Source organism: Hordeum vulgare, chromosome 6H (assembly GCF_904849725.1).
Source record: "Hordeum vulgare subsp. vulgare chromosome 6H, MorexV3_pseudomolecules_assembly, whole genome shotgun sequence".
Classification (NCBI taxonomy): Eukaryota; Viridiplantae; Streptophyta; class Magnoliopsida; order Poales; family Poaceae; genus Hordeum; species Hordeum vulgare.
The window spans coordinates 71,761,780-71,833,868 of record NC_058523.1 but is presented as its reverse complement, the minus strand read 5'-3'; positions in this window follow the sequence as shown (position 1 = coordinate 71,833,868).

Sequence of the window (72,089 nt, the reverse complement as noted above, 5' to 3'; positions counted from 1 at the left end):
GTGGTGTCTTTCAATTATTCTCAATGCTTCAGATACAAAAAAGGGGTAAACTTTTGATGTGCACCCCATCACTGTCTACGGACACGTCCATTTGATATTTTCGGTTGGATGCACCAGATTAAACTTGTCCTTATCTAAGAGAAGTAATTGCATGAGTCATCAACACATCCTGGAATTTTATACATATTGTGACAAGTAAAACCATCCGTGGTACAATAACAAATGTCAAAGAATCAGAAAGTAGATAACAAATCAAAGCATGACAGCTCACCCCCATAGAAAAGGGGCGATATATAGCCAAAGAGCATCGACCTCATTTTATGCCTATCATAGTAGAAGACTAACAACTATTTTGACCGACAACATTTTGTGATTATTCATACCCATGTTAATGGAGTGTAGGTTTGGAATTGGAGGCACTAGGAATGGCACCTTTACGATGGAGGCCGCTGGACTAGCATCCCGAGAAGTGGTTTCCCGCGGTCAGCTGCGCCTGCAATGGTCATGGGCGTTGCAAGTAAGTTGACACGGAGACGCTGGACGCATCGCATCTGAGTATCTCTGCGACGCATGCACTCGATTCGTCCTTGAGCCTAGTTGCGTCGCTTCGGGGTACATGCTGTTTGGCCGAGTGAGGGTGAGAACGTTGCGCTTGTAGCTAGCTGCAGGGGTAAAACTGGGCTATTTTCTGAATGTTCTGGTTGGTGTTCGCACACAAATACATCAACGTGCACCTTCGATGCCGTGTATAATGCACCGCAGCTCATATCGAAGGAGACTTGTCTGAAAACGCGGTACACAAGTAATATGTATCGTTGTCGGACTAGATAGATCACGGAGAAAGTATAGCTCGAGGAAGGAGGTGTGATAGAGAAAAAGAATGGATTTGTGCTGCCGCAACTGTCGCAGCTTTTTCGTTTCCTGATTCATCTTATTTATGCGATTACAAAAGCAAGACTAACTAACTTTTCTGGGGTATACTTCGATATGACCAGTTTCTGACGCCCAGGAGAAAAAAGACGAGGAATGGATACATGCATGACGCACTACCTAAACAAACTACATGCATGGACGCGCCATGTGTACATTATTGAAAACAGGAAACTACTACTAGTGCATGAGCATATCAGTGGGGTCAACATTTCTCCTTCTTAAGCTCATGTGTTTCAGCTGCTCCCCATGATAGCCAGTTTCTGACGCATCTCGATGTATCGTATCATCAAGATGTCAGCTAGCTGGTCACGCTGCTCCCCATGTGGTCACGCTGCTCCCCATGTGCCCAACGCTTTCGTCGAGATGTCAGCTAGCTGGCTGTGAGTCCCGACGTAGTAGCACCGGCTGGCGGAGGGTCAAATCAACGACCATCAGGCGAGCGAGGGTGCTGTGGAGGTCATGGCTGCGGCGAACCCCAGCTTTGTCACGGAGCAGCATGCGCTCTACGACGCCCTACCCGGTGAAGCCGCCGCTCACCAGAAAGTGGCCGCCTCGAAGCGCAGCTGTAGGCGATCATGGACGAGAACAACACCACTTGCCCCGCCAACGAGCTATCGGGCGGCCCTGTTCGACTATGACAGCGCCGGGGCCACCATCTTCATCATGGATCTCACGTCCATCGGCGACGAATAAGACGTGGACTCCTCTGAGGATGAGTAGGGCACGGGAGACGGCATGGCCTGATGTCCCATGTGTGCGAGTCTGTCTCCTGCGTTCTTCTCTTCCTCGCCGAAGACCACAACTTGAATTCATCAGTCTTATCGCCGGTGATCATGGAGATGGCGCATGGAGGCCCACAAGGGCTTGGACGCCAGAGGACGTCGTAGGATAGGTTGGCTCGGGTCGAAATATAATTTTTCGTCTAAATGTTTGAAATCTAATGAAAATAAATTGTGTTTGAATGAATGTCGTTAGGTTTGTATGAAAGTCAATTGTGTTTACGAATTTCGTCCGACTAATTCACAAAGTGTTTAAAATGTATGCGACAACATTGAATGATGGCCTCCCACATCCATGTCCGCGGACTGGCCCACCCTGTCCGCAGACGGATGCGGGAGGAAATTTGCGGATCGCTGTTGGAGATGCCCTAACATTTGGATCAACAACATGTTCTAGTGAAGAAATTCAAGCTTGTGATGAAGGCCGCTTTCGAGGAGTATGTTAAATTTTGGATCGAGAAGTTGAAAAGCTTGTTGAACATCCTGAGCTTTGGATGTAATATTTATATTTGAATATTATTGCATTGAAACATTGCACTAAATGAGTGGAAAATTTGTGGTATCTTTCACTTATTTTCATTGCCCCATATATAAGAAAACAGGGGCAGATTTTGGTGGACACAATTGGATGGCTGGCTCCCCTATTGCAGTCCACGGACACGTCCAAACATGTTCACAGACATTTGATGTTTCCATTTGGGTGTACCACTTTGAGGTTGCCCTTACCTAAGGAAAGTAATATCATGTGTCGCCAACAAGTTATGAAACTTTATACGAGTTGGTGAAACCTAAATTATATTGTCACGAGTCACAATCACTAGTAGAAAATGGCTATTTGTCCTGGTTTCAGAGGCCCAAGTTATGAAACCTAAATTCCAAAAAGATCTATTATTCACAAGATTCGACATGATTCAAGAAATGCCAAGAAGATTTATTCTTCACATGATTCGACATGATTCAAGAAATGCCAACAAGATCTATTCTTCACATGATTCGACATGATTCCACATGATTCGTGATGATTCAAGAAACTCCAACAAGATCTATTCTTCACATGATTCGACATGATTTCACATGATTCGACATGATTCAAGAAATTCCAAAAAGATCTATCCTTCACGTGATTCGACGTGATTCAAAACTGGATGCACTTCGTGTACAAATCGGACAATCTCTTTCGAAATATGAGGGTTTCATACGAAAACTCATCTGTTACAAAAGGCATTTCATTTTTTCGAACTTATTTTATTTTTTCCACATGGGTGTGTGTATTAAAAACCATTACAACATATCATGAATAGAGAAGTGACCAAATTAATAGATATTCATCATCATATTAAAGTCAAAGTACAATAGTGACCAAAATAAATACATAACGTTCTTACATAGTTCTCATTATTGAACAACATATAGCTCTATAGAGCATCTAGTTAGAACATACATTGAAACTACTAAATTTAAATGCAACAACAAATGCGATCATAACCGCAACTAAGCTACAAATTGATCCAACGGCATAATGATACCAAGCCTCAGTATGAACGACATATTTTCTAATGTTTCTAATCTTCAAGCGCATTGCATTCATCTTGATCTTGTGATCTCACGCACATGGACAACATCCAACTTCAATATCATCTTCTCCTCTTCAACTCTTTATAATTTTTCTTTCAAGTTACTATTTTCTTTTTCAACGAAATTTAACTTCTCGGCAAGAATTTGTATGTCGGTTCGAATTTCCGGTTCACATACCTCCTAGATAAAAATCTATGTCACCTTGGTCGGCATAATTGTCATAAACACTAAATAAAACAAATAGTTATAAAAGATAATATATACCACATCTGAATCATAGATAGGACGAGGACCGACGGAGACGGATACCAAAACCATCACACTATATAATAACAAACAGTAATAGAAGTAAGAAACTTACACAAGTATCTATCTAAATCATACAAGTAAGAACTTTTTCTTTTAGAAAGAGGATAAGAAGAAGAGACTAACCACGGTGGTGCCAACGCTGAGATGGGCACGGGCAATCGACGGCGGTGATGACGGGGACGGGATATGGACGGACCGTCAAAGCTACACAAAACTAGAGGAAAATGGAGTTGGACAAGGAACTTCGAGAGGAGAAAGGTTAAGTGTGGCTTTGGCATTTCATCGAACACCTCATGTGCATAGGAGGTGAGCTAGAGCATCACAAAGCTCTCCCATAGCCGGCCAAAGAAACAGAGTAGTGCACTGCTCTGCTCGCGGTCGGGTGGTATGGCCAAGCATTGGTCCCGGTTTGTGGACGAAACCGGGAGTGAAGGACAACATTTGGTCCCGTTCCAGCCAAAAACCGGGACCAATTGTTGTGGGACAGGAGCGAGGCACATTCGTCCCGGTTCGTGTCTGGAACCGGGACCAAAGGGGCCAGACGAACCGGGACCAATGGCCCATGAGGCCCGGCCGGCGCCCTGTCCTCACGAACCGGGACCGATGCCCCCATGGTTCCCGGTTCATAAGTGAACCGGGACTAATGGAATTTCATCAAGTGGACCAAAGCCCTCTTTTCTACTAGTGAATTAAAACCATCCATGATACAAACAAATGCGGAGAATCAAAAGTACATATAACAAATCAAAGCATCGATCAGATATGACCCCAGCGGCAGAGGCATTGGGCCTGGTCTCCGGGTAGACCCGATCCGACTAGTACGACCTTCATGCGCGGCGGCAATCCCGTGCACATGATGCTCGATGGTGGATCTTCGAGCGGATCTAGGTGAAAACTCTACTCTTGGCACGTTGCCAAGGTCCGTCATGACAGTGTTTTGTTTTGCGTCAACCCCTTCTTGAAGGCATCGTCGTGGAGAAGCTCTAAACCCCTATCTGCTATATACGGGGGAATTCCTAGATCAGTCGATCTGATGACGGCGACACTCATTTGTCGTACCCCTCTTGAGGGTGTCATTCTTGGAGGGGTGCATAGGCTCAAGGGACTAGTGGATGGCACCTGCGCTGGAGCGGCGTTCCCTATGACGCATCGACATCGTGGAGTCTCGGCGATGAGTGGCGGCAAAGTCTCAGCCAAGGATGCGTGATGATGAATGCACGTAGGGAGGAGGCGCTGTCTGGCGTCGTGGGGGCGTCGACGCCAGGCCTGACAAGTTTGATGCGTCGGTGCCTACTGTGAAGATGGATTGATGAAAGACGGTGATGACGACCTATGACAGTGCGTTGGACCGTTTTGGCCCGAGACCCAGTATGTGACTTGGTTGGGGCATCCTGATTTAGATGTTAGTCTTTGGTGTGATGTCTGTTTGGTATAAGGCTCGGAAATTTGCCTCCCCTTCATCAATGGATAGGAGTAGCGACAAAAGTTGCTATGATGAAGGCTTGACACATATTGATGTATTACTTTGTAAGGTCTAGCATCGATCCCATTTTATGCCTACCATAGTAGAAAACTCACAATTGTAAGGTCTATTACATTGTAAGGTCTTTTTCATTTCTGTTGTATATTTGAATGGAGGTTATTATTGTTTCATCATATCACGGTACATCAAAACTGAATGCCCGTAAATGATATACTGAATCCCGTTCTCTATAGTCATATTTATATTCATTGTGCACATGCAATTCAACGAGTTTGAAAGCAATAGCAGAACTATAAATTATTCATAAATAATTGAGATGAGTTGTTGCGCTGTTTTAAAGGAAAAACAAGTACACATAAACTAGACATGTATCTCTATCAACAAAAGAAAATATAATGCATGAAGCAGACCATTTCTAGAAGACTAACACTTATTGTATCATACACCAGAGCTTCCACTTTTGTCTAGCGATACTCTCTCATGCTTGACATGTTCCTAAATATATCTCATGCCGTAAAAGGCATAGGATAATATGTATTTCTCTACTATTTACAATATGTTATGGACAACATACTGCTACCTTGGTGATTAATCCAAAAGAAAAGAAAAAAGCTTAGTGACACCAAAGGTAGAGCTACAAAACTGGCTCCACCTGATCTATAACCATTGATATATCTTACGTGCACAAGACATGCAAATTTCCATGAAATGCCTTGCGGAACTTTTCTTCAGTAAGAAAATATTTGAAGTAGTTTCTATTTGTTGAATCTGCAAGATAACTGCTTGGAAATAATTGTTGGTTAATTTGAAATATAAATCTACATGAGAATAATGCAGTCGAAATGTCTTCCTTCATATTATGTTGTTGGCATGTGGAAATAGCAATAATAAAATAAAGGATAGTGTCTTTCAACTCATGAAAGAGAAAAATTATTGGAAGATTTTAAAAATAGGTGAAACATTATCAATCCATTTCATTAATTATCATTTTCTTCTGTGTTTTGATTAGCCATGGGGAAAAACTACCAATGGGGTAACACGGTTGATGGATATACATAAAATATATAATGATCGCTTAAAAACTATCAAACATTTTTACCATTGAAGACTTATGCCCTTGAAAATTAATGAATAAGAATACATCAATGTCGATGGAAAATATGAATTGCTAGGTTCATGTTGGAACAACTGTTCTTCGTTCAGCTCTAGTTTTACTGAAAAATGGTGTAAATTAGTAATACATGATTTTGGAATGAATAGTTAATTAAGTAGAATTTGTTTGATTCGAGTCATTACTATTGATGAATTTGATGTGACTCCTTATTTTTTTTATCAGATCCATGAAAATCATCATTAAACCGACCATATGAAGATTTTACCGCATCAGATTTAGCCTGAAGTGTGCAAGAGATGGCAGTGCATAAAAATAAATTCGTGTAAGAAAGAAGAGGATGGTATATACTGACATCATGTTCAACTGAACCTTGTAGAATTCATTTCACCCTTTGGGCTTTTTGAATATAAAAACATATTTTATATTAGTCCAACAAAATCGTTCATTTGGCAGGAAATAGAGACACATTGTTTTTCATGTGGACAAATGAAATCAATAAAGTACATATTTGTTTTTTATAAAACTAAAGTTGTCATCTATTATGGAGCAAAATGATTATAACGACCGTAAGGATATTTAGTTCTATCCCATGTTCACCCGAAGGATGTACGTAGGCTGAATCTGAGTGTGCAATAATATGTGAGGACAGAACAATCGTGGAACTTAAGCTAAGCTTCCACCGAGCCTACTGATCTATAATAATACTCTCAAAGATAGTGTTTCCAACCGAAGAATATGGTTTTTTGTTGTGCCCAAATGTTTATCAAAAACTTTCTTTTACAGTTGTCTGTTGCTTACTTCTGTGAAGTCAATTGTATTGTAATTTAGCCTTTAGATCATGTAATGTGAGAAGTTGATGCAGAATGACGTACAGGTAGAAATAGATTAGCAAAAATATTTTGTACACTCACCTTGAACATTTGGAATATATCTGCAATTAACTCAGCTCCGCCATTAATACGTCCATGAGTATTAAGACCATAATAACCTTCAAAGTTAACTACATTAGTCCAGGGATCTACCTCTATCTTTTCACGTGATACCAGAAGTGAGTAATTTCAACTCTACAATTCAACTTATGAAGGAATTAATTAAGGCTGACATAACTTTGAAAACCAACGGTGCCTCGCTCTTGATATTTGTTTGGATGTGGCTTCATTGAGCATGTTACCTGAACCATTGATATGACCATCGCGCAGTAAGCTGACCAGCTACATGCAGACATACCGATGATAAGTTTACTTTGAATGTGGCTTCATCGATATAACGCCAGCTACGGGGATCAAATTACCCATGGTCCTTACTGTCCGCACGCAACAGATTAAGCGAGCATGCTCTGTTGTCTAGACAGTGCACGCTGGGTTTGGTGAATCTAACATACGACTACCACCCACCACCATGAACACCAGCAAGCTCGATCCATCTGCTCGGTGTTTGCCGTGCGCCATGGCATATAGAAAATGATGGACGTGCTCGCCCAGATATTCTGCTTTAGTTTCAAGATGTTACAACAAATGATGGACGGGACAGTTGAGTTGCTACGAACACTCAGTAACACACACGAAATACCATATGGCCGAATCAATCTATGGAGAAAGGTAAATAAAGCACTGTACGTGCATGCATGGTCATACCTGTGAGAAATCAATCAATTACCTGGTGAGAAATAATTTGGTCCTACTCTCACCTAGTATATCTTACCTAATTAGACGGCTACCTTGATCGCTATTTAAACCAAACTAACTAACACATGACTCTAATTCAAGATTACGCTAACATATAGTATATTACCTTCGAGTTACTTCGCTTCCGTACATGCGTGATCATCAGAAAGAACCTACAACGTCTAGCTCGCCAGAAGCAATATCCACATATGAAACTACCTTCCGCAAGCTGATCAATCGACCTCACAATAACACAAAAAAATACCACACGCCTGAATTGATCTATGGCCAAATTAAGATACATAAAGCTCTGTGTGTACGTGCTTGCATGGCCGTACGCTTGTACCCGATGAGAAATCAATCAGCTAGCTGATGTATACCTACACATCTTATCGTGCCCACACAACTCTATAAGTAGCCAAGTTGTATTTGATTTTATACGTGCGAGAACGCTTTAAAGAACCTTGTCTCGCCTCAGAAAGGTCGGATGGTGGCAGTAGCATGGCCGATTGAGTCCATGGCTCTATTTTCTGGAACACTTCCTCCGAGTAATTAAATCACATCATTCGTGTGGTAGAAGGAGTCAACTGTCTACGTCCCGGAGAGCTGATTGTTTTTGCCTAAAATCTGAGATGGCTGATGTTTGATGATTAGGTTAGGGAAGATCTAGGGTTGTAGGGTGAAATAGAAGCCATGGCTATGTCATGGCGGCGACATGTGGGAAATATAATCGAGGATAGGAAACATGTTAGACGGGATGATTAGGGTCCTGCAATCAAGGGACGACTCCAGACCTAATATTGATGATCCAATGGTTTAGAAGTTTAGATGGATTATAAACTGTAGAATTAATTAAAATTAAGTTCTTTATGGAGGATTTCATGAGTTGATCTACACCGTAATAATTTGGTCCCATAAAATTAACGGCTCATAAAATCAAATTATCGTGGTAATTTCTTGAGAGTCACAAATTAGTATAAGTATAGATATAGATGACTAGAGCATCGACCCCATTTTGTGCCTACCATAGTAGAAAACTAACAATTGTTTAGACAAACACCCATTTTGTGGTTATCCATATCCATCTTAAGGGAGTGGGGGTTTGGAAATGGAGGCATGAGGAATGGCACTTTTACAGCCTGGACGAGGCGACCAGCATCACGAGCAGTGGTGTACAGACAATACCTTGCCCCGGCCAGCTGTGCCTCCAATCGACACGAGCATCATCAAGGAGTCGGCACGGCCTGCAACGGAGAGGCAAGCCGCATCGCATGGGATGGGAGTATCCCTACTACGCATACGCTTGACTCATCCTCGAGCCTAGTTGCGTCCCGTCGGGGCAGATGCTGTGAGAACCATCAAGCCTGGCCCATGAAAGGCAACACATATTTCTACGACGTACGGAGTACACGGTAGTCAGAGACAGGTCATGCAGTTGCAGCGTCTGTCTATGCCGTCCAACTATTTTTCTTGCATATGCATACTACAGAATAATTCTAGCACAATGGAGTATACTCCATTCCTCCATGTACTGGGTACGCTATATTACTACTACGCGTCAGCTGTTGGGTTTTTTTTGCCCTCAGGATCAAACACACTATCACCCTACACCTCGACTAGTTGTGTACGCGTAACTCGGCTCAACGTATACGAACTAGCTGTAGCACTTGATATCTCGTCGGTGCATACGCAAACACCGGGACCAAAACACACGCACACGAACGCAGTAACACGAAGATGGCCAGAGACACGTGTCGTTCCTCGTAAATATCTCTTTATTGCTTTTATCGTTTTTCTGATTATTTCAAGGTTACAAAACTCACGCAACACGTTGTGTATATATACACATACCCGGCGGACACCTAAATCTATCCAGGCAACACGAACCTAGCCGGACTTGTACTACTTCAAATACTAGTACATAACCATGACCAGTGTCAGACTCGGACTAATACATGAAAACCAAACCGACTTAATAACCTTTCCTACTTGAGCCCTAACACATGTAGAGAACTAGGAAACCGACTCAAATTTATCTAAACTAAGCTCACGACAACGCTGATTACGAACACTAACCAAACTAACAGATATGTGTTTGTATTACTCTAACATTTACCCCCTAATTCAAACACTCGACTCATCGACTTGAAACCAACACATCGTTTGGATTACCAGTCCACGCCGTCACATCTTAGCTAGCGTGATACATGCAGACTAAACACATAGCCTCTCATGTAGGAACTCAACTTAACTAGTGCGCATCCATCTTCGCTGGCCTTCGTCTTCTCGCCGAGACACACTAACGACTCAGACATAAGGAAAAACTAAAGACACGATTCTTTTTTTGTTTCTTTTCTGCCGCAACTTCTTCATCAAAGCAGCCCTGAGCCGTCATCCACACCCACTTTAGCTAGTTGCAGAATCTCGTGCTCCTTCTTTGCCTCCCGTCGTGGATTAGGACAATCTCGAGAATAGTGTCCATAGTCCTGACAATTGTAGCAACGAACTTTAGATTTGTCGAACTTCCGGTACTTCTGCTTATCTTTCTCCTTATTGCGCGAGAACATCAACTGCTCCTCTTTTCTTGGTCGCGTTCCCGTCCTTTCAATGTCAACTCATAGGTCTTTAGCCACCCGATCACCTCCATCACCGACATCTTCGTCACATCGCCCCACTGCTCGATGGTGCTAACGATCGGTAAAAACTTGTCAGGAACAACTCGTAGTAATTTCTCCACAACCACGATGTCCTCCATCTTTGATTCGAGAGGTCGCATCTCATTAACCAGGGAGGTTGGTTTTAACGCAAATTCACGAACCCCTTCTGACGCCTTCATGCTCATCCTCTCGAACTCCCTCCTTAGAGCTTGAACACGTGCCTTCTTGACACGATCATCTCCAGCATGCATCTCCTTGAGCGCTTGCCAAGCTTTCTTTGTCGTCTCTTTCTCCGATATAGACATGAAAACGGCATCAGACACACCTTGGGCCATGGCGGCGAAAGCCTCTTGGTCCTTTGTCTCTTCGACCGTGCCGTCACCTTCCATCGCTGCCCAAACTCCACGCGCACGCATGAAGATCTTCATCTTCGCGTCCCACACCCCATAATTGTCACCATCAAGCATGGGGTACTGGATAGTAACACCACCACCACTCGCCTTCGAAGTCGACATGATCCTCTTCTTCAATTTTCCGTCGTCTGTGACACAACTTGACGGCGACGACAACTCCACCGTGACGCAACTGTACGGCAAAGCCTCTAAACCTTGCTCTGATATCAATTGTTGGGTTTTTGCCCTCGGGATTGAACACACGATCACCCTACAGCTCGACTAGTTGTGTACGTGCAACTCGGCTCAACGCATACGAACTAGCTGTAGCACTCGATATCTCGCCAGCGCTTACACAAACACCGGGACCAGAACACATGCACACGAACACAGCAACGCGAAGATAGCCAGAGGCACGTGTCGTGCCTCGTAAATATCTCTTTATTGCTTTTCTCATTTTTCTAGTTGTTTCAGGGTTACAAAACTCAGGCAACACTCTGTGTATATATACACATACCTGACGGACACCTAAACCGATCCAGGCAACACCAACCTAGCCGGACTTGTAGTACTTCGAATACTAGTACGTAACCATGACCAGTGTCAGTGATGGGGTTATAGTCTCAGGGTAGGGTCATAGGCCTGCCCTATAGGTCCTATCCGAGGACTACCCTTCATAAAGGACAAGGCCCTTAAACAGTTCCGACTGAACTAAGGACTCCCCCATCATCCAGTCGGTGACGACTCCCCCATCATCCAGTCGGTGACGACTCCCCCATCATCCAGTCGGTGACGAGCATTCGGAGCGTATTAAATGTACCGAGTGAATTCCACTATGTACATCGTAACCTCTCTGGAGGGCAACGGTTATATGTTTTCATACACCATTATTAGCATTTACGGCATACGTTACCTGTAACGTAGGCGTTTACTCGCCACTATTCCACCCCTGTCCATCGGGCCGTTGTGAAGGGCAGCGCACTCTATATAAGCCGCCCTTCCCCACTGGTGCAAGGGTTGGCTTTTACTGTAACCCTATGTTCCACTCGACACTAAGCTCCCAAGAGCACTGAGACGTAGGGCTTTTACCTCCACCGTAGAGGGGCCTGAACTCATACAATCTCGCCGTAGCTAAGGCTCTACCCATCCTTTCGTACCCTACACATCTACTGTCAGACTTATACCCACGACAGTTGGCGCCCACCGTGGGGCAGGCGTCTAAGCGACTTCCCGCGAGTTTGCAACTCCATCTTTTCATCATGTCCTCCGACGGAGATTTGTGCATGGGTCATGAGATCCTCTTCGGCGCACTCTCCTTCATCGTCGACGATTCGGCATGGCTTCGGGATGCGCCTCTCGATGTCGAGGCGCTCCCCAGTCGCGGGGCTACGCACTTCCGTGCCGGTGCCCGTGGCGTCCTTCTTCTCCAGCAATCGGCTCCGGTGTCGATCTTCGCCCCCATCACGCGCCGCAACAAGCGGTCCCGCCATCCGCGGCTCCAGCGTTGGGTGCAACACGCCCAGGCGCGCCAGAACGCGTCCTCTCAAGTGGCGGTCCTCGAGTCGGTTGTGGTCGCGCCGCCATCCCAGTGCTTGGACTCGGTTCCAACTGAGTTACCTTCCGAGTACTTGGGTCGCGGGCCTGTAGCCAAAGTTCTCATGGCCAATTCCCATGAAAGTCCCCGCCGGACTGGTCGGAACGAGCACGAGGTCGGCGAGTCATCCGGCGCTCGCCGTCAACCCCACCATTCTGCCAGTCGACGCACTCGTCAGAGCAACGTGGAGGTGTTCCGCACACCCGTCCTTAACCTGGCTGCCACTGCCAAGATAGCCGATTCCCTCCAACCGACTGATTCAGAGGGTGGTAGAGGGATCGAGCAGATCCGTGCCCTGTTGCACACGGCGCAGCAGCAGAATTCGGCGGTCTCCCAGTCGCACAACAGGATCCACAACACTTCTGTTCACGCGAACACGCATCAGTCGGTTTTCAGCCCCGATTCTCATCAGCGACGTAGAGGAGACATCCGTTCCATGAATCCCGAAGATCGTCGCCGTTCGCGCACCCCTCTGCGGGGTGGGCCTTACGGGCCCCGACATCATGATGATCGGCGTTAAGTCGGTGACACGTATGATCCAAGGCCCGACGCAAGAGGGTACATCGCCTAGAGGAAGGTCGACAGGAGTCGAGCCCACCGTGATGGTCACGATAGAGACCGTCCGAGTGGAAGCGGGACCATCGTCTCTGGCCCCGAATGCTTCAGTCGGGCCATCCGTTCAGCTGACATCCCTCCCAACTTCCGATTGGTGACGGGGATCAGCAAGTTTACAGGAGAATCCAAGCCAGAAACGTGGCTGGACGACTACCGAGTGGCGGTCCAGATCGGTGGCGGAGATGACCAGGTCGCCATGAAACATCTCCCCCTGATGCTCGACGGCTCAGCACGAGCGTGGCTGAACCAGTTGGCCCCTTCAGGCATCTGCAGCTGGGCAGATCTGGCCCGAGTCTTCATCAGGACCTTCGAGGGCACGTGCAAACGCCCTGCTGGTCTCGTGGAGCTCCAGCACTGTGTACAGAAGCAGAATGAGCCCCTGCACGATTTCATCCAGCGTTGGACGACCCTCTACCACACGGTAGAGAACGTCACAGAGCACCAAGCAGTCCGCGCCTTCAAGGCAGGCGTGCGATACAAAGATCTGTACCTGAAGTTCGGTTGGACAGGCGATATCTGCATGAGCAAGATGAAAGGGCAAGGGGAAAGTTCAATACACCCCCAAGAAGAAGCAGTTCGGAAACTCCATCCTGGATCAGCCATGTCCAATCCACACGAAGATGGACGAAGAAGGCAACGCCATATTCCCGAAGCACACCACTCGGCAATGTCGCCTCCTGATCCAAAGGTTCAGCGAAGGGCAGCCGAGTGAAAAGGACAACGAGCAGGATGATGAGGACAAGGAGGATCCGTCCCCCAAGTCCATGCAACATTGATGATTTTTACTGACGAGGAAAGCAAGAGTCGACTGAAGCTGGTGAATAGGGAGGTGAACATGGCCACCCCAACCAACCCCACGTTCCTCAAATGGTCTCAGACTACGATCCCCTTTGATCAGTCGGATCATCCAGCACACGTGCCCACCCCAGGGAGGCAAGCTCTGGTGGTCGACCCGGTGGTGGAAGAAGTCCGACTGCGCAAAGTCCTCATGGACGGCGGCAGCGGCTTGAACATCATGTACGCCGACACTCTCAAGGGGATGGGCATTCCGATGTCCAAACTTAGCAAGAGCAGCATGCAGTTCCACGGAGTCGTCCCAGGACGAAAGGCCAAGTCACTCGGCCAGATCGCGTTGGACGTCGTTTTCGGCTCCGACAAGAACTTCCACAAGGAAAAGCTGACATTTGAGGTGGTGGACTTCCAGATTGCATACCATGCGATTCTGGGTCGTCCGGCGTATGCGCGTTTCATGGCCCGTCCATGTTACGTGTATTTGAAGCTGAAGATGTCGGGTCCCAAAGGTGTGATCACGGTCACGGGCAATCGGCAGCGGGCCGAGGAGTGTCTGCAGCAGGGGTCGAGGATTGCCGATCAGCAGATGGCTATCCTCGAGCTAGACGAGTACAAGAAGACAGCCGACCCTGCTGACTTGATGCGTTCGAAGAAGCCAGCTTCGGAGTCCGCATTCCAGTCGGCGAGAGACACGAAGAAGGTCAGCATCCACCCGACGGACGATACTGCTTCCCCGACGAACATCTCCACCACCCTTGATCCAAAATAGGAAGCCGAGGTCATCCAATTCCTCCGTGAGAACTGGGACGTTTTCGCATGGAAGCCCGCTGACATGCCAGGTGTACCCAGGGAGTTGGCTGAGCACCGACTGCATGTGGATCCCGCTGCTCGGCCCGTCCGAGAACGCCTGCATCGGTCCGCCGCACACAAGAGGAAGGCAATCGGAGAGGAGGTGGCTAAACTTTTGGCAGCCAACTTCATTCGCGAGGTACACCACTCCGAGTGGCTCGCCAATGTTGTCATGGTGCCCAAGAAGGACAAGTCTCTCCGAATGTGCATCGACTTCAAGCATCTCAATAAGGTCTGCCCGAAAGACCATTTCCCTGCCCCACGCATTGATCAAATTGTTGATTCGACTGCGGGCTGCGAGCGTTTGTCATTCCTTGATGCCTACTCGGGCTATCATCAGATCCGTCTGTATGGTCCCGATGAATTAAAAACAGCCTTCATCACCCCATTTGGGTGATTCTGCTACATCACTATGCCATTCGGTTTGAAGAATGCAGGAGCAACTTTTATGCGCATGATCCAAAATTGCCTCCTTGACCAGATCGGTCAAAATGTGGAGGCGTATATGGATGATATCGTAGTCAAGTCACGCAAAGGTTCCGATCTGCTGACTGACTTGGCAGAAACATTCGCCAACCTTCGTAGGTACGATATCAAGCTCAACCCTGCCAAGTGTTCATTCGGTGTTCCCAGCGGAAAGTTACTCGGTTTCTTCGTTTCCGAACGAGGAATCGATGTCAACCCCGAAAAGATCGGGACCATCGTACGAATGGAGCGGTCGGTCAGAATACATGATGTTCAAAGGCTCACAGGTTTCCTAGCGGCTTTGAGCAGGTTTATCGCTCGACTCGGCGAGAAGGCGTTACCTCTGTACCGACTCATGAAGAAATCAGATACTTTCGAGTGGACAGACAAAGCCCAAATTTCATTCGACGACCTCAAAGCCCTGCTTTCCACCCAGCTGGTTCTTACTGCCCCACTCAGTAAAGAACCCCTTCTTCTGTACATCGGGCTACATATCAAGTCGTCAGCACTGTTCTCACAGTCGAACGCGAAGAAGAAGGCAAAGCGTACAAAGTTCAGCGGGCAGTATATTATGTCTCCGAAGTACAAGAAGACAGCCGACCCTGCTGACTTGATGCGTTCGAAGAAGCCAGCTTCGGAGTCCGCATTCCAGTCGGCGGGAGACACGAAGAAGGTCAGCATCCACCCGACGGACGATACTGTTGCCCCGACGAACATCTCCACCACCCTTGATCCAAAATAGGAAGCCGAGCTCATCCAATTCCTCCGTGAGAACTGGGACGTTTTCGCATGGAAGCCCACTGACATGCCAGGTGTACCCAGGGATTTGGTTGAGCACCGACTGCATGTGGATCCCGCTGCTCGGCCCGTCCGAGAACGCCTGCGTCGGTCCGCCGCACACAAGAGGAAGGCAAACGGAGAGGAGGTGGCTAAACTTTTGGCAGCCAACTTCATTCGCGAGGTACACCACTCCGAGTGGCTCGCCAATGTTGTCATGGTGCCCAAGAAGGACAAGTCTCTCCGAATGTGCATCGACTTCAAGCATCTCAATAAGGTCTGCCCGAAAGACTATTTCCCTGCCCCACGCATTGATCAAATTGTTGATTCGACTGCGGGCTGCGAGCGTTTGTCATTCCTTGATGCCTACTCGGGCTATCATCAGATCCGTCTGTATGGTCCCGATGAATTAAAAACAGCCTTCATCACCCCATTCGGGTGCTTCTGCTACATCACTATGCCATTCGGTTTGAAGAATGCAGGAGCAACTTTTATGCGCATGATCCAAAATTGCCTCCTTGACCAGATCGGTCAAAATGTGGAGGCGTATATGGATGATATCGTAGTCAAGTCACGCAAAGGTTCCGATCTGCTAACTGACTTGGCAGAAACATTCGCCAACCTTCGTAGGTACGATATCAAGCTCAACCCTGCCAAGTGTTCATTCGGTGTTCCCAGTGGAAAGTTACTCGGTTTCTTCGTTTCCAAACGAGGAATCGATGTCAACCCCGAAAAGATCGGGACCATCGTCCGAATGGAGCGGCCGGTCAGAATACATGATGTTCAATGGCTCACAGGTTTCCTAGCGGCTTTGAGCAGGTTTATCGCTCGACTCGGCGAGAAGGCGTTACCTCTGTACCGACTCATGAAGAAATCAGATACTTTCGAGTGGACAGACGAAGCCCAAATTTCATTCGACGACCTCAAAGCCCTGCTTTCCACCCAGCTGGTTCTTACTGCCCCACTCAGTAAAGAACCCCTTCTTCTGTACATCGCGGCTACAAATCAAGTCGTCAGCACTGTTCTCACAGTCGAACGCGAAGAAGAAGGCAAAGCGTACAAGGTTCAGCGGGCAGTATATTATGTCTCCGAAGTCCTGACTCCTTCCAAGCAGAGGTATCCCCATTATCAAAAGCTTATTTATGGGATCTACATGACTACAAAGAAGGTGGCTCATTATTTCCAAGACCACTCGGTGTCTGTCATTTCTGATGCTCCGTTGTAGGAAATCCACCACAATCGAGACGCCTCAGGCCGAGTGGCGAAGTGGGCAATGGAGATGTTATACTGCGACATCAAGTTCGAAGCCAAGAAGGCTATAAAGTCTCAAGCTCTGGCTGACTTCATAGCAGAATGGGTAGAACAACAGCAACCGACTCACATCTACTCGGCTCATTGGACCATGTTCTTCGATGGGTCCAAGATGTTAAATCGCTCCGGCGCTGGTGTAGTGATCATATCGCCAAAAGGTGATAAGCTTAAGTATGTGTTGCAGATACATTTCGATTCTTCCAACAATGAGGCAGAGTACGAAGCTCTCCTTTATGGATTGCGCATGGCCATCACACTCGGCGTCCGTCGCCTGATGGTCTATGGCGATTCAGATCTGGTGGTTAATCAAGTGATGAAGGAGTGGGATGTAAGGAACCCCACCATGACTACATACTGCAACGCAGTAAGGAAGCTCGAGAAGAAGTTTGAAGGTCTGGATCTTCACCATGTTCCGCGACTGAAAAACCAAGCAGCTGATGAATTGGCAAAACTTGGATCCACTCGGAGACCAGTCCCGAGTGATGTCTGCCTCGAGCACCTACATCTCCCCTCGGTGAAAGAAGATCCTTTTACAGAGGAACCAGTACAGACGAAGAGCTCAACAGATCCGACCGAAGTCGAGGTCCCTGCTGTGGTTGATTTGATCATGGAGATTCTTGCTCTCATCCCCGATTGGACTGTGCCATTCATTGCGTACATCCTGAGGCAAGAATTACCAGAAGACGAAGTCCAAGCTAGGCAGATCGTCCGTAGGTCGAAGTCCTTCACCGTCATTGATGGCCAGTTGTACAAAGAAAGTGTTTCAGGCGTCCTTCAGCGATGCATCTCCCCTAAGGAGGGACAGTTAATCCTGGAAGAAATTCACTCGGGAACCTGCGGCCATCATGCCTCCTCAAGAGCAATCGTCGCCAAAGCATTCAGAGCTGGCTTCTTCTGGTTGCAGGCGAATGAAATGGCGAAAGATATGGTCGACCGATGTGAAGGTTGTCAGTTCTATTCGAACAAGTCCCACAAGCCAACATCTGCGCTGAAGACAATCCCTCTTGTTTGGCCGTTCGGAGTGTGGGGATTAGATACAGTCGGACCATTCAGAACAGACCAAGGGGGATTCACCCATCTGTTGGTAGCAGTCGACAAGTTCACCAAGTGGATTGAAGCCAAGCCCATCAAGAAGCTCGACGCCCTTACGGCCATCAAGTTTGTGAGATACATCATCGCCAGATTCGGGGTTCCGCACATCATAATCACTGACAATGGCACAAACTTTGACTCAAACAGATTCAAAGGTTTTTGCACAGGCCAAGGTATCCGAGTGGATTTTGCATCTGTGGCGCACCCCCAAACAAACGGGCAAGCAGAGCGGGCGAATGGACTTATTCTTCAAGGGTTGAAGGCTCGACTCCTGCGAGAAGTTGGACATGCCGCCGGCGCATGGGTCACCGAGCTGCCTTCGGTGTTGTTGGGCCTCCGCACAACTCCGAATAGATCTATAGGGCGATCCCCGTTCTTCCTCATTTATGGAGCAAAGGCAGTCCTTCCGAGTGACTTTCTTCACAACTCTCCACGAGTCGAACTCTTCTCCGAAGCCGAAGCAGAGTAAGCCAGGCAAGATGGAGTGGATCTACTAGAAGAAGGGCGTGAGATGGCACTGACTCGCTCAACAATTTATCAACAAGATCTGCGGCGATTTCACGCACGGCACGTCAGGAGTCACACATTCCAAGCAGGTGACCTGGTGCTCCGAGTGGACCATTAGAGGCCTCACAAGTTGGCTCCCGCCTGGGAAGGACCCTTCATCATCTCTAAGGTGCTGAACAACGGAGCATATTGACTCTACAACCTCGACAGGGAAACGGACGAGCCGCGAGCATGGAACGGAGATCTCCTGAAGCGCTTCTACATGTGACCGCCGACGGGGGCAATGTAAAGAACAAGTATCGTTGAAGTAATACAAAGCAGATTGATTTCTTGCAGGTTCAAAGTTCTTCCGCGTTTGCAGACTTCGGTCTAAAAAATTCGTTCCGAGTGCGTACTAAAAGTCGCACTCGGGGACTTAGCTGCGACCCAGAGTCGCCTTAGTAAAAAACTCGCTCCGAGTGCGCACTAAAAGTCGCACTTGGGGACTTAGCTGCGACCCAGAGTCGCCTAAGTACAAACTCTCTCGGAGTGTGCACTAAAAGTCGCACTCGGGGACTTAGCTGCGACCCAGAGTCGCCTAAGTAAAAAATTCGCTCCGAGTGCGTACTAAAAGCCGCACTCGGGAACTTAGCTGCGACCCAGAATCGCCTAAGTACAAACTCGCTCCGAGTGCGCACTAAAAGTCACACTCGGGGACTTAGCTGCGACCCAGAGTCGCCTAAGTAAAAAACTCGCTCCGAGTGCGCACTAAAAGTCGCACTCGGGGGCTTAGCTGCGACCCAGAATCGCCTAAGTACAAACTCGCTCCGAGTGCGCGCTAAAAGCCGCACTCGGGGACTTAGCTGCGACCCAGAATCGCCTAAGTACAAACTCGCTCCGAGTGCACGCTAAAAGCCGCACTCGGGGACTTAGCTGCGACCCAGAATCGCCTAAGTACAAACTCTCTCCGAGTGTGCACTAAAAGTCGCACTCGGGGACTTAGCTGCGACCCAGAGTCGCCTAAGTAAAAAACTTGCTCCGGGTGCGCACTAAAAGCCGCACTCGGGGACTTAGCTGCGACCCAGAATCGCCTAAGTACAAACTCTCTCCGAGTGTGCACTAAAAGTCACGCTCGGGGACTTAGCTGCGATCCAGAATCGCCTAAGTAAAAAGCTTCCTTCAAGTGTATCCTGGAGATCCACTCGAAGGCTTAGCAGATCCTCATTGAGGCTCATGTGGATGTGAAGACAACTGACAACTACCTGAGTAGCAACTCGCTCCGAGTGTGAGCTTACAGTCGCGCTCGGGGACTTAGCTGCGATCCAGAATCGCCTAAGTAAAAAAGCTTCCTTCGAGTGTATCCTGGAGATCCACTCGGAGGCTTAGTAGATCCTCATTGAGGCTCATGTGAATGTGAAGACAACTGACAACTACATGAGTAGCAACTCGCTCCGAGTGCGAGCTTACAGTCACGCTCGGGAACTTAGCTACGATCCAGAATCGCCTAAGTAAAAAAGCTTCCTTCGAGTGTATCCTAGAGATCCACTCGGAGGCTTAGCATACCCTCATTGAGGCTCATGTGGATGTGAAGACAACTTACAACTACATGAGCAACAACTCGCTCCGAGTGTGCACTAAAAGTCGCACTCGGAGACTTAGTCACGACGAAGAGTCGCCTAAGTAAAAGCTCGCTCCGAGTGTGGCCTCGGAGACTTGACAGACCATCATTGAGGCTCACGTGGATGTGAAGACAACTGACAACTACATGCTCCACATGTTTGCCATTGGCTTCACCAAGAAACGCCAAACAAAAACCACGAGCCAAAATCGTGTCAAAAAAAATTTGGCGAAAGAAGAGCAAAATATTCGATTCGAATTTAAAGTTGAATCTACGATAGTCGGCTCGGTATAGATCAAGCTTATCCACACCGAACCACGAATGTGACGACCAACAGGAGTGGCCAATGTTTGATACAGATACCACTCGGCATACCGAGAAAAAGTTTTTCAAGCGTCACCAGGACTGGCACCGGGATTGGCAAGCTCCACAAAGGTGTCAAGGTCGATCCCGTCTGCGATGCGAGTGGCTGTCTCGAGGAAGGTCTCCATGAAATCTTCGAATCAAAGCTTCTTGGTGTTGGCGACCTGAAACGCCTTCAGCTTTTCTTTGCGAGCTTCCTTGCAGTGTACTCGGACCAGCGATAGCGCCACGTCCACACCACAACGAGCGGAAGACTTCTTCCATGCCTGCACTCTGTTCGGGACGTCCTCCAGCCGAGTCATCAACCCTTCTATTTCCCGCCGGGAATCGTCTTCGGGCTACAGCTCCTTGTCGATCCGGCCGATGACTTCTCTCAGGCGGCCAATGAAAGGTCCCACTCTGCGAAGGCGAATATGCGCTCGTAGCAAGTCCCGATTGGCTTCGTCGCCGAGTGGAACGTTCGGAATAAACGACCGCTCAATGTCAGCTGCTTCTGCCTCAGCGTCCAGACAAAAATCTGCAAAGAAAAGACGAGCGGAAAGTAAGCGCAGAATGAACTACAAAGTTAAGAAGCACTCGGCAAAAAGATTACCACCGAGCAGTGCAATCATCTTCCTTGCCCAGTCGCTGACGTACTTCTCCTGCGAAATGCACCGACTGTTCATCAACTTCATCTGACCCATCAGTTCAGTTCTTTGCTTGCCCATTTTCTCAATTTCGGCCACCAATGCCTTGTTGGTCTCCCGGGTTCACTCGGAGTGAACCCACTGCAAAATAATCCTACTGTATCCGAGTATATCGCTTAAATCCCCAGTGGGTTACAAGAGAAAGGAAACACTTACTAGCGCACTTACTCGGATATCGTCCCGGAGCTCCAAGCTTCTCTTGTACAAAGACGCGATGGAGTCTTACGCTCCCTTGGAATCACCCACCATCAACTCCACTTGCACCATGGCCTCCTGGGCTGCTCCCACTTGGTCTTCCGGGAGGTGTCGGGTGTCGTACTGGACGGTCGACGGACCTGGCACGACAGAAGACTCCTTGGGCATCCCAAGTCCCGCTCCAGTCGGTTCCGCAACGAGGGGCACCGCCTCAATCGACAGCATCGTCTCGGTCGGCGGCGCGTCCATGGTGGGAGCAGCAGCAGATGGAACAACCTCAAGGACAGGCGCCAAAGTTGGCCCTGACCCCCTTTGGTCATCCTCCTCCAGATGAATCACCTCCGGAGGAAGCCTGACTGAACGACATGAGATTACAGAAAAAGGGCAAGATTAAAGACAGCACTCACGAAACAATAATGCAAAATCTCGGAGTCGTCACAACGTACCTTGCTGGGATGTGGCAGCGTTATCCGTATCCATGGGATCATCGTCCTAGCGCGGCAGAGAGGTGGCGGAGGTAGCAGCTCTGTCGAGTAAAATCCACTCGACGGATAAGCATGAGTTCAACTAGAGACTTAAGGAAGATGGGAGAACAAGACACTTACGCTGAGGCGACTGGAACGGTGATCCTCATCCGAGGCTTGGGCCCGCTAGGTTTGGCCACCTTGGACGGCTGGTCCGTGGGCTCGGCAGTAGCGTCCCTAGTCCTCTTCACGCTCCGAGCACTCGGAGCCACGGGAGAGGCTGGCGGAGCACTCGGGGCCGCTGGAGGAGCCGGCGGAGCCGCGGGTTCGTGACGACGCTTAGTTCGAGGCTCTGATGGTGGAGGTGGCGAGCTCTACTCACCAACCTCCCCCTCCTCCTCTTCAGTCTCCTCCTCCGTTTCCCCGCTGTCGGAGACGTACTCGGCGCTGTCCACGCTGCCCTCCTGGCTGCCCTCCTCTTCCTCAGCTGGATTCCCGTTCGAGACGGGAGAATACCAGTTGGTCCACTCCTGCACAAAATACAGTCGACAACGTCAGACGTCAGGCGGTGGTACGGGAAAAAGCGATAAATCTAAGAAGATTGAAAGCACTCGACAAGATGTGCTCACCTCATTCGGAGGAGGATTGTCACCGCGGAAGGGCTTCACCCGCCGGGCTCCTGTGGGGTTATCGCAGGCGCCTGTGATGCCGCGGACCCACGCCGTCACAACCTCCCCGGTCACGCATTCTGGATGAGTCCGAGTGGAGTCCTCAGGCCCGACGTAGTGCCACATGGCGTGGTGCTGGGCTTGCAGCGGCTGGATGCGCCGACCCAGAAAAGTCTCCAGCAAATCCGTGTCGGTGACCCCCTTGCGGACGACAGCAATCAGTGCGTCGACCAGAGGTTGGATCTGGACCTTCTCCACCTTTGAGAGCGCAAGATGCCTGGGAGGGGCCGGACGGTCTAGGCTAAAGGGTGGCAACCCAGTCGCGGCATTCGGACAAGTTATGTCCTGGCAGTAGAACCAGGTCGACTGCCAGTTCCTAACTGACTCGGACAACTGGAGAGAGGGGTAGCTACTCTTCGTTTTCTTCTGGAAGCCTAAGCCCCCGCATAGCTGGAGGAGATGGGTTTTGTCGTCCGACTGGCTAAGCTTTTTGACAGTTTGGGACCGAGCGGAGAAGATATACTTAAAGAGCCCCCAATGGGGGGGGGGGACATCCGATAAAGCACTTGCAAAGGGTGACGAATGCGGCAAGATGGGCTATCGCGTTTGGAGGAAAATGATGGAGCTGCGCCCCGAAGTGATTCATAATACCTCTGAAGAAGGGGTGGGGAAGCAAGAAGAAGCCCCTATACACGTGGCTGAGCAGCAAGACGCGCTCTCCCTCCTGCGGCGCCGGCTCCGTCTCGCCCTCCGCCGGCAGCCTCCACGACTTGTTGGCAATCATGCCTTGCTCCACCAGCTCCAGCAAATCGTCCGCCGTCACCGTGGAGGGGAGGAAATCCCCCTGGATCCAACCCGCCGGCAGTGCCTGCTGTCGCCGCTGAGCAGGGGCCGCCGCCTTCTTCTTCTTCTTCTGCGACTCGAGCTTGCTCGTCTGCCCCTTCGTCATCGTGAAGGCAGCAGATCCGCAGAGGAGGGGAGGAAGGAAGAGGCTTGGAGCGCGTAGGGAGCTACGGGAGAAGCGAGGCAAGTGCGAGTAACAAGGACAGCGCAACAAGAAACCCTCGCTGGAGAGGCTTAAATAAGCTTCCGACTAGGTCACTAACATGTGGCCCCGAAATCTTATCCCCCGACCGGCTGTTGCGATATTAGTGGAGAAGATAAAGGCGCGGTAATCGAGGCGGCAGAAACTACTCGATGACGATGTCGTCATCCCCGCTGAGCGTGCGACAACCGAAATTTGAGGATCCCAGAAAATCCACCGCTGTCAGTTGACCGGTCACATCGAAAGATTCCGCGGAAGCACTCGGTCCCTGACGGTTCGTTTCACTGGTATATTCAATCGGATCACTAGTTGAGAGGATAAAATGGATCGAGGCAAACAACGCCAAAGTCACATCCATACCAGTCGGATCCGTACTCCAGGCATCACTTCATCGTTCCAACCCCGATCCATTCGGGGACTAATGATGGGGTTATAGTCCCAGGGTAGGGTCATAGGCCTGCCCTATAGGTCCTACCCGAGGACTACCCTTCATAAAGGACAAGGCCCTTAGACAGTTCCGACTGAACTAAGGACTCCCCCATCATCCAGTCGGTGACGACTCCCCCATCATCCAGTCGATGACGAGCATTCGGAGCGTATTAAACGTACCGACTGAATTCCACTCTGTACATCATAACCTCTCTTGAGGGCAACGGTCATATGTTTTCATACACCATTATTAGCAACGCATACGTTACCTGTAACGTAGGCGTTTACTCGCCACTATTCCACCCCTGTCCACCGGGCCGTTGTGAAGGGAAACGCACTCTATATAAGCCGCCCTTCCCCACTGGTTCAAAGGGTTGAATTTTACTGTAACCCTATATTCCACTCGACACTAAGCTCCCAAGAGCACTGAGACGTAGGGCTTTTACCTCCACCGTAGAGGGGCCTGAACTCAAACAACCTCGCCGTAGCTAAGGCTCTGCCCATCCTTTCGTACCCTACACATCTACTGTCAGACTTATACCCACGACAGTCAGACTCAGACTAATACATGGAAACTAAACCGACTTAATAACCTTTCCTACTTCAGCCCTAACACACGTAGAGAACTAGGAAACCGACTCAAATTTACCTAACCTAACCTCACGGCAACGCTGATCACGAACACTAACCAAACTAACATATACGTGTTTGGATTACTCTAACGCCAGCACTCATTTTCTTTGTGGGATACTGTATACTCGGTATCCGTGGTGTATGATCCATCGGCGGATCGGTGGATGGTCCTACGTAGCGATTGAACGTGAGCCCAGTTAATCATGTGTGCACGTATACATGGAAGTCAGATGTACTCCCTATGTAAACTAATATAAGAGCATTTAGATTACTAAAGTAGTGTTTTAAATGCTTTTATATTAGTTTAAGGAGGGAGTACCATACAAATATTTTTTGAAGGAAGTCTCCTGCATTAATATTTCTTGAATTATTTTACATCATCAAGCTAGGTACAATAAAGCAGGTAAGAGAAAGGTCGGGGAATCCAGTTGTCTCTCTATGAAAGAAGCCACACGGGTTTGAGGAGCCCATTTTTTTATGGAGGATTGATGACCGGGGGGTGCCGGCGCCCCGTCCGCCTGATTCGAAGATGAAAGAGGTGACTCGGGGGGTGACCTATGCGCCACCGTCCACACTACCCGTGCTACTGCCGGGGTCGAATGGAGTCACCGCAAATCCAAATCCGTCTGGAACATCGGCGAACACTGAGGCGGGGCTGGTGGCCACCACGGGACGGTTGAGAGCTAGGTTCGCATCAGCAGACGAGATTTTGCGGGGATCTCGTTGTGATGGATACATCTAGCTTTCCTCTCCGTCAAGGTGGGTCACCCTCCAGGATAGTGATGGAAACATTCTTGCGGGGAGGTACTTGCAGGAGGAAGAAAGGATCGAGGATGGGGGTCTGCTCAAGATTGATATATACTCTGTTATGGTGTGGGGTCCGATTCCGAAGGTAGAAGAGTCGACCTTGCCAGCAGAAGTTCTCGATTTGACCAGTGCCATGCCGATTGTGCGGCAAGAGTGAAAGCAGTTCGGGGGCCCATATTGGGTGCAGACGAGCCAACGATGATCGTCACGCCGGTGTCGTCCTCGCCATTGTCACCTCCCATTGATCTCGTCCCGCGAAAGGAAAATAAGGTCGGAGGAGTACGAGCATGTAACGCCCAAGATGTGATCCTATCCTCATTTTGGCGCGAGGGCCTCGACAGGGATAGAAACGCATCTTGTCGTTTCGCAATAATGGATATCGTTACAAGTACATGTACTGAAAAGATGAGTATATGGAATTGGCTTACACTCGCCATAAGCTACATCAGGGTCACATCAGTACAATACATACAATCACCACGAAGTAGAGCAGGGTCCGACTGCGGACGAAAACAAACGAGAAAAGAACAACGTCCATCCTTGCTATCCCAGGCTGCCGGCCTGGAACCCACCCTAGATCGATGAAGAAGAAGAAGAAACTCCAAATGAACAATCAACACGCTCGTGTCAAGTAACCCTTTACCTGTACCTGCAACTTGTGTTGTAGTAATCTGTGAGCCACAGAGGACTCAGCAATCTCATTCCCAAATGTACCAAGACTAGCAAAGCTTAATGGGTGAGGTATGGTTAAGTGGTGAAGCTGCAGCGGCGACTAAGCATTTATTTGGTGGCTAAGTTATGAGTACAGGAATAAAGAGAGGGATGATCTAAGCATAGCGGACATGAACTACTGATGATCAAACGAATGATCCTGAACACGTACTTACGTCAAACATAACCCCACCGTGTCCTCGATCGGAGAAGGAGCTCACGAAAGAGACAATCACCGTTATGCACACAGTTGGCAAGTTTTAATTAAGTTAACTTCAAGTTATCTAGAACCGGATGTTAAACAAAGTTTTCACGTTGCCACATAACCGCGGGCACGACTTTCTGAAAGATTTAACCCTGTAGGGGTGCTCCAACTAGTCCATCACAAACTACCACACGTTGCGACGGAATGAACTCGATTAGGAAAACCCGTGATCTCCTCAGATCCCTATTGGAAAACCTCAACCTCGAGTTAGCTCAAAGCATCATCGGAATCCCTCGCACAAGACGCTCGATAAAGGTAAAACAAGTCCAGCAAGGCCGCACGGCGTGTCGACGATCCCGATAGGAGCCATTTATCTCATTCTCAGGACACGACGGATGAGCGATGGTTACCACGACAAACGCCGAGTTGCCCCGGGTAGCGTTAATAAGCTTCTCTGTTTTGGACCAGCACCATCAGCACTGGCCCTCCCTGTATTATGTTGAATTACTCCTCGGGTTCATGACACCCTATGTTTTTTAGTATTAACAGAATTATTATGTTGGGCAAATATAGGACCAATGTTGGGCCTTGCCACACGAGCTTTATCCTAAAACGAAAAATCTTGGGCTTCCCCATAACAACCCCAAGCATGTTAGGAGCGCTCATTTATGGAACATAACACCGGTAGCCGAAATGAAGGGGGCAAAGGTGGAATAAAACACCAGGCTAGAAAGGCTGAGCCTTCCACCTTTTACCAAGTATATAGGTGCATTAATTTAAATAGCATTAATATGGCTGAGCCTTCAACTGTCCTTCCCGAGTAGGAAAAACAATCAAAGTATCATCAGCATATTGGACAATAGGAAAATCCTTGGCATGGCATGTAATTGGCAACTGAATGTGCCCTTGGCTAACATATCATTAACAACAAACTGGAGCAAATCTGCTGCTAGAACATAGAGTAAAGGGGAGATGGAATCTCCCTATTTGACACCAGCCTTGCAATGAAAATGCTTTTGAGGGACACCATTAAGAAGAATGGAGGAGGGCCCAGAGGTGAGGAACTGATGAATCCATCCTCTCAATTTGCTCTTGAGCCCTTTATACTTTAGTATATCTAGGATGACCTCATGTTCAATAGAGTCAAAAGATTTTTCAAAATCCATTTTAAGAATGAGAATTGGTCTTTTTGACTGATGGCATTGATGCAAGTACTCAAGGGTCCAACCAATCAGTCCTGAATGGTTCTAGTCTTGATAAATCCATACTGATTTTTATGAACACAATCAATAATGACAGTTTGCAATCTATTAGCAACCATCTTGGTGATGAATTTGATACCCAAGCGTGTCAAATATATGGTCCTATAATCCCCAACATACTATGGTGAGGCTTTCTTTGGAACTAGGGTGATGGATGAATTATTAAAACTTTCTAGATTGGCTTTCCCTTCAAAAAGGTTATTGGCAAGTTCATAAAATTCTTTTCTAACGATATACCAACACTTTTTAAGAAACAACCCATTGAAACCATATGGACCTGGTGCCTTGTCCACAGGCATGCATTTGACCACCTGGTGCATTTCCTCCTCGGTGAAGGGTTTCGTCAACACATTTAATCCCTGCACTGGCTTAATAAGATTAGGCAAATCAAAACCCATAGTGATTCCTTTAGCTGTGCCCATACGACCTTTATATCAGGACCAAAGAATCCCCTCCATTTGACCTTGATTTGAAATCACTATGCCATCAACAGGGGTCAGTTTGGCAATATAATTCCTTCTATGTCTCTCAGAGGCCATGGCATGGAAGAACTTAGTATTCTCTTTCCCTACCTCGATTGATCTGATAGTACACCTCTTTTTCCAGTACAGAAATTGCAAATGTAACAAATGTTGTAGGTGTTCCTTGACAATCTTTCTGAAATTAAATTCCCGCCTGAATAGGGATCTCAGCTCCTCCAAACTGTCAATCCATTCAATCACCTTATTACATTTGTGTATGACAATTTTCATCTTAGAAATTCCCAATTTCCAATGTTTAAGATCATGTCTCAGGGTTTTAAGCTTGTGAGTGAGAATACGTGTAGGTTCTCTCTTATAAGAAGGCTTATTCCAGGATTTGGCAACACATTCCAAGAAACCCTCCACCTTGGTCCAATAAATCTCAAATCTAAAGATATTGGTTTTGGGGATTGAGGTGGTGATGACAACCACACAAGGCACATGATGAGAGGCAGTTCTGGCCAAAGGCAAAACTTCAGTCAGGGGGTAACATGTGATCCAGTTGGTGGAAGTAAAAAACCAATCTAGTTGCTCTAGAAGTGGATTATATTGCATATTAGACCAAGTGTAGGATCTCCCTTTAATAGGTAGTTCAACTAGACCCAAATGCCCAATGATTTCATTGAAGATGAGCATAACATTCATATCCCCACCTGACAGATTTCTGTTTTCATGGTATCTAATGAAATTGAAATCTCCAAACAAAAGCCAGTTCTCCTCAAAAGCAATCTGCAAATTATATAGCCACTCAACAAAAATGTCTATTAATTCCCCCTCACGTGTTCTATAAACATTGACTAATGTCCAAACATCAACACTCTCTTTGGACGTGAACTTAAATACCATTCCAAATGATTCTCTCTCCATTAAATCACCATGGAGAATCGCAGAGTTCCATACCACCAAAGGACCCCCTGAAGTGCCATGAGAAGGGGCAAAAGCAAAATGATCATACTGTCTTGGGCAGAAAGACCGAATCTCCTTGAGTGTATGCGGACCAAACTTAGTTTCTTGGAAGCACGCGACATCACATTGGCTCTCCTCCATTTTTTGGCGCATGGCTCTCTGCCTAGCCGAAGAATTTAGCCCTCGGACATTCCAACATAGTACATTCTAGTTTCTATGCTTATGACTATTAATTAATATCCCAGGTAAGTAGCAGCCATCAACGAGTTACATAGTAACAAGCGACATATAGACACGCCAAAAGATAACATGTCACGACATAGTACTGACATAAACTTACAAGACATCACAATAAGACATAGTTTTCTACCACAGAGGCAAAACAGACATATAAAGGCAGACTTATGGGCGCGCCAAACCCGTTGGAGAGTAGCTTGCCTTCCTCGATTCCAATGTGATGACCAATCACCTAAAGCGCCTTGATCGATGTGGGAGGTGGGACGTATGCTTCCTTATGCTCTGGTCTTCAAGTGTTGGCCTCCTAGATAGGCCTAGTGCACTACTTCTTCTTCTTTGGCTCTGATGCTAGCTCAAGAAACACATGCTTGAATCCATCCCTCCGAACTGATCCTCTCGTGCATCTGCGTACTTGTGATTCCACGAAAGGAGTTTTGGCTTTTGATTTACCTTTCTTCGTGGAAATAGCCTAAAATTGCATGGTTCTGTCAACTTCATCCAGACAGTTGATAGCAGCAGCAGCTTCCTCCACGGACGGATCAGAAGAGGCTGATACGTCTCCAACATATCTAATTCTATCAAGATCGTGTTCTTTCATTTCTTATTCATTTAACCGGAATGTTTTGTCTTTTTTTTAAGATCTTCTATCTTATCAAAATTTGCCTCAATTTCCTACCGAAGTGCTACCGAAATTTTGATTGAATTCATGCTTGTTCCTTATGTCATTCATAATCTCATTGCAACCTTCAAGGATCGTTGGTTTCACTCGTTTGTCACAGAAGCAACTCAGTTTTACCTCTTCCTTTCCTCTTCGTCTTCCCCTTTTCATTCTAAGATCTCGGTGCGAGATCCTTTGTTAGTGTAGGAGAGTTGTAACAGCCCGAGACCGACGCTCTAGAAGATTCCCCTTTTATTCTGTTGTCGCCGTGTGATTAGATTGTTTCACGCACTCATCATCGCATCATTCGCATCATCCGCATTGCATGGGCACTCTGTTGCCGTAAGTTTTCAAAACTTGCATCCGTTATTAGTTGCCGGTTCTCTCTGTTTTGTTGTTGACCGTTTTGAGAGCAACCACACACGCCGGCACCCGCGACATCGTTAAAATATTGTTTTCGAAAGTGTGGATTAAACTTTCTCAGATTGAGTTGAAACGAGGTGTGCGATCTTATTGTATGTAGGTAGGCCGCCTGCCAAATTTCGTTGCAATCGGAGTTCGTTTGATAACCGCACCATTAAACCTATAGCGGCACTATATCCTATCAATTGTGAGACGTTTCTGCATTTTAAACTCTGTCGCCGGGTTGCCCGTTTTCCCTCTCTTCTATGCCTAGCTCCTGTGCACAGTGCACTGACATGCACGCAACCAGTCCGGAAACCTCCCGGAACCTGAAACATGCGGTCATGACTGTTGCGTCCGGATCAACCCCATAATACCCCAAACCATCATCGGTTTGTCAATTGGATTTCCTAACCTATTGTTTTTGGCCGTCCGATCTAAATCGGAGGGTGTAATTAGACCTCATATAGACCATAGGCTATAAATAGAGGTCCAGCCCTAAATTCTAGGAGAACTGTCTCATCCCATCGCCGCCGCTGCCCTCTCCATTTTCTCCTCGTGTTCAGCACCGAGCCAACCAGCCACAGCCATCCCCATACGATCTGGACCGCCGGATCTCAGATCCAACGGCCCCAGGGCGCACCCGCTCACCCCGCATCCGCTGCCCACGATCCTGATCTAGATCAGAAGGCCAAGCTTCCTCTGCTGCTGCTCAACCCCGCGGCTGCCTCGCCGTCTCTGCTCCGGTCGTCATCACCGGAACACCCTCAAAGAGGCGCAGCCAAGCTCCCGTGCTCGCCATCGCCTCGAGCCCGATTTTCCCGGTGAGCATCCCGCCATGGCCGCCAACTCCCTTCTTCATTGCTCTGCTGCGAGGAACCCCAAGGCCTCGCTCGGATCCGCGCCAAGCGCCGCTGGACCCGCTCGTTTTGCCGTTGTTGGTGCTGCACGAGCCCCTCCGCTACCGTCCCCATGCTCAGCCGACGAGCTGGCGCCATGGATCTGGCGCACGAGCTCCAGCCCCACTTGCCATCATTCCTGCCTAGCGGGAGCAGAAGGCCAGCACCGCCATGACTGTGTTCGACATCGACCCCCCTCCCCTAGTTTAAAAAATCGGACCGGATCGACGGTCGGACCGGAAAAAACCGGAACCAGCAGCCTCATCGGGTTTTTAAGCTAATAAGACCGTTCTGCAATCGGACCGGAGAAAGCCATTCGAACCGGCCAGTTTTCTGGAAAACCAGTGAAAACCGGGAAAACCAGAAAAATATTTTAATGGAAATTTGGAGAAGTGAGATTTGGTCCGAGGTCGTGTGAGAATACGCGAGGCCTGTCCACGGCCCTATAACCAACTCAGCTATGCTACTTTGTTGTCCACTACATGAAAATAGTTTTATTTGACCATTGTTCACACTATATTAGCACATATATTACTGAACATTTATTGTTTTTTTGCTGAAAAAACCGACGATCAAATCGGTGAACTGGTGGTCCGATCGATAAAAACCTGAACCGGCAACTATTCCGGTTCGATTTTTGGGTTGGTTTTTTAAACTAAGCCTCCACCAGTGCCATCCCCCTCCGGTTCCCGCATGCAGCAGGTCCAAAGCCGCAACTTTCGCATGTTCTGTTGACTGCCATTGCGTGCGTCGTTGTGGGAAGAAGACCCGTGTTTCTTTCATAATGTAGGACACATGTGCGAATTTATGAGCCGAGCTGCACACGCGAATTGTCTAGCATCACCTGATTCCATCCCAGAGATCATGTTAGCTGATTCATGTTAATTTTACGCCCTTCATTATCAGTAGCACATGCCGTAGTCGAGCTGGTCAACCCGCAAGGAGTTCCCTGGTTTGAATCCTAGCCGCGCCCCTAATTTATTTTGCCATGTTCTGTTTATTTGCACACACACTTGGGCTTGACCTACCCGTTAACCATGTTGTTTGCCTCGTTTGTGTGATGTCATGCTAAATTGGTTTAATTCGTAGCTAGGTAACCGTAGCTTTGTTGGAGATAAGTTATATATGTAAACCGACTAGAATGACGTTTAATTTCACGTGCTCCTGTTTATTTTGCCGTTTAGCAAACTTAAAATATGTTTACGACAGATCTGGACAGATTTCAAAGTTATTTTGTGGGGTCGTTTCGGAAATGCTATATGTCGTTTCCGACATCATTTAAAATGCCTAGATATGTAGTTTATTAGTGCTTCACCTCTTGCCATGGTCAAAAAACATTTAATATTTCCGTATACCTAAACGGGAGTAAACTAAATAATTCGTATGTGGAGTTCCGTCAATATACAACTCGTTGCATATTGATCTTCACTTAATGTGTAGTATTTGATTATTGTGAATTGTCATGCCATGCCTTGCATAATTGAAATGGACATGCATCATATTAGGTTGTGCATCATATCGTGCATGTGCCATGGTGAATATCGTGTGTTGATTCTTATTTCCGGCTTGCTTCTTCTCGATAGAGTTTCGATCCGCTTCGGAGTATGAGGATCCATTCGACTACATTGGTTCGTGTGTTTCACGAATTCGTTCTTCTTCCAAGCCGGATCTCAGGCAAGATGATCATTTTCCTAGATACCATTACTATCAATGTCATGCTAGTTGCCTTGTTTCTTTTGCTATGTCTCGCTACCAACCACTTAAATGCCAGCCTCCCAACATTGCCATGAAAAACCTCTAACATTTTCCACAACCCAGCAAACCACTGTTTGGCTATGTTACCGCTTGCTCAGCCTTCTTATAGCATTGCTAGTTGCAGATGCAGTTGCTTCCATATGAAAACATGGGTTCTGTGTTATATCACCATTTTATTGCTAATTAATTTAATGCACATATATACTTGGTAAAAGGTGGAAGGCTTGACCTTCTAACCTGGTGTTTTGTTTCACCTTTGGCGCCTTAGTTTCGGCTACCGGTGTCATATTCCATAAATGAGTGCTCCTGACATGCTTGGGGTTGTTATGCGGACCCCTTCAATTTTATTTTGGGATATAACTCATTTGGCAAGGCCCAACATTGGTACTATATTTGTCCAACATAATAATACTAAACACCGTTAAAATGCATAGGGCGTCATGAACCCGAGGAGTAATTCATTATAATACAGGGAGGGCCAATGCTGATGATGCTGGTCCTTAATAGAGCACTGTGCGGGGCTAACCCAAGGAAACTCGGGTGATCTCTATCAGGCGCTATACACTAGCTTATCCTTCATGTCCTAAGAACGAGATATGCGGCTCCTATCGGGATCGTCAACACGCCGGACGGCTTTACTGGACTTGTTTTACCTTTCTCGAGTGTCTCGTTCGTGGGATTCCGAGGATACTTTGGGCTATCTCGAGGTTGAGGTTTCCCAATAGGAACCCGAGAAGATCATGGGTTTTCTCTAATCGAGGTCATTCTGTCGCAGCGTGTGGTAGTTTGTGATGGGCTAGTTGGAGCACCCCTGCAGGGTTAAATCTTTCGGAAATTCGTGCTCACGGTTAGTGGAAAATTTGGAAATTTGTTTAACATCCGGTTCTAGATAACTTGAAGTAAACTCAATTAAAAACTTGCCAACTGTGTCCGTAACCGTGACTGTCTCTTCTCGTGAGTTCTGTATCCGGAAGAGGACACGGTGGGGTTATGTTTGACGTAAGTAGGCGTTCAGATCATTCAATTGATCATTATTAGTTCACGTCCGCTATGCATATATCATCCCCCTCTTTTATTCTTGTACTCGTAAGTTAGCCACCTCAACTAAATGCTTAGTCGCTTGCTGCAGCCTCACACTTAACCATAACTCACCCATTAAGCTTTGTTAGTCTTGATACCTTTGGAAATGAGATTGTTAAGTCCATGTGGCTCACAAATTACTATTACAACAGTTGCAGGTATAGGTAAAGCGACACTTTGACGTGAGCGTAATGATTGTTTCATTTGGAGTTTCTTCTTCTTCTTCATCGATCTAGGATGGGTTTCAGGCCGGCAGCCTAGGATAGCAAGGATGGACGTCATTCTTTTATCGTTTGTTTTCGTCCGTAGTCGGACCCTACTCTTCTTCATGATGATTGATTATGTTGTTCAATTTATGTGAACTTGATGTAGCTTGTGGCGAGTGTAAGCCAATTCCATATACTCATCTCTTCTGTACATGTACTTGTCACGATATCTATTCTTGCAAAACGACGAGATGCGCTTCTATCCCTATCGAGGTCTTCGTGCCAAAATAAGGATACGATCGCATCTTGGGCATTACATCCCGGCCCGCCGAGGGCGTCTCCAATGTCCGCCAGCAGCGCGTGCTCTGCCGCCATCGCCTTCCGCGGCTTGGGGCAGCTTGAAGTGACCCCGCTGCCCGCAGTTGTAGCAGCGCCCACGCCTCTTCTTTCAGCCGTTCGAAGCCGTGCTGGACGTCCCATCGTCGTCAGAGCCTCCGTCCCTCTGTCGCCGCCGTGCCTCCCACTTAGCTGCCGTGAGCATGAGCTGCCCATCCACCCACTCGTCATTGACCTGTGTGTGCCGCCGTGTGCGCTCCTCGAATGCCTTCAGACGCACGAGAGCCTCGTCGAAGGCCATCCCTTGACGTCGGAGAACTGCTCGTTGCCGGCCACCGCAGACATCCGATCCAGCACCATGTCCAGCAACTACTTCACCATCGTCGCATTGTCCAGCGTCGCTCTAAGCATCGCGTACCTCGTCGCCATTCCATAGACCTTGGCGGCGTACACGTCGAGCTCGTCGCCGCCGTCCATTCGCATGCGGTCAAATTCCCCACGCACAGTCGCCAGCCACGCGGCCTTCACGCGATTGGCACCGACGAAGCGAACTTTGAGGGAGTCTCATACCTTCTCGCCACAGGCTTCGGCGCCACCTGCATCAGCACCGCCTCCGACAACGTCATGAGCAACATCGCATGCGCCGTCTTGCTCCTGTCAGCGTCCACCGCTGCACCTTCCATCGGTGCCACCACACCTCACAGCCCCCGGGCATCAAGGATCGCCTCCGCCTTGATCACCCAGGAGGTGTAGTTCGTCGGAGTCAACGACGGGATCTGCATCGACCCCTACGCACCGCCACTGCCATACAGGACCAGTGACATGGTCGCCGGCGATCACCCCTCCACGAGGCTTTGATACCAATTGTTGGCGCAAAAAGGAACCGGAACACGTCCGCAATCACCGAGACAAGGTCTGACGGGAGGAAGATGAACACAGGGTATTTTCAGGCGCTCGAACACCTTCGTCGCTCGAACGACGCACTCTGTATTTCTCTTCTGAGCTCGTACTCACCTGCTCCACTAATTACACAGGTTGGGGGTGGGCTTTATACGGGCGCGCCCGCACACGCCTTGCCGTGCCCACACCCCCACTCGCCACGCACCGCAGGCACGCGGACGATGCGGCCACTACCGGTGTAGATGACCAGATCTTGCTATGATCTCGCTGGCTACCAGACGCACGCACGCATGCATGCCAAAACACACACACACCTACCCTCGGGCTCACACGCACGTATCCGAGTCCCGCCACGGCCCGAAACCGACGCGCCCAACGCACGCACACGCGCGCGCGACTGAACCTGTCGCGACTTATTGCCAACAGAATCTTCCTGAACCCCAATATTGGAGGCTCCTCCATCGGCGACGAGGGAGAATTCTCCTCCTCTATGAACAATGAGGGAAAATGTTCCTTCTCCATTGGCGACGTAAGTGTAGGCGCCTCCTCCATCAGTGGTGCAGGCGCACACCGCTCCTCATGGGACCAGTCTCCTCCACCCCCCTTCCGGGGGCTCCAGAGAGCTCAGAGGTTGGCATACATTAATGCGGGGCTGGCACTGGGCCTTTTGAGTCACGTAGCTTTGTCGCGATTTGGACGTGGCGTGGCGACGTGAGGCCCCTGTACCACATGGTGAAGGAGGAGGCCATGGCGATGGCCGATGACAGATGAGAATATGAAGGTGCTCTAGAGCATCTCTAGCAGAATCGTAAACTGGTCAAACCCGTAAAAAAACGACGTGTTTACAGTTCGGTCGGAAAAACGACGCGGAGCAGACCCCGTAAAACTTGTTCGACCCGTAAACTTTTTAAGGGGAACAATAAATCCATCCGCGAAAACCTTATATGTGTAGTTTTGAAGGAAGTATACAGTTCAACCCGTAAACTGGTCAAACCTTGTTGGAGCAAACGCGCTGCGAGGGAAGTGACCAGAATCTACCTAGAACTCACCGGAATACATCGCCAAATGTCGGAAGAAGCCGCCGCACACCGGAATTGTTTGACGCCGGTCCGAATTGCAGTGCATAAAATACCTAGGAATTGCAGTGCGATTGCACGAGTGAATAGAAGGTCGCCAGCGGGCGCATCACTCATGGATATCATAAGTTTTGCTCCGCTTCGCTCTACATGTTTTTTAATTTATAGATTCACTCAATATTGTAGCTTGATGATCAAGTCATTGCGTAGTGTGAACATGTTGCATCACTATACCAAACAACGAGTGACGGATTAAGAAATTAAGATTTCCCGGGGCGGTGAACGACAATGGAGCTTCATTGTGCTGCACCGAAGGTCGCTAGGCACGGGAGATACCCTGCTCCGTCGCCCGCTAGCCGTGGCGGTCGCCCTGGCTCGCCCCAATGCTGGATCCGCCACTGCAGACAACGGAGGGCAAACACTTCACTTCAATGCATTGTTGGATAAAGCTCAAGGGTCACAACATTTGGATAAACAACATACGTTCATGACGAAGTTCAAGCTTGAGATGAAGGCCGCTTTTGAGGAATATGTTGAATATGGGATCAATGAATTTTAAAAAGTTGTTAAACATCCGACGCTTTTAGATGTAATATTTGTATTTATATTATCATTGCAAAAAAACATTTACCCTACTTGACTCTGAAAACACATGTGGTGTCTTTCAATTATTCTCAATGCTTCAGATACAAAAGGGGGTAAACTTTTGATGTGCACCCTATCACTGCCCAGGGACACGTCCATTTGATATTTTCGGTTGGATGCACCGGATTAAAGTTGTCCTTATCTAAGGGAAGTAATTGCATGAGTCATCAACATATCCTGAAATTTTATACGATATTTTCACAAGTAAAACCATCTGTGGTACAATAATAAATGTCAAAGAATCAGAAAGTAGATAACAAATCAAAGCATGACAGCTCACCCCCAAAGAAAAAGGGCGATATATAGCCAAAGAGCATCGACCTCATTTTATGCCTATCATAATAGAAGACTAACAACTATTTTGACCGACAACATTTTGCGATTATTCATACCCATGTTAATGGAGTGTAGGTTTGGAATTGGAGGCACTAGGAATGGCACCTTTACAATGGAGGCCGCTGGACTAGCATCCCGAGAAGTGGCGCGCATACATCACCTTCCCGCGGTCAGCTGCGCCTGCAATGGTCATGGGCGTCGCAACCAAGTTGATACGGAGACGTTGGACGCATCGCATCTGAGTATCTCTGCGACGCATGCACTCGATTCGTCCTTGAGCCTAGTTGCGTCGCTTCGGGGTACATGCTGTTTGGCCGAGTGAGGGTGAGGACGTTGCGTACCCCTCTACGTACGCTCACAAACATAGTACGATGCAGCTAGCTGCAGGGGTAAAACAGTGCCATGGTCTGCCCAGCTTAGAATGAAAAAATGCAAAGTACGAGTCTGACTGGGCTATTTTCAGAATGTTCTGGTTGGTGTTCGCACACAAACACATCAACGTGCACCTTCGATGCCGGGTATGATGTAAACGCGGTACACAAGTAATATGTATCGTTGTCGTACTAGATAGATCACGGAGAAAGTATAGCTCGAGGAAGGAGGTGTGATAGAGAAAAAGAATGGATTTGTGCTGCCGCAACTGTCGCAGCTTTTTCGTTTCCTGATTCATCCTATTTATGCGATTACAAAAGCAAGGCTAACTAACTTTTCTGGGGTATCTCCATGATCCACATCAGCCCTGCCATCCCATGGCCCGCGTCACACAACATCGTCAACGCCCAGGAGAAAAAAGATGAAGAATGGATACATGCATGACGCATTACCTAAACAAACTACATGCATGGACGCGCCATGTGTACATTATTGAAAAAAGGAAACTACTACTAGTGCATGAGCATATCAGTGGGGTCAACATTTCTCCCTCTTAAGCTCATGTGTTCCAGCTGCTCTCCATGATGGCCAGTTTCTGACGCATCTCGATGTATCGTATCCTGCCCAACGCTTTCGTCAAGATGTCAGCTCGCTGGCTGTGAGTGCCGACGTAGTAGCACCGGGCTGGCGGAGGCTCAAATCAACGACCATCAGGCGAGCGAGGGTGCTGTGGAGGTCATGGCTGTGGCGAACCTCAACTTTGTCACGGAGCAGCGTGCGCTCTACGACGCCCTACACGGTGAAGCCGCCGCTCGCCAGAAAGTGGCCGCATCGGAAGCGCAGCTGTAGGCGATCATGAACGAGAACAACACCACTTGCGCCTCCTACGCCCCGCCAACAAGCTATCGGGCGGCCCTGTTCGACTACGACAGCGCCGGCACCATCATCTCCATCATGGATCTCACGTCCATCGACGACGAACAAGACGCACTAGTGGAGACGGGGCCTTTAGCCCCGGCCCATAAGGAGCTTTAGTCCCGGTTCACCAACCGGAACTAAAGGGACGGGACTAAAGGCCTAACATTTAGTCCCGGTCCTGTTACAAGCCGGGACTAAAGGTGCTCCACGTGGGTGCCTCGTAGCGCCCCAGGGGCAGGACCTTTAGTCCCGGTTCGTTACACGGGCCGGGACTACAGAGTTTCAGATTTTGCTTATTTTTGGGTTTTTTTTAAATAAAATTATTTTTGGATTTTAGGGTTTTAGGGTTTAGGTGTTCGGGAGATTAACGTGATGCCTCGTTTGGTGTTCGGGAATTAGTTTTCATATATTTTAAATATAAATAATTATGCATATATATATATATATAAGATTAACTTATCTTACAAGCGAGCATATATATACAATTATATGGAGATCTGAATTATCGGGACTAGAGCCCGTCTATTCGATTACATGGACGAACATCAGTAATGGCCCCTAGCTACACTAAATCGTCCTTTGTCATCTATAGCTTCCGTCCTCAGAAAGGTCGCAAGCTCCTCTGCAACAGCAATCGCGCGTTGCTCTGGTAGGACCTTCGTCGTCATGGCCGTGTACTATATAAGAAGAGAAGATGAATATGAATATCAATCATGATAACAAAGAATGACGGGTAAAAATAGAGGTCTGAATGTTCATTGCTTACGTCGAATCTGTGATCCTTGTGCTCAGAGGTAAACGTGTGAATGGTCTCGCAAACATAGTATCCGCATAGATGCGTTCCCCGTGGCTGCTGGTCGCACTTTACGAGAATAGAATATATATAATCAAAATAATAATCTAGCATCATAAATGTATTGAAAATAGAAGTATATCATACTACTACTTACCTGAGCCGCTCTAAAGGTCAGCTTCTCAGGAAAGTTACCGGGAGTCACGCACTTGAACCGCTTCCAAACCCTGCCCGACAAGGATAATGATTTGCTAAGTTTTTCATTAATTGATATATCAGAAAATCATCGAAAGAGACCGATAGAGCGCAAGAATGATTGAAATTACCCTTGGAGCATGTCCTGCAGGCTTTAGAACTGTTCCAAGGGTCTCGATAATGGGTCGAAGGCATCAACCCTTCCCTTATCAATTTGAATGTCCAACAGAATCCAATGGAAGCTGCACACACACACACACACACACACACACACACATATATATATATGTGTGTGTGTGTGTGTGTGTGTGTGTGTGTCAGTAACTTATAAATTACACTTATAAGTGAATGGACACAACAGAGTAAAGACCATCACCTGAAGTTGTATGAAAACAGTATGTGGTCACAGAAATTTTGATTTGTTAGAAACCTTAGAAGGTTTTCCCCCCGTCTCCTTGGGTTTATCAGTTAGCGTCACTATATGTATTTTATCTGGGTCAATAAACCCAATATTTAGGATGCTCTTACTTTTACAATCCAGAATCTTCATTCTGCATAATAGAGTACAAGTTATATATAGACAATGAATTGAAATAACTAAACAAGTTATATGTAGACAACGACTTGAAAAACTTACAGACAATAGCAACTCATAAGCGATTTGTCGAGGGCGTCGCCATTGTACATCTGGAAGAGTTCATCAAAGTCGATATGGATTTGTTCGGGGCGGCTGTAGTACTCCCGTGGGACACTCAGCACGATCATCGTTCTCCCATTCTTTGATTCACTTAAGTACCATTGATGCAAGTAACGCATATTTGTTGGGAGATCATCTTTGCTTACCAATGGCTCTTCCATGACAAACTGTGGCTTAGGGGCTACCACAGCCTTGGGTATCCTGTCGTCTTGGGAAGCCAGCAAATCTTCAACCGAGACACCCACATTCAGCCGCCAACTCCTTTGCTATTTCAAAAGCTAGCCCCTGCACCGGAGGGGGAACATTCTCGGTTAACACCTTGAGGGGTGGGATCGACTGTTTGGCATGTTGTCCAAGTTGAGGAACGTCTGATTTTTTCTTGCTTGTAGTTGAACTTGATTTGCTCCCACTTGCACTTGCACTTGCACGTGATCTGCTCTTTTTCACTTCCTTCTGCAATGTGCGTGTATAGTCATCAGGCTTATGGTGTAAGTCATACTGTGATGGAAGGGTCGTGAAGTATTTTGCAAATTCTATTTGCTTCTCGGTGTATTCTGGGCGGGGCTCGGATTCCTTCTTTTTCATCTGCGCATCATGATGTTCCTTTGCTATCCTGCCGTTTTCCTCGGGGGTACGATCATAAGGTCTGATAGGAAGATTAGCATGACGAACCTTTGGGAGGGGCGACCGTTTGCGCTTTGGGGGGCTCCGTCGCTTAGGAATCGTCGACGGAGCGTTCTTGGTGGCACGCTCCCGCTTAGTATCCGGAGCGGGCGGCGGCGGAGACGGACGACCCAAGTCCGGCGGCGGTGATCGAGATGGACTCGTGTTGTGCTGGCCGACGTCATGTGGAGGGCTTGGAGGTAATGGAGGTGTAGGTGACCTGCGATGACTCGGAGGCGGTGTTGTCCTTGGGGCCGAGCCTGGAAGCTTGATGTAGTTCTTGTCCCATAGGATGACTCCACCCAGTACCTCTCTGAGTGTCCTCTCATCTTCGGGTCCAGCTATGTCGAGCTCCATATCATGAAACCCCGTCATGATTTCATCCACCCCGACACCCACCTTCATGGATATGTTCTTGAATTTCTGATGGAGTTCACATGATGTTGAGTCCTTGATTCCATCCACCGGGTAGCCGGGACCGCCCTCTATCATTCTTCGTGCATCGTCGGGCGGGGCCTCAGATTCAGCCATGCTGCTTTTCCGCTTAGATGGGGCGCCGGTAATATCAAGTGCAGGATCTTCCTGGCGCGCTACTCCTCTAAGCTCATCAATCTGCTTCTGTTGCTCGTTAATCCTGGCAAGCAACTGGTTGAACTTGTCATTCTCCTCATCCTGCTGCCGCTTCTTTTCTCTCTCTCGGCTTCTGTAAGTGTCTTGGTCTCTGGCAAACCCAAGCCACCACGGGTAAGAAGGACCGAAGCCTCGCATTCGTCCTCCATGTTCGTCATTGCCGAGGACCAGTGTGAGCAAATCTTTCTCTCTATCAGCAGTGAACTTTCTTTTTCCCTCCTTAATTTCTTTCACTATCCTTTTCCAATTCTCCCTGGGTATCCTAAGACCGTCACTGCAGATGAGGTCCCCTATTTTTTCGTCGTACGACCCACCATGCGCAAGGAACCAATTTCTTGCTCTCAATTCCCACTCATCACGGAGTGGTTCAGGTACGATGCCTTTATCTAGCAGATCTTGCTCTTTCTTATCCCACTTTGGGATGGCAGTCTCATAGCCCCCTGGCCCCAGCTTGTGGTAATATTTCTTCTTGTCGGCATTTATCATGTTCTTTTCTGATAATGCCTGGGCATCTTCTGACTCCTTGTACTCTTGAAATGCCTTCCAGTGATTCGCCTGCTTGGCTAGATACCCCTCGAATACTGGCACTTTCTTTGTCTTCAGATAGTTTTTCCATAGCTTCTTCTTCCAGCTACGGAACAGTTCGGCCATCTTCTTTAGAGTCCATTGCTTGACTTTGGCCCTCAGTTTGTCTGCGGCGTCTTCATTCTCACATTCTGGCAGGTTGAAATGTGACATGAGATCATTCCAAAGATTATCTTTGTACCTTTCGGCGACATAGTCACTATCGGCTGCCCCTTTTGCGCTTGTTCCACTCCCGAACGCTGATCGGGACGTGATCCCTAACGACAACTCCGCATTGCTTCTTGAATGTGTCAGCAGCATTCTTAGGAAGCTTGGTTTCGCCCGTAGGCAATATCACCTCAAAGGTGTAATGCGTCCGTGCATCCAACTTTCTAGTCGGGCCTCGTTTCGTAGATTTGGTCGATGTGGAGGCCTAAGAGGGAGAAACATTCGTCAAATGAATGTATATGTATACAATATAGAGCTATCTCCAATATTTTTCACATATTACAAGTGATTGTCGAACTTCATATGTATACCTCGCCGGACTTTATTATTTCTTCACCGGCTTCTCCATCAGTGGAGCTATCACCTTCTCCGTCATTGGACCTATCTCCTGCCCCATCGGCTTCATCTTCGTGTCGCTCGACCTCCATTCTATATCCGGAGGCGTTTAGATATGACGACGGAGATTCAGCTCGTTCAACGTCGGGGCCGTCTTTGATTATATCTTCGAGAAGTTCTTCCTCTTCAAGGTTCCTGATATGTGGATCCATAGTTCTGCAAAAAACGGACATTTATTAACTAATAAACTAACAAACTATATAAGAGGGGTTGGAAATTTCGAAGTGTCGTTTTATATAGGAGGACCTTTAGTCCCGGGTCTTGGCTAGAACCTAAACTCTAAACTAATAAACTAATCTAAGAAACACTATTAACACTTAAGCATATACACTATACAATAGCAAAATTAAATGACAAAAAAAATATTTCTTCTTCTTGTAACCCTAAACAAATTTTTCCTCTTCTTCTATTTCTCCTCTTCTTCTACTTCTTCTTCTACTTCTACTTCTCCTCTTCTTCTACTACTTCTCCTCTTCTCTTCTTCTACTTCTCCTCTCCTCCTCTTCTAATTTTTTCTCTTCTTCTACTTCTCCTCTTCTTCTATTTTTCCTCTTCTTCTCCTCTCCTCCTCTTCTTATTCTCCTTTTTCTTCTTTTCTTATCCTCCTCTTCTTATTTTCCTTTTTCCTAATTCTACATATTACTAACCCTAATAATCTAGCACAAACCTAATAACAATAGGAATTAAATGACAAAAAAATCTTTTTCTTCTTTTCTTCCCTTTTTCTTCCTTTCTTCTCCTTTTTCTTCCTTTCTTCTCCTTTTTCTTCCTTTCTTCCCTTTTTCTTCTTTTCTTCTCCTTTTTCTTCTTTTCTTCTCCTTTTTCTTATTTTCTTCTCCTTCCCTTTTTCTTCCTTTCTTCTCCTTTTTCTTCCTTTCTTCTCCTTTTTCTTCCTTTCTTCTCCTTTTTCTTCATTTCTTCTCCTTTTTCTTCTTTTCTTCTACTGGCCGGAGTGTTGGGGAGGAGGGGGCGGGGGGCTTACCGGCCGGAGGTGTCGACGGCGCGCGGCGAGGAGGACGGCGACGCGCGGCGAGGAGGACGGCGGCGCACGGCGAGGATGAAGGCGACGGCGAGGAGGACGGCAGGCGGCGGCGAGCAGGACGACGGGAAGCCTGACGGCGTCGTCGAGTTCGTCGCTGTGCCGCACCGGGCAGGAGAACGAGAGGAACAAGAGAGAACGAAATGGCGATTTGGGTTGGAAATTTTCTAACTCCCGCTTATACAGGTGGATCTTTAGTCCCGGTTCGGGGCTGGATCCGGGACTAAAGACCCCCTTTAGTCCCGGGTGGAGCCACGACCCGGGACTAAAGGCCCTTTTTCGGCAGACCAGAAGGCGGGAAGCATGGGCCTTTAGTCCCGGGGCGTGGCAAGAACCGGGACTAAAGGGGGTCTTTAGTCCCGGGTGGAGCCACGACCCGGGACTAAAGGCCCTTTTTTGGCAGACCAGAAGGCGGGAAGCAGGGGCCTTTAGTCCCGGGGCGTGGCAAGAACCAGGACTGAAGTGTTGCCTATATAAACCCTCGCCCCTGCCCACCATATCCCCTGTTTTTTGGTTGTTGAAGTGTGACCATGCCATGCTCTTGCCACTCTAGTTCATGCACATGACATGTTCGATGAAATGCCATAGCCACTCTACTTAAGCTTTCTCCTCTCCAAGCTCGACCTCCAAGCTCCATTTTCCTTAATATTTGTCTAGGTTTGGTCGTGCACCAACTGCACAAGTGTGTTAAAAGGTTAGCTACTTCATCCTTTCATTTGTCACTCTAGTGTAGCTCATTTCAAATGCTCAAACTAACTTCTTAGAGTCTGCACATGCGTAGGGTGTTGTCCCATGCCCGTCCTCACCATTGTCGATCGCCCCGTGCCGATCTCGTCGCGAGCACCACGGTGGTGAGCCTCTTGTTCTTATCTTCTTTTTAAAAGAAAAAAATCTTACTTGTATGATTTAGATACATACTTGTATAAATTACTCACTTTCATCATTTTTTGTTATTATATAGTGCGATGGTTTTGGTATCCGCCTCCGTCGGCCCTCGTCCTGTCTATGATTCGGATGTGGTATATATTATCTTTTATAACTATTTGTTTTATTTAGTGTTTATGACAATTATGACGACCAACGTGACATATATTTTTTTAATCTAGGAGGTATGTGAACCGAAAATTCCAACCCACATAAAAATTCTTGTCGAGAAGTTAAATTTGGTTGAAAAAGAAAACAAATACTTGAAGAAAAAATTGAAAATAATTGAGGATAAGAATATGGAACTGGAGTTGCATGTCGCCGATGTCATCGATGGTCGCAAGATGAAGATCGATGCGATGCGGTTGAAGATGGATGCAATGCACTTGAAGATGGATGAAATGCGCTTGAAGATTAGGAATATTAAAAAATATGCCATTGATAAAGAGGTTTGGTATCATTATGCTGTTGGGTCAATTGTTACCTTAGTTGCGATTTTGATCGCGTTTGTTGTTGCATTTAAATGTTTTACATAGTTGTATGTTGTTTTATGAGAGAACTTTATGTATTTATTTTTTGCAATAATAACATTTGACCACTACTGTTCTTTGGCTTTAATGTGATGATGAACTTGTATTAATTTGGTCATATGTTCTGCAATGGTTTTTGATATATTTAATTTCATAATAGAGATGAATCACCAATGATAATATTTAATTTCATAATATGGTTTTTTGAACTTATTTGAACTCTATACTTTTTGTGTGTTCAAAATGCACCATTCAAAGGCACATCACAAAATTTCAACAATTTCTGACTTCATTTGGTATATTTCGTGCATTTACTTATTTTTTTGAGCTAGTTGACCCTGAAATTGAAAAGCACTACAAATGAACTCTGAATATGTTGAAAGTTGGCATGCTATCATCATTTCACCCACATAGCATGTGTTAAAAAGTTGAGAGGGCTACGAGAAAAACTGGATGCACTTCGTGTACAAAACGGACAATCTCTCTCGAAGTATCAGGGTTTCGAACGAGAACTCATCTCTTACATGGATACTATGAAAATGAAAAGTGTTTGAAATTTAGTACATTCCATACATGCATTACATAAAAGGTTTAATACATTATTACATTATTGCACCAATATTCCTATCTATTATTTCTGTTTTCTTCTGGGTCGTAGCCATGGAGAATCTTCATCATTCAGTAGGATGCTTGGGTCAGTTTTCACTTTGAAGGGCGGAATTTCATGAAACTTATTATAATCTTCTGACATGGCTGTCTTGTCATCTACTCCCACGATGTTTCTTTTCCCTGAAAGAACTATGTGGCGTTTTGGCTCATCGAACGATATCTTCTTTTGCTGATTTCTTTTTCTCGTTTTTGTAGACATGTCCTTCACATAGAAAACCTGAGCGACATCATTGGCTAGGACAAATGGTTCGTCCATGTACGCAAGATTGTTGAGATCCACTGTTGTCATGCCGTACTTTTGGTCTACAACTACCCCGCCTCCTGTCAGCTTCACCCATTTGCACCGAAACAAAGGGATCTTAAAAGTAGGTCCATAGTCAAGTTCCCATATCTCCTCTATGTACCCGTAATATGTTTCCAATAAGTGCCGATTCTCGTCTGTTGCATCAAAGCGGACACCACTATTTTGGTTGGTGCTCTTTTTATCTTGGGCAACCGTGTAAAATGTATTCCCATTTATATCATACCCTTGGAAAGTACATATAGTCGAAGATGGTGGCCTAGCCAAACAGTACAACTCATCTCCAACGGTGTCGTCATTCATGAGATGTGTCTGCAACCAACTGCCGAAAGTCTTCTCGTGTTCCTCTTTAATCCAAGAGTCAGCCTTCCCCGGGTTTTCGGAGCGTAGAATATCTCACGATATACGGAGCCACCACGGTGGAATTGTGTAGAACTTTGTAGTGTGCTTGAGAGAAAGAATGCCCGTCCATACATACTTTTGCTTTCCTTCCTAGTGTGCCTTTTCCTGTTAGCCTACCCTCATACCGAGATTCAGGAACACCAATCGGCTTAAGGTCAGGAAGAAAGTCCAGACAAAACTCAATGACCTCCTCTGTTCCATAGCCCATGGAGATGCTTCATTCTGGCCTAGCACGGTTACGAACATATTTCTTTAAGACTCCCATGAACCTCTCGAAGGGGAACATATAGTGTAGAAACACAGGACCGAGAATTCTAATCTCTTCGACTAGGTGAACTAGGAGGTGTGTCATTATATTGAAGAAGGATGGCAGGAACAACAACTCAAAGCTGACCAGACATTGGACCACATCAATCTGTAACCCTGGTAGACTTTCTCGATCGATTTCCTTCTCTTCCTTAGTAAGAGTGTAGCTGGCACGCCCTTGAAACTGCCCTGGATGCATGCCATCTCTTCCTTTATGATGTTCCTGGTCCTCCCGTGCTTCCGGTGTATCTTTTGACTTCCCATACAAGCCTAGGAAGCCTAGAATATTCACGCGGAGATTCTTCGTCAGGTGCATCACGTCGATTGCCGAGCGGACCTCATGGACTTCCCAGTAGGGTAGCTCCCAAAATATAGATTTCTTCTTCCACATGGGTACGCGCTTATCAGGGCCGTTAGGAACAGGTTGGCTGCCAGGACCCTTTCCAAAGATCACTTTTAAATCTTTGACCATATCAAATACTTCAGCACCAGTACGGATGATAGGCTTCCCCCGGGGTTCTGCCTTGCCATTGAAATGCTTGCCTTTTTTCTTTAAGGGATGCTTGGGCGGAAGAAAACGACGATTGTACGGGTACACATTCTTCCTACATTTGTCCAGATATATACTTTCTGTCTGATCCAAACAGTGCGTGCATGCATTGTATCCCTTGTTTGTCTGTCCTGAAATGTTACTAAGAGCAGGCCAATCATTGTTGGTTACGAAAAGCAACGCTCGAAGGTCAAATTCCTCTTGTTTGTGCTCGTCCCACACACGTACACCTGGTTCGGCCCACAGCTGTAAAAGTTCATCAACTAATGGCCTTAGGTACACATCAATAACGTTGCCGGGTTGCTTTGGACCTTGGATAAGCACTGGCATCATAATGAACTTCCGCTTCATGCACAACCAAGGAGGAAGGTTGTAGATACATAGAGTAACGGGCCAGGTGCTGTGACTGCAACTCTGCTCCCCAAAAGGATCCATGCCATCTGTACTCAGACCTAACCATAAGTTCCTTGCATCAACTGCAAATCTCGGGAACTCTCTCTCGATTTTTCTCCACTGCCGACCATCAGCGGTGTGCCTCAACTTATCGTCTTTCATACGATCTTCCATGTGCCATCACAACAACTTCGCATGATCTTTATTTCTGAACAGACGTTTCAACCGTGGTATTATAGGAGCATACCACATCACCTTGGCAGGAACCCTCTTCCTGGGTGGCTCGCCCTCAATATCACCAGGGTCATCTTTTCTGATCTTATACCGCAATGCAGTGCATACCGGGCATTAATCCATATTCTCGTACTTCTCACCGCGGTAAAGGATGCAGTCATTAGGGCGTGCATGTATCTTCTGCACGTCTAATCCTAGAGGGCAGACAAGCTTCTTTGCTTCGTACGTGCTGGCAGGCAATTCGTTCTTTCTTGGAAGCATCTTCTTCATCAATACCAGCAACTTTTCGAATGACGAGTCAGTCACACCGGTCTCTGCCTTCCACTTCAGCAATTCCAGTGTGCTACCCAGCTTCTTCCGGCCATCTTCACAAGTTGGGTACAACAATTTGTTGTGGCGTGTAACATCTGCTCGAACTGCAACCTCTCCTTTTCTGTGTCGCAACCTCGTCGTGCATCAAGAATGACTCGGCCAAGATCATCAGCGGGCCCATCTGGTTCCCGTTCTTCATCCTGATCTTCTTCTTCATTGTCTTCCATTGCGGTATCAGCATACTCAGGGAACATAGATCGGTAGTTGTCATCATCATTCTCTTCTTCTTCATCGTCGTCTTCCATCATAACCCCTCTTTCTCCGTGCTTGGTCCAAACATTATAGCCCGACATAAAACTGGACTGAAGCAGGTGGCTCTGAAGGACTCTTGAGGAAGTGTAATCCTTCTCATTCCGACATTCAACAGATGGACAAAACATATAGCCACCACCATGCTTGTTCGCATCGGTTGCATCTCGAAAAGAATGCACGCCTTCTTTGTAAGCGGTTGTGCGTCGATCACCGTACATCCATGGATGGCTCATCTGCGTTATACGACAGTATATCAAATACAATCACGATCCTAAAAATTAGTACCGCACGGTCTAAACGAGGAAATATAGTTGCTAACCTTTTAGAATGAGTAGAAATAAAGAGGAAGAGGTTTAAGCGTGGCTCAGGCATCTCATATCGTAGTTGTGTTCGGTGAACTAAAGCGGCATCGCTCTAACACACATTTCAACAAACACCTCTAGTGCATCAAAAAAAGTGGAGAGCTAGCACACACCCACAATCCTCCATCCAAGAAAAATGCAAGGAAGAGGGGAGAGGGGGGATGTGCTATATATAGGCAGAGGACTTTAGTCCCGGTTTGAGACACAAACCGGGACTAAAGATGGCGCACATGCGGGCTGCCCACCGCGTAGCCCTTTAGTCCCGGTTTGGGACAGGAACCAGGACTAAAGGCTCCTTACGGGCCGGGACTAAAGCCTCGAGGGAGGCATTGAGAATTGGGGCGACGTGGCCGGGCCTTTAGTCCCGGCCCAGAGGCAGGCCGGGACTAAAGGGTCCCGGCCAAAGGCCCGTTTTCCACTAGTGACGTGGACTCCTCTGAGGATGAGTAGGGCATGGTAGACGGCATGGCCTGATGTCCCATGTGTGCGAGTCTGTCTCCTGCGTTCTACTCTACCTCGCCGAAGACCACAACTTGAATTCATCAGTCTTATCGCCGGTGATCATGGAGATGGTGCATGGAGGCCCACAAGGGCTTGGACGCCAGAGGACGTCGTAGGATAGGTTGGCTCGGGTCGAAATAGATTTTTTCTTCTAAATGTTTGAAATCTAATGAAAATAAATTGTGTTTGAATGAATGTCGTTAGGTTTGTATGAAAATCAATTGTGTTTACATGAATTTCGTCCGACTGATTCACAAAGTGTTTAAAATGTATGCGACAACATTAAATGATGGCCTCCCACATCCATGTCCGCGGACTGGCCCACCCTGTACGCAGACGGATGCAGGAGGAAATTTGTGGATCATTGTAGGAGATGCCCTAACATTTGGATCAACAACATGTTCTAGTGAAGAAATTCAAGCTTGTGATGAAGGCCGCTTTTGAGGAGTATGTTAAATTTCGCATCGAGAAGTTGAAAAGCTTGTTGAACATCCTGAGCTTTGGATGTAATATTTATATTTGAATATTATTGCATTGAAACATTGCACTAAATGAGTGGAAAATTTGTGGTATCTTTCACTTATTTTCATTATGCCATATATAAGAAAACAGGGGCAGATTTTGGTGGACACAATTGGATGGCTGGCTCCCCTATTGCAGTCCACGGACTCGTCCAAATATGTTCACGGACATTTGATGTTTCCATTTGGGTGTACCACTTTGAGGTTGCCCTTACCTAAGGAAAGTAATATCATGTGTCGCCAAGAAGGTATGGAACTTTATACGAGTTGGTGAAACCTAAATTATATTGTCACGAGTCACAATCACTAGTAGAAAATGGCCATTTGTCTCAGTTCCAAAGGCCCAAGTTATAAAACCTAAATTCCAAAAAGATCTATTCTTCACATGATTCGACATGATTCAAGAAATGCCAAGAAGATTTATTCTTCACATGATTCGACATGATTCAAGAAATGCCAACAAGATCTATTCTTCACATGATTTGACATGATTCCACATGATTCGTGATGATTCAAGAAATTCCAACAAGATCTATTCTTCACATGATTCGACATGATTCGACATGATTTCACATGATTCGACATGATTCAAGAAATGCCAAAAAGATCTATCCTTCACGTGATTCGACGTGATTCAAAACTGGATGCACTTCGTATACAAATCGGACAATCTATTTCGAAGTATGAGGGTTTCATACGAAAACTCATCTGTTACAAAAGGCATTTCATTTTTTCGAACTTATTTCATTTTTTCCACATGGGTGCGTGTATTAAAAACCATTACAACATATCATGAATAGAGAAGTGACCAAATTAATAGATATTCATCATCATATTAAAGTCAAAGTACAATAGTGACCAAAATAAATACATAACGTTATTACATAGTTCTCATTATTGAACAACATATAGCTCTATAGAGCATCTAATTAGAACATACATTGAAACTACTAAATTTAAATGCAACAACAAATGCGATCATAACCGCAACTAAGCTACAAATTGATCGAACGGCATAATGATACCAAGCCTCAGTATGAATGACATATTTTCTTATGTTTCTAATCTTCAAGCGCATTGCATTCATCTTGATCTTGTGATCTCACGCACATGGGCAACATCCAACTCCAATATCATCTTCTCCTCTTCAATTCTTTGTAATTTTTCTTTCAAGTTACTGTTTTCTTTTTCAACGAAATTTAACTTCTCGGCAAGAATTTGTATGTCGGTTCGAATTTCCGGTTCACATACCTCCTAGATAAAAATCTATGTCACCTTAGTCGGCATAATTGTCATAAACACTAAATAAAACAAATAGTTATAAAAGATAATATATACCACATCCGAATCATTGACAGGACGAGGACCGACGGAGACGGATACCAAAACCATCGCACTATATAATAACAAACAATAATAGAAGTAAGAAAATTACACAAGTATCTATCTAAATCCTACAAGTAAGAACTTTTTTCTTTTAGAAAGAAGATAAGAAGAAGAGACTAACCACGGTGGCGCCAATGCCGAGATGGGCGCGGGCAATCGACGGCGGTGAGGACGGGGACGGGATATGGACGGACCGTCAAAGCTACACAAAACTAGAGGAAAATGGAGCTTGGACAAGGAACTTCGAGAGGAGAAAGGTTAAGTGTGGCTTTGGCATTTCATCAAACACCTCATGTGCATAGGAGGTGAGCTAGAGCACCACAAAGCTCTCCCACAGCCAGCCAAAGAAACAGAGCGGTGCACTGCTCTGCTCGCGGTCGGGTGGTATGGCCAAGCATTGGTCCCGGTTTGTGGACGGAACCGGGAGTGAAGGAGAACATTTGGTCCCATTCCAGCCAAAAACCGGGACCAATTGTTGTGGGCCAGGAGCGAGGCACATTCGTCCCGGTTCGTGTCTGGAACCGGGACCAAAGGGGCCAAACGGACCGGGACCAATGGCCCATGAGGCCCGGCCGGCGCCCTGTCCTCACGAACCGGGACCGATGCCCCCATGGGTCCCGGTTCATAAGTGAACCATGACTAATGGAATTTCATCAAGTGGACCAAAGCCCTCTTTTCTACTAGTGAATTAAAACCATCCATGATACAAACAAATGCGGAGAATCAAAAAGTACATATAACAAATCAGAGCATCGATCAGATATGACCCCAGCGGCAGAGGCATTGGGCCTGGTCTCCGGGCAGACCCGATCCGACTAGTACGACCTTCATGCGTGGCGGCAATCCCGTGCACATGATGCTGGATGGTGGGTCTTCGAGCGGATCTAGGTGAAAACTATACTCTTGGCACGTTGCCAAGGTCGGTCATGACAATGTTTTTTTGCGTCAACCCCTTCTTGAAGGCATCGTCGTGGAGAAGCTCTAAACCCCTATCCGCTATATACGGGGGAATTCCTAGATGAGTCGATCGGATGACGGCGACACTCATTTGTGGTACCCCTCTTGAGGGTGTCATTCTTGGAGGGGTGCATAGGCTCAAGGGACTAGTGGATGGCACCTGCGGTGGAGCGGCGTTCCCTATGACGCATCGACATCGTGGAGTCTCGGCGATGAGGGGCGGCAAAGTCTCGGCCAAGGATGCGTGATCATGAATGCGCTTAGGGAGGAGGCACTGTCTGGCGTCGTGGGGGCGTCGACGGCAGGCCTGACAAGGTTGATGCGTCCGTGCCTGCTGTGAAGATGGATTGATGAAAGACGGTGATGACGACCTATGAGAGTGCGTCGGACCGATTTGGCCCGAGACCCGGTATGTGACTTGGTTGAGACTTTGGTGCGATGTCTGTTTGGTATAAGGCTCGAAAATTTGGCTCCCCTTCATCAATGGATAGGAGTAGCGACAAATGTTGCTATGATGAAGGCTTGACACATATTGATGTATTACTTTATAAGGTCTTTATGAATAATTAATAAAATGACTAGAGCATCGATCCCATTTTATGCCTACCATAGTAGAAAACTAACAATTGTAAGGTCTATTACATTGTAAGGTCTTTTTCATTACTAAAAATTGAATGCCCGTAAATGATATACTGAATCCCGTTCTCTATAGTCATATTTATATTCATTGTGCACATGCAATTCAGCGAGTTTGAAAGCAATAGCAGAACTATAAATTATTCATAAATAATTGAGATGAGTTGTTGCGTTGTTTTAAAGGAAAAAAGAAGTACACATAAACTAGACATGTATCTCTATCAACAAAAAAAATATAATGCATGAAGCAGACCATTTCTAGAAGACTAACACTTATTGTATCATACACCACAGCTTCCACTTTTGTCTAGCGATACTCTCTCATGCTTGACATGTTCCTAAATATATCTCATGCCGTAAAAGGCATAGGTTAATAGGTATTTCTCTACTATTTACAAGATGTTATGGACAACATACTTCTATCTTGGTGATTAATCCAAAAGAAAAGAAAAAAGCTTAGTGATGCCAAAGGTAGAGCTACAAAACAGGCTCCACCTGATCTATAACCATTGATATATCTTACCTGCACAACACATGCAAATTTCCAGGAAATGCCTTGCGGAACTTTTCTTCAGTATGAAAATATTTGAAGTAGTTTCTATTTGTTGAATCTGCAAGATAACTGCTTGGAAATAATTGTTGGTTAATTTGAAATATAAATCTAGATGAGAATAATGCAGTCGAAATGTCTTCCTTCATATTATGTTGTTGGCATGTGGAAATAGCAATAATAAAATAAAGGATAGTGTCTTTCAACTCATGAAAGAGAACAATTATTGGAAGATTTTAAAAAATAGGTGAAACATTATCAATCCATTTCATTGATTATCATTTTATTCTATGTTTTGATTAGCCATGGGGGAAAACTACCTATGGGGTAACACGGTTGATGGATATACATAAAATATATAATGATCGCTTAAAAACTATCAAACATTTGTACCAATGAAGACTTATGCCCTTGAAAATAAATGAATAAGAATACATCAATGTCGATGGAAAATATGAATTGCTAGGTTCATGTTGGAACAACTGTTCTTGGTTCAGCTCTAGTTTTACTGAAAAATGGTGTAAATTAGTAATACATGATTTTGAAATGAATAGTTAATTAAGTAGAATTTGTTTGATTCGAGTCATTACTATTGATGAATTTGATGTGACTCCTTATTTTTTATATCAGATCCATGAAAATCATCATTAAACCGACCATATGAAGATTTTACTGCATCAGATTTACCCTGAAGTGTGCAAGAGATGGCAGTGCATAAAAATAAATTCGTGTAAGAAAGAAGAGGATGGCATAAAAATAAATTCGTGTAAGAAAGAAGGATGTACGTAGGCTGAATCTGAGTGTGCAATAATATGTGAGGACAGAACAATCGTGGTACTTAAGCTAAGCTTCCACCGAGCCTACTGATCTATAATAATACTCTCAAAGATAGTGTTTCCGACCGAAGAATATGGTTTTTTTGTTGTGCCCAAATGTTTATCAAAAACATTCTTTTACAGTTGTTTGTTGCTTACTTCTGTGAAGTCAATTGTATTATAATTTAGCCTCTAGATCATGTAATGTGAGAAGTAGATGCAGGATGACGTACAGGTAGAAAATAGATTTGCAAAAATATTTTGTACACTCACCTTGAACATTTGGAATATATCTGCAATTAACTCAGCTCCACCATTAATACGACCATGACTATTAAGACCATAATAACCTTCAAAGTTAACTACATTAGTCCAGGGATCTACCTCTATCTTTTCATGCGATACCAGAAGTGAGTAATTTCAACTCGGCAATTCAACTTGTGAAGGAATTAATTAAGGCTGACATAACTTTGAAAGCTAACGGTGCCTCGCTCTCGATATTTGTTTGGATGTGGCTTCATTGAGCATGTTACCTGAACCATTGATATGACCATCGCGCAGTAAGCTGACCAGCTACATGCAGACATACCGATGATAAGTTTACTTTGAATGTGGCTTCATCGAGCATGTTATGTGGATCATTGATATAACGCCAGCTACAGGGATCAAATTACCCATGGTCCTTACTGTCCGCACGCAACAGATTAAGCGAGCATGCTCTGCTGTCTAGACAGTGCACGCTGGGTTTGGTGAATCTAACATACGACTACCACCCACCACCATGAACACCAGCAAGATCGATCCATCTGCTCGGTGTTTGCCGTGTGCCATGGCATATAGAAAATGATGGACGTGCTCGCCCAGATATTCTGCTTTAGTTTCAAGATGTTACGAACAAATGATGGACGGGCAGTTGAGTTGCTACGAACACTCAGTAACACACACGAAATACCATATGGCCGAATCAATCTATGGAGAAAGGTAAATAGAGCACTGTACGTGCATACATGGTCATACCTGTGAGAAATCAATCAACTACCTCGTGAGAAATAATTTGGTCCTACTCTCACCTAGTATATCTTACCTAATTAGACGGCTACCTTGATCGCTATTTAAACCAAACTAACTAACACATGACTCTAAATCAAGATTATGCTAACATATAGTATATTACCTTCGAGTTACTTCGCTTCCGTACGTGCGTGATCATCAGAAAGAACCTACAACGTTTAGCTCGCCAGAAGCAATATCCACATATAAAGCTACCTTCCGCAAGTTGATCAATCGACCTCACAATAACACAAAAAAATACCACACGCCTAAATTGATCTACGGCCAAATTAAGATGCATAAAGCTCTCTGTGTGTACGTGCTTGCATGGTCGTACGTTTATACCCGATGAGAAATCAATCAGCTAGCTGATGTATACCTTCAGATCTAATTGTGCACAGGCAACTCTATAAGTAGCCAAGTTGTATTATTACCTTCGAGTTACTTCGCATCCGTACGTGCGTGATCATCAGAAAGAATCGACAATGTTTAGCTCGCCAAAAGCAATATCCACATATGAGGCTACCTTCCCCAAGTTGATCAATCGACCTGACAATAACACAAACAAAATACCACACGCGTGAATTGATCTATGGCCAAATTAAGACCCATAAAGCTCTGTGTGTACGTGTTTGCATGGTTGTACGCTTGTACCCGATGAGAAATCAATCACCTAGCTGATGTATACCCGCACATCTTATCATGCCCACACAACTCTATAAGTAGCCAAGTTGTATTTGATTTTATACGTGCGAGAACGCTTTAAAGAACCTTGTCTCGCCTCGGAAAGGTCGGATGGTGGCAGTAGCATGGCCGATTGAGTCCATGGCTCTATTTTCTGAAACACTTCCTCCCAGTAATTAAATCACATCATTCGTGTGGTAGAAGGAGTCAACTTTCTACGTCCCGGAGAGCTGATTGTTTTTGCCTAAAATCTGAGATGGCTGATGTTTGATGATTAGGTTACGGGAAGATCTAGGGTTGTAGGGTGAAATAGAAGCCATGGCTATGTCGTGGCGGCGACATGTGGAAAATATAATCGAGGATAGGAAACATGTTAGACGAGATGATTAGGGTCATGGAATCAAGGGACGACTCCAGACCTAATATTGATGATCCAATGGTTTAGAAGTTTAGATGGATTATAAACTGTAGAATTAATTAAAATTAAGTTCTTTATGGAGGATTTCATGAGTCGATCTACACCGTAATAATTTGGTCCCATAAAATTAATGACTCATAAAATCAAATTATGGTGGTAATTTCTTGAGAGTCACAAATTAGTATAAGTATAGATATAGATGACTAGAGCATCGAACACATTTTGTGCCTATCGTAGTAGAAAACTAACAATTGTTTGGACAAACACCCATTTTGTGGTTATCCATATCCATCTTAAGGGAGTGGGGGTTTGGAAATGGAGGCATGAGGAATGGCACTTTTTCCGCCTGGACGAGGCGACCAGCATCACGAGCAGTGGCGTACAGACAATACCTTGCCCCGGCCAGCTGCGCCTCCAATCGACACGAGCATCACCAAGGAGTTGGCACGGCCTGCAACGTAAAGGCATGCCGCATCGCATGGGATGGGAGTATCTCTACTACGCATACGCTTGACTCATCCTCGAGCCTAGTTGCATCCCGTCGGGGCAGATGCTGTGAGAACCATCAAGCCTGACCCGTGAAAGGCAACACATATTTCTATGACGTACGGAGTACACGGTAGTCACACACAGGTCATGCAGTTGCAGCGTCTGTCTATGCTGTCCAACTATTTTTCTTGCATATGCATACTACAGCATAATTCTAGCACAATGGAGTATACTCCATTCCTCCATGTAGTGCGTATGCTATATTACTAGTATGCGCCAGCTGTTGGGTTTTTTTTGCCCTCAGGAACAAACACACGGTCACCCTACATCTCGACTAGTTGTGTACGCGAAACTCGGCTCAACGTATACAAACTAGCTGTAGCACTTGATATCTCGTCGGTGCTTACGCAAACACCGGGACCAAAAAACACGCACACGAACGCAGTAACACGAAGATGGCCAGAGACACGTGTCGTTCCTCGTAAATATCTCTTTATTGCTTTTCTCGTTTTTCTGATTATTTCAAGGTTACAAAACTCACGCAACACGTTGTGTATATATACACATACCCGGCGGACACCTAAATCGATCCAGGCAACACGAACCTAGCCGGACTTGTACTACTTCAAATACTAGTACGTAACCATGACCAGTGTCAGACTCGGACTAATACATGAAAACCAAACCGACTTAATAACCTTTCCTACTTCAGCCCTAACACACCTAGAGAACTAGGAAACTGACTCAAATTTATCTAAACTAAGCTCACGATAACGCCGATTACGAACACTAACCAAACTAACAGATATGTGTTTGGATTACTCTAACATTTACCCCCTAATTCAAACACTCGACTCATCGACTTGGAACCAACACATCGTTTGGATTACCAGTCCACGCCGTCACATCTTAGCTAGTGTGCTACATGCAGACTAAACACATAGCCTCTCATATAGGAACTCAACTTAACTGGTGCGCATCCTTCTTTCCCTCCTTCCGCGGATTAGGACAATCTCGAGAATAGTATCCATAGTCCTGACAATTGTAGCAACGAACTTTAGATTTGTCGAACTTCCGGTACTTCTGCTTATCTTTCTCCTTATTGCACGAGAACATCAACTGCTCCTCTTCTTGGTCGCGTTCCCGTCCTTTCAATGTCAACTCATAGGTCTTTAGCCGCCCGATCACCTCCATCACCGAGATCTTCGTCACATCGCCCCACTGCTCCATGGTGCTAACGATCGGTAAAAACTTGTCGGGAACAGCTCATAGTAATTTCTCCACAACCACGGTGTCCTCCGTCTTTGATTCGAGAGGTCACATCTCATTAACCAGGGAGGTTAGTTTTAACGCAAATTCACCAACCCCTTCTGACGCCTTCATGTTCATCCTCCCGAACTCCCTCCTTAGAGCTTGAACACGTGCCTTCTTGACATGATCATCTCCACCATGCATCGCCTTGAGCGCTTGCCAAGCTTTCTTTACCGTCTCTTTCTCCGATATAGACATGAAAACGGCATCAGACACACCTTGGGCTATGGCGGCGAAAGCCTCTTGGTCCTTTCTCTCTTCGACCGCATCGTCACCTTCCATCGCTACCCAAACTCCACGCGCACGCATGAAGAACTTCATCTTCGCGGCCCAGACCCCATAATTGTCACCATCAAGCATGGGGTACTGGATAGTCACACCACCACCACTCGCCTTCGAAGTCGACATGATCCTCTTCTTTAATTTTCTATCGTCTGTGACACAACTTGACGGCGACGACAACTCCACTGTGACGCAACTTTACGGCGAAGCCTCTAAACCTTGCTCTGATACCAATTGTTGGGTTTTTGCCCTCGGGATCGAACACACGATCACCCTACAGCTCGACTAGTTGTGTACGTGCAACTCGGCTTAACGCATACGAACTAGCTGTAGCACTCGATATCTCGCCAGCGCTTACGCAAACACCAGGACCAGAACACACGCACACGAACGCAGGAACACGAAGATAGCCAGAGGCACGTGTCGTGCCTCGTAAATATATCTTTATTGCTTTTTTCGTTTTTCTAGTTGTTTCAGGGTTACAAAACTCAGGAAACACTCTATGTATATATACACATACCCGACGGACACCTAAACCGATCCAGGCAACACGAACCTAGCCGGACTTGTACTACTTCGAATACTAGTACGTAACCATGACCAGTGTCAGACTCGGACTAATACATGGAAACCAAACCGACTTAATAACCTTTCCTACTTCAGCCCTAACACACGTAGAGAACTAGGAAACCGACTCAAACTTACCTAAACTAAGCTCACGGCAACGCTGATCACGAACACTAACCAAACTAACATATACGTGTTTGGATTACTCTAACACCAGCACTCTTTTTCTTTGTGGGATACTGTATACTCGGTATCCGTGGTGTATGATCCATCGGCGGATCGGTGGATGATCCTACGTAGCGATTGAACGTGAGCCCAGTTAATCATGTGTGCACGTATACATGGAAGTCAGATGTACTCCCTATGTAAACTAATATAAGAGCATTTAGATTACTAAAGTAGTGTTTTAAATGCTTTTATATTAGTTTACGGAGGGAGTACCATACAAATATTTTTTGAAGGAAGTCTCCTGCATTAATATTTCTTGAATTATTTTACATCATCAAGCTAGGTACAATAAAGCAGGTAAGAGAAAGGTCGGGGAATCCAGTTGTCTCTCTGGGAAAGAAGCCACACGGGTTTGAGGAGCCCATTTTTTATGGAGGATTGATGACCGGGGGTGCCGGCGCACCGTCCGCCCGATTCGTAGACGAAAGAGGTGACTCGGGGGGTGACCCATGCGCCACCGTCCACACTACCCGTGCTACCGCCGGGGTCGAATGGAGTCGCCGCAAATCCAAATCCGTCTGGAACATCGGCGAACACTAAGGCGAGGCTGGTGGCCACCACGGGACGGTTGAGAGCCAGGTTCGCATCAGCCGACGAGATTTTGCGGGGATCTCGCTTTGATGGATACATCTAGCTTTCCTCTCCGTCAAGGTGGGTCACCCTCCGGGATAGTGATGGAAACATTCTTGTGGGGAGGTACTTGCAGGAGGAAGAAAGGATCGAGGATGGGGGTCTGCTCAAGATCGATATATACTCTGTTATGTTCTGGGGTCCGATTTCGAAGGTAGAAGAGTCGACCTTGCCAGCAGAAGTTCTCGATTTGACCCCTGTTCAAGAATTCATCCGATTTACCAGTTAACTTGCCGATTAATCCGTACTCATAGGGTCACCGAGTAGCCGATAAACCGAAAAATCATCCGATTAATTGATTAAATGGCCGATTACCTTGCCGATTAGCCCATTAATCCCCTACTCACCAGCCAACCGAGCAGCTACCAGTTAACGATTTCCTCAACAACGGATTTGACCAGTGCCACGCCGATTGTGTGGCAACAGTGAAAGCAGTTCGGGGGCCGATATTGGGTGCTTGCCCACGATGATGATGACGAGGACAGACAGGAGATTGCTTCTGCGGACGAGCCAACGATGATCGTCACGCCGGTGTCGTCCTCGCCATTGTCACCTCCCATTGATCTCGTCCCGCGAAAGGAAAATAAGGTCGGAGGAGTACGAGCATGTAACACCCAAGATGCGGTCCTATCCTCATTTTGGCGCGAGGGCCTCGACAGGGATAGAAACGCATCTTGTCGTTTCGCAAGAATGGATATCGTTACAAGTACACGTACTAAAAAGATGAGTATATGGAATTGGATTACACTCGCCATAAGCTACATCATGGTCACATCAGTACAATACATACAATCACCACGAAGAAGAGCAGGGTCCGACTACGGATGAAAACAAACGAGAAAAGAACAACGTCCATCCTTGCTATTCCAGGCTGCCGGCCTGGAACCCACCCTAGATCGATGAAGAAGAAGAAGAAACTCCAAATGAAGAATCAACGCGCTCGTGTCAAGTAACCCTTTACATGTACCTGCAACTGGTGTTGTAGTAATCTGTGAGCCACAGAGGACTCAGCAATCTCATTCCCAAAGGTATCAAGACTAGCAAAGCTTAATGGGTGAGGTATGGTTAAGTGGTGAAGCTGCAACGGCGACTAAGCATTTATTTGGTGGCTAAGTTATGAGTACAGGAATAAAGAGAGGGATGATCTAAGCATAGCGGACATGAACTACTGATGATCAAATGAATGATCCTGAACACCTACTTACGTCAAACATAACCCCACCGTGTCCTCGATCGGAGAAGGAGCTCACGAAAGAGACAATCACCGTTATGCACACAGTTGGCAAGTTTTAATTAAGTTAACTTCAAGTTATCTAGAACCGGATGTTAAACAAAGTTTTCACGTTGCCACATAACCGCGGGCACGGCTTTCTGAAAGATTTAACCCTGTAGGGGTGCTCCAACTAGTCCATCACAAACTACACACGCTGCGACGGAATGAACTCGATCAGGCAAACCCATGATCTCCTCAGATCCCTATTGGAAAACCTCTACCTCGAGTTAGCTCAAAGCATCATCAGAATCCCTCGCACAAGACGCTCGATAAAGGTAAAAGAAGTCCAGCAAGGCCGCCCGGCGTGTCGACGATCCCGATAGGAGCCATGTATCTCATTCTCAGGACACGGCGGATGAGCGATGGTTACCACGACAAACGCCGAGTTGCCCCGGGTAGCGTTAATAAGCTGCTCTGTTTTGGACCAGCACCATCAGCACTAGCCCTCCCTGTATTATGTTGAATTACTCCTCGGGTTCATGACATCCTATGTTTTTTAGTATTAACAGAATTAGTATGTTGGGAAAATATAGGACCAATGTTGGGCCTTGCCAGACGAGCTTTATCCTAAAACGAGAATCTAGGGGGTCCCCATAACAACCCCAAGCATGTTAGGAGCGCTCAATTATGGAACATAACACCGGTAGCCGAATCGAAGGGGGCAAAGGTGGAACAAAACACCAGGCTAGAAAGGCTGAGCCATCCACCTTTTACCAAGTATATAGGTGCATTAATTTAAATAGCATTAATATGGTGATATAACAAGGAACCCATGTTATCACATGGAAGCAACTGCACCTGCAACTAGCAACGCTAACACATGGTTAAGCAAGCGGTAACATAGCCAATTGGTGGTTTGCTAGGCTGTGAACAGGTTGAAGGTTTTCATGGCAATGTTGGGAGGCTGATATTTAACAGGTGGTAGGCAGCGAGACATAATGATAGAAATGATAAAACTAGCATGGCAATGATAGTAATGGTATATAGGGAAATGGTCATCTTGCCTGATATCCCTCTTGGAAGAAGAACGACTCCGTTAAGCAGACGAATCAATGTAGTTGAACAGGTCCTCCCTTTCCAACGCGTCTGCGGAACTCTTTCGAGACGAAGCAAACCAGAAACAAGAATCAACATACGATATTCACCACGAGATGCACAACACAAATGATGCATGAGTGATGTCAATTATGCACGTATGACATGGCAATTCACACAATCAAAGTCTACACATTAATTGAAGTTCAATATGCAACAAGTTGCATATTGACGAAACTCCACATACGGCTTATTTAGTTCTATCCCGATTAGTTATACGCCAATATTTAATGTTGGTTAAACATGGCGAGAGGTGAAGCGTAATTAAACTACCTATCTAGGCATTTTAAATGAGGACGGAAACGACATATAGCATCTCCGAACTGACCACATACGTTAATTTATAATTCTGTTCAGATCTGAACTAACATGTTTTAATATTTGTTAAACAGCAAAATAAAGTGGTTCACATGATTCTACGTGTTGTTCTAGTTCATTTACATATGGAACGTCTCCAACGGAGCTACGGTTCAAAAGATATGAACACCGCAAGATATGATTGCATGAATGCAATATGTATGCAATGGCATCCACAAGCATCCCAAAAGATCCAAGCAGCAAGATAATACGAGCCTAAACGAGATTCTAAACAAGTTTCATATAGGACACGATCAAAACGGAGCAACGGTTCAACAAATACAAGCTACACAAAAAATAGCTACAATCTGCCCAAAACAGCAACATGGCATTTTTTACACCCCAAAATAACAAGCTACATAAATCTAAAATGCTCAAACAAGGCATGAGACAGTAGTAGTCAAGATGCACTACAATATCCTACTAATAACATCTAGCATGGTAGCATGGATCACTAGGAAAAGAACTTACAAAATGGCATCTCATACATAGTTTTAGACTTACTGAAAATGTCAGTTTTTGACAGTGCAGTTTTTGATTTGAAGGCATATTGACAGCAGCAAAACTATATGCTACAGGGCACCAAATGGCATGAAAATCGACAGCATGCTAGGGAATCTTAAGGACTATAAATAACTCCATTGGACCACCCCCAAAGGAGTTTTAGATCACTAGAAAAACTCATGGCAAGACATCAACAAAATATAATAGATTTCAGACTTAGAAATATTTCAGCATCTTCAAATCAGCGTTATTTTCTAGCATGTTGGCGACAAGCAAACAACACCTAAACATGGATTTCTATTGCAACCAAAATTATCAGAGGCTAGTCTACACATCCAAGGGCATATCTCATGTTCGCAACTAATGCATATCATGCATGGAATAAATCTGACAAAATAAACAAAAGGGCAACATGGCAAAATATCACCCACACTAACTTGCTCAAAAGCTAAAACTAAATGCACAGTTAAATTCTATGGATTTTTCTACCCCGAAAACATATATAATATGTGGGGTTAGAAAAATAAACTAGCGCCACACAATTATGCGAGATTATGTCCTAAGCACGACATAGCAAACAAGCGACGGTACCTACATGCAAAAATGCAAACAAATACTCTAAAATACATGGAAAAGGGCCACGAACAAGATGATATTTTATCTATGAGATTTGAACAAACCGGACACACACAAAAATAGCTACAGAATAACTCCCTATTAGGACATCACGCAAATCTAGGCATACGGCGGTTCAAAACACTTCAAACATGCATGAAAGTTGTAAAATATTAATCTATGCGGAAAACTACACAAGTTACATATATAATACGTCGCGATCCGATGCACGGTTTTATATCTACGGACGTTTGAAAATCTAGCATTTTCTCAAAAATTAATAAATCCGAAAAAATCCTAAAAGAAATATGGGCCTAATACCTAACGAGCCTAAACAGGGCAGCGACAAAATTTAATTAAACGTCGCCGGCGGTGGGGAATAGGGTTGCTGGGGGTCCTCACCTCGTGTGCCTAGCCCGATCGGTGGAGAAGGCAGGCCCGCTCGGACCGGCTCCGAGCTAGGCCGACACGGGGCCCAGGCTGGCAGATCGATCAACGGGGCTGGGGCGCGGCCCAGGAGAGCGAGGCTCTGCAACTCCCGTCCCAAACCTCTCGCAGCAGAGGCCAACGACGCTGGAGTTTGGGCTACACGCGAGCTGAGCCCCGACGAGGCGGCGGAGGAACTCCGGGGCGGTGGAAGTCGGCCGGATCTGGCCGTGGGAATTCGTTCCCGGTGGATCCGTCGTGTTCCGGCGGAGCTTGCCTCCATTGTGGCTACAGATCGGGAGAACATAGAAGGGTAAAAGAGAGAGGGAGGAGAAGATGGAGAGATAGGCGACAACGACCTCGCCGTCAGAGGAGCACGACGATGCGGTCTATCGGCGAACTACCGGCGAGGCCGCGGGCATGCGAGGCAGCTGCACGGGGCGACGTCCTGGAGGCGAGGGGGCGGGCCCGTGGTTGCGGGTGCTGCGGTTGGCTCGGGCCAGGTCGGGCGGTGGCGCGCAGATGGGCCCGAGAGGGCCTGATCCGGGCCTGGGCGGCCCTGGAGTGAGGTGGGAGAGGCTCAGGCAGCAGCTAGGGTCTGGGGCACGGAAAACGAGGCAGGGTTAGGGAGAGACTAAAAATGGAAGGGGAGGCCCTTCCTTTTATAGCCGAGGTGGCTAGGGTTTGCAGTTTTCGTCCCGGTTTCAATCGTGCGATCGGAATCGAATGGTCTCGGACGTGGGGACGGTCTCGGTGGCTATGTAGAGTGGCTAGGTGGGGATGAGAGGGAAATGGTGCGGCGCGGCAACGCGATTTAAACACCGAAACACGACCGACGAATAAGCGAAGACGGTGCCGTTGCGGTCGACCGTTCGGGTACCAGACGGACTCCGATTGCGACGAAAATTGGTAGGCGGCCTACCTATATTAAAATAAGACCGCATGCCAAGTTTCGAATCAATCCAAGAATACTTTTAACATAATTTTAAAAACAAGGCTTTGACGATGCCGCGGGCGCGCATGTGTGGTCAGGCTCAACACGGTCAACGACGAACACGGAGAGAACCGACAACTAATAACGGATTAGGTTTGAAAAATTGGCGGCAACGGATTGCCGATGCAAAGCAAATGATGCGCATGATGCGATGATGATGCGACAATTAAAATAAGCCACACGACGAAAACGGAATAAAGGGGGAATCTTCTGGAGCGTCGGTCTCGGGCTGTCACAGAGCAGGACATTAAGGAAAGCCGACGACGATGGTCCTGCCAGGAGTTGGCCCGTTACCTAAGGTGAGTCTTCCTAAAGTAACACTTTCTGATTTCATGGATTCTTCAGCTTGGTAAGTCGTTTGAAACAAGAAACAATGGCGACGGCCAGCACCGGAGGTGGCAGTGCAGGCGACGAAGTCAACAAATGAGATCCGATGTCTTCGTGCATTGCGTTTGAAAAAGCTGGTGGTCGGGGCTTGATTGGCTTGATCAATGTAAGTCAGTGGTGGGTTCCGCAGGTTCTGGGTATTTGTCCACCTGGGCCTGTGATACGTCCATTTTGCATCATGCTTTCATGTTGATATTTATCGCTTTATGGGCGGTTATTACACTTCACGGTACAATACTTATGCTTTTTCTCTCTTATTTTGCAAGGTTTACATGAAGAGGGAGAATGCCGGCAGCTGGAATTCTGGCCTGAAAAAGGAGCAAGTTTGAGATACCTATTTTGCGCAACTCCAAAAGCCGTGAAAATCAACGAGGATTTATTTTGGAATTTATAAAAAATACTGGGCCGAAGTACTAGAGGGGCGCCAACAGGAAGCCACAAGCCTGCTAGGCGCGGCCTCCCTCCTGGCCGTGCCTAGGGGGCTTGTGGGCTCCCAGTTGGCCCTCTGCCCCCCTCTTTTGCTACAATAAGGGTTTCTTTCCAGAAAAAAATCAAGAGGAGGCTTTCGGAAGGAATCACCGCCGCCATGAGGCGGAACTTGAGCAGAACCAATCTGGAGCTCCGGCAGGACGATCCTGCCGGGGAAACTTCCCTCTCGGAGGGGGAAATCGTCGCCATCGTCATCACCAACACTCCTCTCATCGGAGGGGACTCATCACCATCATCATCTTCATCAGCACCATCTCATCTCCAAACCCTAGTTCATCTCTTGTAACCAATCTCCGTCTCACGACTCCGATTGGTACCTGTAAGGTTGCTAATACTGTTAATTACTCTTTGTAGTTGATGCTAGTTGGATTACTTGATGGAAGATTATATGTTCAGATCTTTGATGCTACTCATTACCTCTCTGGTCATGGATATGATTACGCTTTATGAGTAGTTACTTTTGTTCCTGAGGATATGGGATAAGTCTTGCTGTAAGTAGTCATGTGAATTTGGTATTCGTTCGATATTTTGATGTGTTGTATGTTGTCTCTCCTCTAATGGTGTTATGTGAACGTCGACTACATAACACTTCACCATTATTTGGGCCTAGAGGAAGGCATTGGGAAGTAGTAAGTAGATGATGGGTTTCTAGAGTGACAGGAGCTTAAACCCTAGTTTATGCGTTGATTAAACGTCAGGAAATGCCTATGAACTATTCACTTGTCATTAAATCATTTGATGTCTGGGGCTTTGATTATATGGGACCTTTTTCCAAAATCCAATGGGTATACTGATATCCTAGTTGATGTTGATTACGTCACTAAGTGGGTAGAAGCTATCCCAATCAGTAGTGCTGATCACAACACTTCTATCAGGATGCTTAAAGAAGTTATTTTCCCTAGATTTGGAGTCCCTAGATATCTAATGACTGACGGTGGTTCACATTTCATTCATGGTGCTTTCCTTAAAACGCTTGCTAAGTACGATGTCAACCATAGAATTGTGTCTCCCTATCACCCTCAGTCCAGTGGTCAAGTAGAGCTAAGCAATAGAGAGATTAAACCGATTCTGCAAAAGACTGTCAATAGGTCTAGAAATAATTGGTCTAAGAAGCTCGATGATGCACTGTGGGCTTATAGAACTACCTATAAGAATCCCATGGGCATGTCTCCATACAAAATGGTGTACGGTAAATCATGTCATTTATCTTTTGAGCTAGAGCCTAAAGCTTATTGGGCAATCAAAGAGCTCAACTTTGATTTCAAACTTGCTGGTGAGAAGAGGTTATTTGATATTAGCTCGCTTGATGAGTGGAGAACTCAGGCATATGAAAATGCCAAGTTGTTCAAAGAGAAGGTTAAGAGGTGGCACGATAAAAGGATACAAAAGCATGAGTTCAATGTAGGTGATTATGTCTTGCTATATAATTCTCGTTTAAGATTTTTTGCAGGCAAGCTTCTCTCTAAATGGGAAGGTCCTTACATTGTTGAGGAAGTATATCGTTCCGGTGCTATCAAGATCAACAACACGGAAGGCAATTTTCCGAGAGTGGTAAATGGGTTGAGAATCAAGCATTATATCTCAGGTACTCCCATAAATGTTGAAAGCAATATTATCAATACCATAACTCCGGAGGAGTACCTAAGGGATATTTATCAGCCTGTTTCAGACTCCGAAAACGAAGAGGTGTGTGATTCGGTAAGTAAACAGATTCCAAAACTTTTCCAGTAGGAATTTTTCTCCGTTTTGGAATTTTTAGAAAAATAGAAAAATTTAAAGAAGTCCGGAAAGCGCACGAGGAGGCGACAAGCCTGCCAGGCATGGGCCACCCCCCTGGCCGCGCCTCGGGGGCTTGTGGCCACCTCGTGTGCCTCCCGGACTCCGTTTTCTTGCGGAGTACTCCTTCTGGTCGGAAACAAAATCATTATATATTCTCCCGAAAGGTCTGACCCTCGGATCATGCAAATTTCCTCTGTTTTCGTTTCGAGTCCTGTTTTGTGCCGCAGATTTGGGGCAGGATGTCTTCTCAAGATTCAGAGGGGGAGAGCTATGTGGTCGATTACCTTGCTAACCCCAAGGTCTATGGGGACTTGGATCCTTATGGCTGGACCACTGATGAGGAAGAAGATTATGATCCCAAGGGGAAGGAACGAACAAGTTCCGATGAGGAGAAGGCTCCTCTACCTCAACTTTGACACACGCATGTGGAATTCAAGAAGTCAAGCCTCCCTGACTCAAGGAAGAAGCCTAAGACTTTGTTTATCCCTTCTCGTTTCTTGCACGAGAGTAAGCAGGAATTATGTAAAAGGGTGTTGAGGCTTGAAGAGGAAATTGATGATCTGAGGGAGCAGAATTTTATGCTCAAGTGGAAATTAAACAAGTTAAAGACCTCTGTAACATCTCCACCATCATCACATCCAAAGGAAGACAACTGAGCATGGGTATGGGCAATCCCCGTGGCTTTTGCCAAGCTTGGGAGAGTTGCCCCGGTATCGTATCACCATCACATCTTTTGCCTTTACCTTTGTTTTAGTTTGTTCCTTTTTGGTTTTATCTTTCTCAAGTAGAATAAAGGTCTTAGTATTTTAGGCTTGAGTTTTTCTTTGTGTCATCCCTAATGTATTCGAACTCGTGAGCGATATAATAAAGAGTGTCTTATTTAAGGGCTTTGCCTCATGCCATGATCAAGAGAATGAGAAAAGAACAAAAGCATGAAAGATCATGTAATGATCTTATGGGAAGTGATGGCTTCATATATAAAAAGAATGTTGATTGAAACTTGTTGAGGGTATACAAACGTAGACCTTGGTCATTGTTGCAATTAATAGGAAGTGATAAAGAAGGAGAGGTTCACATATAAATATATCATCTTTAACACCATCTATGATTGTGAACACTCACTACACTATTACATGCTTAGAGGTAGATGTTGGACAAGAAAGAAAACATAATGAATTGTGTTTGCTTGGCTCCAAACAATGTTATATGACTAGAGATCCCTTAGCATGTGACGATTGCTTCCACCTCATATTATCCAAAACTCCCGCACCAAGTAGAGATACTACTTGTGCATCCATAAACCTTCAACCCAGTTTTGCCATGAGATTTCACCATACCTACCTATGGATTGAATAAGATCCCTCAAGTAAGTTGTCATCGGTGCAAGTAATAAAATTTCTCCCTAATATGTACGATCTTTTAGTGTGTGTAAAATAAGCTTTGTACGAACCTGTGATGAGGAAGACATAAAAGCGATAGACTGCATAATAAAGTTCTTTATCACAGGAGGCAATATAAAGTGACGTTCCTCCACACTAAGAGGACACACATCCAAACCTCAAAAGCGCATGACAACCTCTGCTTCCCTCTGCGAAGGGCCTATCTTGTACTTTTACTTTTTTCCCTTGAAAGAGTCATGGTGATCTTCACCAATTCCTTATTTCGCCTTTATCTTGGCTAACATCATATGCTAGGGAAAGATCTATATTCATATGTCAACTTGGAGGTAAGTATTCATGAATTATTGTTGTTGACATTACCCTTGAGGTAAATGGTTGGGAGGCGAAACTATAAGCCCCTATCTTTCTTTGTGTCCATCTGAAAATTTGATCTCATGAGTACCACGTGAGTTGTAGCAATTGTAGAGGATGAAAAGATGATTAAGTATATGGATTTGCTTTACAAGCTCTTATTTCACTCTTTCCGATTTGTAATAAATTGCAATTGCTTCAATGACTAAACGCTATCGGTTGTTAATTCTCGGTAAGGTTCTTGATCCATACTTTACTTTGTGAAGGAATTATCACTTTAGCATGAGAGATTATATGTTGGTATTGCTGTTCTGACTATGATCATGATGCCTGCATGTTCGTATTTTGTTTTGTCGACACCTCTCTCCCTAAACATGTGGGCATATTTATTGATCTCGGCTTTGGCTTGAGGACAAGCAAGGTCTAAGCTTGGTGGAGTTGATACGTCCATTTTGCATCATGCTTTCATGTTGATATTTATCGCTTTTTGGGCTGTTATTACACTTCACAGTACAATACTTATGCCTTTTCTCTCTTAATTTGCAAGGTTTACATGAAGAGGGAGAATGCCGGCAGCTGGAATTCTGGCCAGAAAAAGGAGCAAGTTTGAGATACCTATTCTGCGCAACTCCAAAAGCCGTGAAAATCAACGAGGATTTTTTTGAGATTTATAAAAAATACTGGGCCGAAGAAGTACCACAGGGGCGCCAGCAGGAGGCCACAAGCCTGCTAGGCGCGGCCTCCCCCCTGGCCGCGCCTAGGGGGCTTGTGGGCTCCCACTTGGCCCTCTGGCTCCCCCCTTTTGCTACAAGAAGGGTTTTGTTCCAGAAAAAATCAGGAGGAGGCTTTTTGGAGGATTCTCCGCCGCCACGAGGCGGAACTTGAGCATAACCAATCTAGAGCTCCGGCAGGATGATCCTGTTGGGGAAACTTCCCTCCCGGAGGGGGAAATCGTCGCCATAGTCATCACCAACACTCCTCTCATCGGAGGGGACTCATCACCATCAACATCTTCATCAGCACCATCTCATCTCCAAACCCTAGTTCATCTCTTGTAACGAATCTCCGTCTCGCGACTCCGATTGGTACTTGTACGGTTGCTAGTACTGTTAATTACTCTTTGTAGTTGATGCTAGTTGGATTAGTTGGTGGAAGAGTTTATGTTCAGATCTTTGATGCTACTCATTACCTATCTGGTCATGAATATGATTATGCTTTGTGAGTAGTTACTTTTGTTCCTAAGGACATGGGATAAGTCATGCTATAAGTAGTCACGTGAATTTGGTATTCGTTCGATATTTTGATGTGTTGTATGTTGTTTTTCCTCTAGTGATGTTATGTGAACGTCGACTACATAACACTTCACCATTATTTGGGCATAGAGGAATGCATTGGTAAGTATTAAGTAGATGATGGGTTGCTAGAGTGACAGAAGCTTAAACCCTAATTTATGTGTTGCTTCGCAAGGGGCTGATTTGGATCCACTAGTTTATTGCTATGGTTAGACTTTGTATTAATTCTTCTTTCGTAGTTGCGGATGCTTGCGAGAGGGGTTAATCATAAGTGGGATGCTTGTCCAAGTAAGGGAATTACCCAAGCGCCGGTCCACCCACATATCAAACTATGAATGTAGCGAACGCGAATCATATGAACGTGATGAAAACTAGCTTGATA